The following is a 64,356-nucleotide window of genomic DNA, read 5'->3' as shown; positions in this document are numbered from 1 at the left end:
TACATTTCTTTTATCCACCTTTGCTGCAGAAACAGCTTCTGCACTTTTGGGTGGGTTTTCACATGCTCCAAAGCCCAATGTTAGGGGGCTGTGCACCACTTTGTCCAATATTTGCCCATGAGTACGGTGACCAAAGGCGATTTCACTTCGATTTCACTCCAAGCTTTCCTCTGGTGATTATACACAATAAAGTATCAGTGTTCACTGTCTATAATTAAGTGTCCGCACCTGTACCATAGGTCTGTGTCTCAACCTCACTGACTTACAGTTTTCAAGTGTGGATTTCACTGTGTTTTATAGGTTTTCAGTGCCAGGGCAACAGTTGCTGTTGTGGAACGGTCAGCAGAACTGGGTCAGTTTCCCCAAGAGGCCCCTCCAAGAGAGCCTCTGGGTTTAGAGCGGCTTAATATTTAATGCTCCCTGCACCAGCAGGACAACTTCTACACTATGTTTAAAGCAACACTAGGTAAGACTCTGTATTTTTGCTCCTGGGGTCCCCATACAGAGTGTGAATTCAATTTTCAAGTTTCTTACCCTTCTCCAAAAGTTACATAGAGCCATTTCTGCAGTGCTGAGCTCGGAATAACACAAAACAGAGGCTCTATTCACACAATTAAAGGTCAGTGAAGGTTCACAGCGATGTTGCAGCTGTAGTTTTAAGGTCAAAATACGACCTAGTATTCCTTTAACCTAACAATGCCATCAAATTCAAAGCCATAATTAACGTTACATCATGGAAAGTGATCTGGGAGAATTTCCCGGTTGTAATTTGAAGCCAAAGAGAAGAAGGTTGTAAACTCATCTGTTCACACTGCCTCTGCTTGATCGGATGTGTAAAGTCATGTCTAATTCATTCTGGTGATGAAGAAGATCTCCATTTCATAAAGATAAGTAAAGTCAGTCACCATAGAGTCATCAGTCAAGTCATCTCCATAGAAAAGCATCAAAACAAAATGGGACATTGTGGAGCAGCAACACATGAGCGTAGGGTCACCATACTCAATGCCATGTACCAGCTAAAAGGCTATAAAGCCCCTGCACCTACCTATTATTATGCTTGATTACGGCAGGTGTCCACATACTTTTGGCACATACAGGTGTCCATTTTATCAGCTCCACTGACCACACAGGAGCACTTTGTAGTTCTACAATTAGAGACTGTATTCCAATTGTTGCTCTGCATACTTTCCTACCCCCATTTCCCCTTGTACCCCAACAGACCTCCACAAAGCAGATATGATTCGTGGTGCTAGTGTGTTAGTGTGTCCTGTTGTTACGAGTGGATCAGACACAGCAGTGCAGCTCGAGTTTATAAAGCTCTCAGTTTCACTCCTGGACTGAGAACTATCCACCGACCAAAAATATCAGGCCGACAGTGTGCTGTCACTGATGAAGGACTAAAGGACGAACGACACAAACTGTGCAGCAACAGATGAGCTACCGTCTGACTTTACATCTACAAGGTGGACCACGGAGGGAGGAGTGTCTCACAGAGGGGACAGAGAGTGGACACAGTGTTTTAAAAACTCCAGCGGCAGCTGCTGTGTCTGATCCACTCGTACCAGTGCGACACACACTAACACATGGGGGTAACAAAAAGTATGCAAAAAAACAGGTGAACTACAAAGTGCTCCAGTGTGGTCAGTGGAGCCGATAAAATGGACAGTGAGTGTAGATACAAAGTAGACGTTCCTAATCCAGTGATGGTTCAGTGTGTATTTCAAGCTGAAATCCTCCTGGAAATGTAGTCAGGCCTTCTGTCCTCTCCCGTCTGACATGTTTCCTCGAGTCTCACTCATGAGGGCTGTGAAATACTGACCGTGGAAAAGGCCAGCGAGTGCTGGCGCTAATTTCATGAAACGACTGCTGGCTTTCACACACATTAATCTTCCGCACGTACAGGAGGAAATGTGTTTTCCTCTCGCTTTTTCACCAGCAGACGGACGCATTTCTCCGAATCGTTATTTCTGGGTGGCTCAAGTCAGACCACATACTGAGAGAGGGGTCGGAGAGCTAGTGTGCTTTCCCTCTCACAAAGGAGGACTGCTCATGATTTATATTCAATATTACAGTTTAATAATTCAGTCAATAATATTATAAACTACCTACATATAACTTAAGAGACGAGAGCACAACTTTACACTTTCTTTTTAAATATGCTGATACAATTCAGTACAAAAATAGAAGTAGTACAACATTGTACATTACATACATACACACAACTGTTCACAAACAGTCCATCAGGTCACGCTTTTGGAATTCCGAGCGCGACGGGGCGGAAAAAAAAAAATGCTGGCCGGACCCCCGAGCGGAAACAGCGTCCCACGCACTGATGATCCGCGCTTGGGTAAACAGGATTGTGGCAAAGTCTGTTCAGGCCACGTTTGCAAATGTAAACTCCGCAATGTTGCAATGTTTATCTTGAGTCCTGTTGAGACTGAACCAGTGCAACAGATTCCCCGTGTGGACCCTCCGCTTTGGTGCAACGTGGCTGAATCACGGGAGGGACAAAAAGGGCACTGAATGGACATTTTGGTCCTTGATGTCCGTACCATATGGTTCCTTTTTTTTTGTCCTAAAGCAAGAGACTAGACTTGTTCAGTTCTGCTTGCAGACTTTAAACTGTTACTTTTGTAAAAAGCATAAAGTATCAAATTAATTCAATGGAGATTTATATACAAAACCAAGACTACAAAAACAAAACAGTGACAAATCTAATTTACCCAATTCTTCACAAAGTCCCCCACAGTCTGTAGTAGATCACAATTGGTGTCAGCCGTTTGTTAGATTCCCGCTAGAGTTATGACTAATGGAAATGTGCATTCATTACTAAAATGTCAACATAAACTGCAGTCACATTATTATTGTGATTTCTCTTTCTTATGACTTTCTCTCTTTACAAAATACATTAAAATATCTATTTGCCCTATTCTTACTGCAATTTACCTTTCTTCTTCTTCACATTTCTTTAATTGAATGTTAATTTCTGATACTCATCTAAAAGTTCTCCTAAGTTTTATCAGCTCTTGGAGGTTTTAAAATATGCCGGCACTGAGTATCTGAAGATTTGGTTAACAGCCGAGAGGCTTCCTCACTCAGGGGGCAGGAAAACTCCAGGCTCGAGTATTATATTGCTTTTAATTATTTTTTATAACTTTCTTTTAATCATCTTCTTTTAATTGTAACTATCAAGGGAAAAGCCTTTCTGAGGTACAAGGGCTTATGAAAGTTGTAATGGTTTTATTCTTCATGTTTCACTACTTAAATGTTTATCATATTTTTATTTATTTATTTATTTAGTTAGTTAGTTAGTTACACAGTTAACTCTCTTTTTTTTTTATCATTTTTGTTTCTGTAAAGCAATTTGAGCTGCATTTACATATGAAAGGTGCTATAGAAATAAACATTATTATTATTATTATTATTATTATTATTATTATTATTATTATTATTATGAAGTTGGGGTGACCAATGATTTAGGAATGCTGTTACACACTGCTAACTGGCCTATACATAAAGCTGCATTAAATATTAACTACCAAAGAAATGCATTCTACACATCCACTGAAATTATCTTTGCTGTATTACTCTGAAATATCCGAGTGTAAAAAGGGAAATTGTAGTACTCTGTGTTTGATGAGTAACTGAAGCTTTGCCTATTCTGACGTGGTACTGTTAGCTTTAGTGTTAGCTACACTAGTAGAAAATATTACACTGTTTACTCACTCAAAAATGCCAGGTTAATTATCTTTTTTTTTTTTTGCTGTTTTATTGAAATGCTAACCTGAAAATCTCCCAGGTTTTAACTAGTTGCTTTCATCCCTATTAGCTACTTCGGACTCAGGCGAAAGAGGAACGAGCGATAAATCGAGTTGAGGTTTTCTCATTCTAAATTATGAAGCGGTAATAATAAATTATGAAGTGGTGAAGCAACATTTTTGAAGATCGGCTCCAATTAATTCCTCATTAAAACCAGATTCTGCTCTCTTAACTGTTGGTTCCTACCTTTTTGTTCCTATTCTAAACAATTCCATGGCAGTAAACGCAGACAAGGGGCTGAGAACTAAGGGTTTGGTCTTTTCCAGTTTTATATGACGCATCTTATGGAGCTAATTTAGGGACAATGTTTTGTTGATTGAAAAAAAACAAAAAAAAAACAACAACTGCAAGTTCAAATCTTAAGATTGATCTTTGAAAATACTACAGTGTGTTCAAAATGAAAATAAGCGTAGGATGATTCAATTCTGGAATTTTTTTTAAATAAATAATTTATTTTCAATTTTCACTTACGTGTATATTTTGATATTTGAAGTCTTACATTTTTCAGTTACAGATTGTATATGTTCAGATTCAGATATTATGTTTTTTTTTTGTTTCATTTTTTTTTCTGTCACAGACTTTTTTTTCACTTCCAAATCCTTGTTTTTCAGTTTCAGACTTTTGGCCCTGTTTTTGCGTGGGAGGCGGGACATCAGCAGAGAGGGGCGTGGCATAATGACAGCATTGCAATGAAGGCAAATGACCTTCCTCACTGCTATGAGAAATATCATTCACGTTATACACAATATTCAGTGTGAAACATTGACTTTAGTTACAAACTCCAGTATAGTGAGCCCTTTTAGTCAACATTCAGCACCAGTCGCAGGGTAAGAGCGACAAACTCTGCCAGATTGTGGAGTTCCACAGCCAGTTTTCACAGATGAAAAATATAAGACTTAAAATATCAAAATATATACCTAAGTGAAAAAAAATTATTTATTAAAAAAAGAATCAAGAAAAAAAATCAAGAATTTAATTAAAATTCTATTTAAACTGAAAAAAGAATAGTCCTACGCTTTTTTAAATTTTGAACACGTATTTTTCAAAGTTCATTCTCAAATGAACAAACCTTTTGTCTCTAAATTTGCTCTATAGCATCTTTGCATAAATACAGAGATAATATGTAGCAAAACAAAGCATGGGATAAAGTACCAGATGCTGTTTTATGTCTCTGGTGAACCTTGAAGCTTTCACTTAGAACGTGAGTGGCTTTGAAAACACCCACAAGAGACAAACTTGGAGCCACACTGGAGTGCTACTGTGAACGGAGAAGGGAGGGGCGTCAGAGCTGGACTAGCAAACATCAGACACCAAACACTGACTTGACTTAGGGCTCCATTTTGTGAATTCATTTTCCCTTTTTCTCTCCCTTTTTCCTCTACTGTGAGGTATTCATGATCCAAACCTGTGTATACAGTCGCGGAAAGACGTCGAAAACTTGACAAACTTCTGAAAGGTCTCTTTGAATCTTTGAAATGCTGGACGTATATAAAGATGGCTCTTTGAATGGCGTTAAAGTACCAGCACAAACTCTGCTATCCGTTTGGTGCCTCTCTTCACCCTGGAAGTTGTGCTGAATGGAAGAACCGGATTGGAAGCATCACAGAAACAAGAAGGTGGTCATCCTTCATTGCTCCTTCTGATGAATCCCTCCGTTGAGAACATTCTTGCCGAGATACATCCTTATATCCTCCATATGGTCAGTCGAAACTAGAAAAAATAAACATTGTTTTCCTGTACTGAATGGCATCTGAGGAAAGGAATAAGAAAGGCACAGTCTTAAAGCAGCGTCCGGCATCCAGACTTCTCGCCATTTTTTTTTGTCTCTTTCAAAGTCCCGTGGCAGCTGGTTTTGGAGAAAAAAATGCAAAGCCTTTCCGCAGCGCTGCCTTCGTCGAGCGTCCCATCCAGCCAGGAGCGACGTGCTATGATTTATCTCCTTGAAGAACCTGAAAGGAGACCAAATTACAGCCAATTATAAACGCAGACAAGCCACTTATGCACTCTGCCTGACGAGCATGTCAACAGAGTAGGTTAATGTATGACTGATTAAGGGGAAAACATGAAAAGAACGTGCTGCTGCTCGGTCAGAAACGCGGCCCTCATTTCAAGCTTTGTCGTTGGGTGGTATAATTGCTAAAAGGTTTCTTTCTCTCTGGATAGCTTCATGCTGGGCTGGAAGATCAGCAGATGGGAGGTGGTAATCCCGCTTCAAAACTCCCCTGTCCCGTAGACAAACATACAGCATGTGTCACCACACAGACCGCAGTGGACCACGGCGCAGGGGGGAAACAGGAGAGCGGCTAATGGTCTGTTCGCTCGAGCCTGCGATTGTTGACGTTGGGACATTTCCCACCACTGCCTACACAAAGAGTTACCGCACAATCTAACAGCGGCCAAACTCAGGGGAGGAATGCAGATGGGGTTTTCCCCTCAGATGTTATCGCTGATATCTGCGTCATGTTTGGATAAGAATCTGCACAGCATTTTACAAAAGGAAATGTTACCTGTTTTATTTTTTGTTTATTTGTTTTTTTTAAATCATTATTTTTATTAGACAGACGATATTTTTATAACCTTGGGTTTTCACCACCTGCAAGCTCAAATATATTGGGCGTGCAATTACATTTTACAGCTTTTTTTTTTCTTTTTGGTGTGTGTGTAACATAATCGTTATTCAAATTTCAAACATTTTCCCACTGTTTTGTCATTTTATGTAACTTTTGTGAAGTAACAAAGGACAGTCCTCAGTGTATTGAACAAAAATAACTAGTTTGAAAATGGCGAGTGCAAAAAATGTATTGCTCGCTGCATTTGTTGAGTTCCATCAGGAAAATTTGTTCTGCTCTTGTATAATACTGTATCCGAAAGTATGTGCGAGTTTTGGTTTAGATGATTTAAAGATGGTGATTTCAGTGTTAGCGATCATAAACATAGCGTATTAATACGTAATTTTTTGTTTGTTTTGTTTTAAAAATAAAATGAAAATTGTCATGTTTAATACCGCGCAACAGTTACTGTAAAAAGAGCAGGAGAATATTTGAATTTTGATTTACGATTATATGTTTCACAAAATGCTTTAAACCCTGCCTGTCCATCTAATAACATGACAATGACAAGTTCAGAGCTATAATTAACATTACATCAGAGAGGAGACACCACTTTGTGCACCACTTTGTGCACCTTTTGGCAGGTCAAAGGTTTGGACCCAACTTCGAACAAAATCATCTAATAGAGAACTTTTTTAGAAAACAGGGTGTGTCCAAACTTTTGGGGTGGGCGTGTACATACACACATAAATGTATATCACAACATATAATTGTGGAAATTCTGATTCCTCTCTTCTGCTGAAGAGCTTTGGGATTTTTTTCTTGTGCCGCCAACACATTACTGACAGTCGTAGTGCAGGGCCATTAATTTGGCGATTAAACTGGCTACTATGTGCCACTATTCCAGTTGAGCTGAATTACACGGAAAAGACCTTCCAAAATATGTCTTGACCGATCAACTACAATTAAAAGTGAAATCTTCCCACCTGGTTTCGAGTTTTGTGGGATTTCTGCAGCCAGACCCTCCACTGGTCGTACAGTTTGATGCTCATGCCGCTGCAGCCGTAAGCTCGCTTGCGAACCCAACCAAAGAACTGCTTCAGGTCCCGCCTCAGCGTTGAGTTCTGCTGACCCGCCTTAGAGTCGCACGAACCCGTCAACAGCCGCTCTGCAGGAAAAAAACAGGAGAACAATGAATGGAACTGACCATTGCAAATGCACAGAATCCATTTTGGAGTGTTAGAATTGATTTTAACGGTTTATAATAATATCCAACAATGTAATATCTTATTTCTGGCCAAGATAGTGTTTCCATTAATTCCAGTTTGTTAACGTTATTAAAACTGTAGCATTTCAACACACTAGGCATGGGTAATATTCTAATATATGCAAGGAACCCATAATCTCATTGGCTAAATAGTCCAACATTATGAAAAAGTACTCAAGTCACGTATTTGGTGTTGTATGTTCTATTTAAGCTGTATATATTTTCAATTTTGTAATTTTAACCTTATACACTATGTAATACCTGGCCAGTAGAGGGAGCAGTGCATTCACTCCTTAAGCTCAAACTCCATCCATGAGGACAACCATCGGCTCAGGAGCCGTTAAATTCTCTGATATCAGTGCACTATGAATTAGGGCATTACAATGACATAAAACTGGACAAGTCTTGTGGGTAAAGATGTTGGAACTTGACACCATTAACTTTGCTTGTTTCAAATCATTCTTTAGATTCTGGAGCCCTTTTCAATGTCACAGCACTCGCTTCTATGCATCCTTGGATAAATGAGTGCCACTGTGGGGTTAGAGGGGTAAACCCTGATTGACGAGTGCTCATCACATCCTAAATCATCCCAAAAGAGGTTTGCAAATAAGAGGCAGCACAAAAAATAAATCCAGCTCTACTTTAAATAAATAGAGAAAGAGCGAATGAGAGAAAGGCTTCCTTTCTCCAGATGTGGCGCAGCGGGTTCCAGAGTGTGGTAAACGTGGCGGGGAGTTAATCTGTTAATCTTCAGAAACAGTCTTTCGAAACAAATGTATCAAGATGCTCCCTGCGGGCTGTTTGGTGTTTTCAAAGTGAGAAGAGATGTATGGGATGGGTAATCTGTTTCATGTGCGGCGAGACTTTAGCTGCCGGATTCAGTGCAGTCGAATATGAATCTGATTAAGCTACGGACTGTGGGAGAACTTCAGCATGCAGCTCAGCGATGAAGGATGGACGGTGTCTCAATTGGCCTTGAGCGTGCATTTCTGGACTGGTGCTTCTTATTCGCAATTCGGAGAATCCACTATGTGCTGCGATTTTTATTGTTTTGTTTTAGTTATTTCACAATAACCTCCAACGTATGCATTCATTTATTCTTAGCAAACAAAGTTACATTATTATTAATACTGTAAATCCAAATCATGACTTTAAAACGTGAGTAAACTCTGTGTTTTTATGTTTAATATCACTTGTTACCAACTGACAAAACATATTTTACAGTTTGCCACAGCGTCAATGAATCTCTCACCACTGTGAGGCGTGGATGCTGCAGTGGGGTGGCTCCAGTCACTCCAGATTCCTGCTTTCCTGGACCCCAGGATGCCCACAGGGTTGCAGCGAACCTGGACGAAGTAGACAGTGCCGGGCCTGAGCCCAGCAAGCCGGCAGGACGTCTGGTTCCCCATGTCGTCCACCACCTAGAGCCAGGATCCAGACAAAGGGGGTCACATCAAAGCACTGGGAGCTACGGCGATAACACACATACACACACTCGACTGACGTGGCCTGTTTATGTTAAGCAAATTAAAAAAATAAATAAAAAATTCACGCCATACATTCCCAAATCCACAAGCAAGCTGGCACAGGCTGGGGCCACAAAATAATCCCTGCTCCGTGCTCCTCACTCCCAGGAGAGGATCCGACATGTAGCAGAGACAAAGGAGACAGTAAAAGATCCAGACAAACGCCTTCTCCTTCTTCGCGGCACACTCCTACTCCGCCCGAGAGGAAATCTGTTATCTATTACTTATTACACATTGAGTAATTGGACGAGTGAAGACAGTACCAATAGCTTACAAGCAAGGCCAAGAGCCAAAAACCCCTTCCACCCCACACCAACACCCCCCCTTTCACTAATTTGCCTTCTAAATACTGCTTGTTGGAGCAGTGTTTAGTGGGGGTTGAAAAGCAGGAATGTCCCAAGCCTCCAGGATAATAAGGCCGGGGCCCCCTGTAATTATTTACAACCCTACACCAGCCTGATTCTGCTTGTCTCCGCTCTCATCCACTCAACCCCCTCAAAGTTCATGAGCAACAAACATTCAGGAACGTCACTACAGACATGATCAAACACATCGCGCCGCAATCCGCCACGGACCCATCACTACAGCTGGAACACCACAGATGCTACAACATTAATGATCTCATGGGCTGTCAGTGGAGAAGTCATTTGCGTGCAGCATTGGCTGGACACTAGACCCGAACAATTTATGGAAAATTTTGAATTGCGATTTTTCGGACCAGTGTTGCAATGGCAGTTGTAATTGAAATGATACAACTATGATGTCACAGTACATTAAGGTTTGTTTGCTTCTAAATGGTTGCAGACAGTTCATGTGTTTCCAGGTTTAACATGTGTTGATGTAAACTACAATATAAAAATGGCAGCTTGAAAACTGCATTCTTGCTAATTGCAATTGGTATTTTTATTTTATTTTTAGTTTACCTTATAAAAAGCAGTCAGAACATATTCCTTTTTATTTTAGATGTATAAATAAGTTTTAAAGCATTTATAATTTGTTATTAACTTATAACTTATATTCGTAATTCAAAATACATTCTCCTACTCGTTTGTCATTTTATGGTAACTGTTGCATAGCATTAAAAATCACAGTTGTCATTTTATTTAACAAGAATTAATCTAAAATTAAAGTAGTTTGAAAATGGCGAGCGACAGGAATTTATTGGTCACTACATTCGTTACAATCTTCATCAGGATATTTTGATTGATTTGTTATTGGGGATAATATTGTATCCAAAAGTACATGTGAGTTTTGGTTTTGACAAATTAAAAGTGGTAATTTCTATGTTAGCGATTATGATAATAGCGTATTAATACTTTATTTTTAGTTAGAATTTCTTTTTTAATAAAATGACAAAAACCATAAAAAGACAAAAGAATTTTGAATTACAATTTCATGTTACAGAAAAACGCTTTAATCCCAAACAATCTCCCGCTCTTTTTTATAGTAACTGTTGCATAGAATTAAAAATGACAATTGTTATTTTATTAAAAATAATTCAAAACAAAAAACTAAAAATGAATCTTTAATACTTCCACGATCCCTAACATCAAAATCACCATTTTTAAATTATCTTAACCAAAACTGGCATATAATTTTTGATACAATACTATCCACAAGAACAGAACAAATTGATAAACATGTTTTACAGCACTTTTACCCCATGGAACTCATAATGACCAACTCGCAGTGACCAATAAATTCTTGTTGCTCATCAGACATGGGATAAAAGGTGTCATTCAGATTTATATAGAGTGCAGACACTTTGGCGTTGTTCTGCCTCCTAACCCGAGTATCTCCAATCACAGCACTGGAACTGTGTTTGTGTGAGACGTAAAGGTGAAAGGGAACAAAGTGAAAGTAAAACCAGGGCTCCAGTTCCTTGCTCCTCACTGCTGGCCTCTTGCACTTGAATGTAAACAGAGGCTTGTTAAGAACAGGGCTGTTGTTGTGGTTTTTTGACCGATGCAGGTAACAGACATTATCATTAAGACACAGACCTGTGTTGATTTGTGGAATCTTCCCCTTTAAGTAGAGGAAAAGATAAAATAAGGATGAAATAAGTGACACATCGCAGGTGTAGACATGTAACCATGTTCCCTTTCACTCTCATTGCTCAGTATCAGCTCAACAAATGGGTACAACATACAACATGCAACATCTTACAATGTGGATCCTTATCCTCTTGCTGCATAAAAGGAATGGGTTTAGTTTCATCAAGCTGGGGACAGGACACTGAAAGCTGAAGTACAGTGTGTGCCCTATGGTCCCACGGCACTCAGAATTTCTCTGCAAAGAATAAAAATATAAAGTATATTCATCATCCCTCATATCCGATTTTGACTTCAAGAACAATCAGACACGCTGGCAGCCTAATGACATGCTAAAAAAAAAGACAGCATGCTTTATGTAACCCAACTCTTTGCCCAGCTTCAGAGGGAACCTGCTCGCTGATTGTTACCATATGAAGAAGAAAAAGTGCAGAGAACGCAGAGTTTATTTGAGGGCTGTGCATCACCATGACAGGAGGACTGGAAACCATGTGGTCTTCTGTTCCTGTTGGAAATGACATTTCCAACAAGCCATACAACTCTGAGGGTCAGTATGTACTCCTTTAAGAATCCCCCTCAAGGTAGAAGCATTTCTGCAGCTTTGAGAGTCTAAGATTCTGTGGGTCTGGGACACAGCACTGCACTGTTCAGCATTTTCCCTGCTGCACAACACCTGAATCAACTCGTCAGCTCATCAACAGCCACCACGTGAGCCAGGCATGAACGATTCCTGGAAGCTGATTTATTGTGATTTTTTTTAACCAACATTGTTCCTGGATCATTTTTTTGTCCATGAATGCACTTATCAATGACTGCAATCTGGGTAAATGCTCTTAAAGGGGAAATGTTATGAAATGTATATGAGGCCCACCAACACACACACACACACACACACACAAACACACTGAGAAGTTAGAAAACATGGGATAAAACAGATAATTTGTATTTCTGCTCTGCTTCTGAACTGCCCCTTGGACCCACGTTTAGAACAGACACAACGAGCGGAGAGAAATAAGAGCACTGAGTAAATACGGAGAAAACGTGGCTGAAGAAGAATGGAAACCGAGCAAAAACAGCTTCTGCTCCTCGCTCCTCACTGCTGTGCACTCGGGGTCAGAGTGAACAGCGAGCGGCTCATTGTCATTTAAAGGAATAGCTGCTGAAACAGGCCGTTGTGAACAAGGCTGATCAGACCGCGGGAGAATCCTACTGTGGGGTTTGCTGTGTGTTTTGAACAAAGCAGATCACAGATCTATGTTCACTCAGAGAACAGAGGGTAGAATTTGTCCACGTGAATGTAGTACATGCTACGAGTCCAAATGTTTTAGACGTATACATCTATTTTAAAGTGCACCTGTTGATAATACATTCAGCTCCACACACAGCTTGCCAACACACACACACACACACAAATATTAGAAGCAAATTAATGACACAATTATTGACCTTCATTAGGGAAGAAAATTTAAAGAAATAGATGTCTACGAACCTTAAGACCCAAACTCCTAACTCTGAAAACAAATTTCAGACACCAAACATGTCTCGGCTGATTGAATCTATTTGCAGTAAGGGAGGGGGTGTGGGTGGGGAGTGTAAAATTGGGTTCTGGATTCACTATTCCTGGCTGTTTTGTGGTCCCTCCAAGCTAAAAGAGCTTTTTGTAGTCTCCCTGTCTGGTGACCTCAAGAAGTTTGTACAGGCTTGAAAGAGTCCTATTGCGAAGAGAATGGCCATAATATCTTTTTGTAACATCATTCAACAGCCTGGCAGGAGGAAGCGATAAGGATGTGTGAACATGAAGCATTCTGACAGCTACTCTTTTATATTCTTTGGTGTGCCATGACGGAATTCGAAGCGCCAAGCTTTGTGGCATTTTGCCATCACGCCATGTCTCAAATTCTTGTGATTTTAATGTGGGTGCTGTTTTAGTTGTCATAGGTTGATATCAAGAATCCATTTAGAAACCTAAGGTACACTACAAATGTCTTGTAAATTTTATTATAAATATATTTATAGGTTGAATTCCGATTAAAATTGGACTGAAGCATTTAGGTAACTTACAGAGACCTACAACTCATCATAATGCCCAGAGATCATTTGCAGAGTACAAGGGATATCTAAGGTTTATTCCACATTATAAACCCTGAAACTGGCATCACCACATTTCTCCCTGCAGAGAATGACTAATCAGGCATATGGGGACAGTTAAATATGGTGAAATTACAGAGATGTCCAATCCAAGTGGACTACTGCATCAATGAAAAATGACTGAAAGCTTTCCCAGGTTTGCAGATGCAGTCCAAACAAAATTCCCCCTTAAGTAAGATGCTTTGAACTACCAGTGTTTGCACTAAAGTCCATTAACAGAAGGAAATACCACTGTTTATATGAACTGTAAATTGTTGGTATGATGTTACCATGGCCCTATGCCTAAAATATGCTGTTATGATGAGGATACGGTATGTTTAGCCTTATACAGTTTCAGGTTTATATTAGCCCTCCATTCTCTTGGACATTTTGATAACCTTAGGCAACGGGTATCACCTCAAAAGCTGGTTATGAAACAGTTCGGCATCAATTTTCATTCTCTGTGCTCTCTCTACACTGTCTCTTCTGTGCCATTCCAAACATTCAGCAATATGCTCTTTATGCTTCTGGACCTGAAACTCAATGGAAATGTTATTTTGACCGGTCTACTCTAGGCAACCAGACACAAAACCTCAATATAACGAGCAAAGATTTGTTAAAAAACCTTACACTTGCTTTTGTTAACTGTATTCAATATCCTGTTATTAAATGTTTTCACAATTTGGACATTTTCAATTATCAAAACTGCAGGTAATCATCATAACAGCACTGCTGTTTGTATGTTGCTGAAGTTAAAAGTATCTGTAAGCTTTTGTTCAATGTTTAAATTACCATAGAAATTCATCTGTTACACAAGCTGTTTACATAAGTTTTGTAGCACTTTAGCTCTCTGCAATTTAGAGTCGGGTCCACCTAAGTCGAATGTATCAAACTCAAGGCCTGCGGGCCAAATGTTGCCCGGTGTGTCATTTGATGTGGCCCGCAAGAGCTTAAAAGATCTGATTGACTGCAATCTAGTGGCTTAATGCCATCGCTTCATGGGTAACATAATCTGCATGAATTGTGGGAAATGGAGTTTATGGTTAATGCACGCTTTTAGACTTAATTATTAAATTCTAAAGCGTGCATTGACCTTAAACTACAGGTTTAAGGTCAATGCATTCCACCACTTGATTACAGTGTAACCTCTTCAATGTGATTTTTTTTAAACAAGTGGAATTAAGAAATAGCTACAAATATTGATCCCAAAATGTCCTGGAAAAGAAAAATTGATGAAGATGGAAAACTGTTTCAAGAGAGGTGGGAAAGCGAATACATGTTTGTGCTTCAAGGAGAAAAACCAGCATGTCTTTTGTGTTATGAGGCGGTGGCAGTTGTCAAGGAGTACAATTTACGTCGGCACTTTGATACCAAACACGGAGCTAAGTATGCCAAAGTTAGCCTTCAAGAAAAGCAACAAATTGTGCAAGCATTAAAAGGCAAACTGCGATCGCAGCAGAATATGTTCACAAGAGCTACGACGCAGCTGTGAAAGCTAGCTTTATTGTAGCTGAAGAAATCGCTAAGTTGTTTTTGAAGCAATGTATGCTGAAGGTTTTTGAGCAGGTGTGTCCCGACCAGATACAGACATTTAAAAATGTCAGTTTATCAAGAAACACCATCGCGGACCAAATTAAAGAACTCACAGGAAACCTGGCAACACAGCTGGCCGCAGAGATGCGCAGCTACATAACTTTTCATTAGCGCTTGATGAAAGCAAAGAAAGCGCGAATACAGCGCATCTGTTACACATGTTCTTAGCAGCTCACAGTTGTTGGTTGTATTTTTATTCTGCCCTTTTCAACTGTGACAAAGTTTTGAGTTAGTTAATGTCATAACGTGTTTGATAATATTTTTCTTTATTCACTTTGATAGTTTGATCATTGATTGATGGAGTAATGAGTTTCTTAACCTGACAAATTAACAGGATTTATGTTGTTAACAGTGCAGCAAGCAAACTTATTTTTACATCTATGCAAATATTTAGAAGTTGAATAAGCAATAAATTCATAGTTATTTATCATTAAGTTGTACTTACATTTATCCTATATTACACTTGGTTACATTTAGTTACATTTACATCTGGCCCCTTGAGGGCAACCATTACGCTGATGTGGCCCTCTGTGAAAATCAGTTTGAAACCCCTGACCTAAGTAATCACTAACAGAAAAAATAAAGTCAATTGTACCTACATATGGAGCAGGAATAGAGCAATATCCTCATCTCTTTTCATGATTTTCAACATTTGAAGGTCTCTCCGTTGTTTGAGTACCTCCAAATAGCTTTTCTCTGCCGTGAGCAGAGAGAAAGAGAGAGAAAGAGAGAGAGAGAGACAAAGCCTAGCATAGTGGACCCAGACCCTTTCATTGTTCACCAATTATATTCATTAAACCACCTCAGAGCAGATCTCCGCATCCCTTCACCATTCACTTACAAGAATATGCTATATTATTATTATTATTATTATTATTATTATTATTATTATCCCTATTAATCGTAAATAACAATTGGTCATGTATAAATTAAGCTGAAATGTATACAATTATCATCATAAATGATAGAATGAATTAATCATAAAAGAATAGAATCTCTCTGTGTATCGCTATTTTACTGTACACACAATAGAATCAATTCCAAACATAAATTATTATTAATAATAAAAAATACATACAACCATTGTATTTATATTAATATTTTTTATATTTAAAATGAATGAATATACATGAATCGTCCAGCCCTAATACTATATAAGCATTTATACAGTAACTATGATGGGTCTAACTGCAGCCCTAACTGGGTCTGGGTCTGTGTTTCCAGATATGTTTCCAAATATGTTTTATACCTGAGCAAAGAATGTGAACTACTGGGTTGAGCCACTTATTTATAACTAATTCTACATACTATTTGAAACACGTCTTAATATGTCAATCCAACACAAAAGACCAATATGAAAAGCCAATAACAAGCCAACAACTAACTCTCACCTGACCAGCTACAATCGCTAAATAGAGCAAACAGGGACCAAATATGCAGCTGAATCATCCCAAACTAGCCGCTAATTTCATTTACAACTAGTCGTGCAAGCATTTTTGTTAAAGGACACTTCCTACTGCTCACTTCTCGAAGTCCCAACATTAATGTGCCATTTTTTTTTAGATCAGAGCCATTTCCTGGCCTAAGGAGTTAGGAGGCTACAAGGTGAACAGCCATAAATCTCTTCTCATGGCCCTGGATAATAGCACCTATGTAACTTTACCCAAGGATATTCCTACCACCCCCAGGGAAGGGTTCACATACCGAGGTGTTAAAATTAAGTCATGATTCATAGAGATGAGGAAGACAAATATTTGTGATTCGGTCACATGTTGGAAGTGGAGCATCTCCGGCCTTCTCATTAAAACGAGCACTTATTCCCTATAATAACATTTCCATTAAATAATTTTAAAGGCCTGAGGCTTTTAAAAGCCGAGGCGACGGTGGTGGCTCGGCAGTCACTCTGTCCAACCTCACGGCTGGAGTTATCACGCTCTTGTGCAAAGCACTTACCCTTCACTGGAATGGCCTAAGTAGCTGTAATCCATGCCATTTTGGAGTAAAGCACTAAAGACAAAAGTGTAGGACACAATCCTAACATCAGTCCTCCAGTTCATTACAGGAGGCTAGCGTCCTTATCTTTGTGAGCCTGTATACCATTAAAGGACATAGGTGGTCTAGAATGGTTCTACTTTCCAGACAAAAGCACAAGTCTGGATGAGTACCTGAGGCATGGAATACAGAGGCAATGTTCGTAAAAACCATAAAACCTTCAGGATATCCCCTTTCTGCCTAATAAATCTAAGCCCATTTCTATTAAACTTGATATCATCGTGAATCACTCTCTTTTTTTGCTCAGTATTCTGTAAAAACATCTTCAAGTCTCTGGGTTCACTTCTTCAGCCTCAATCTGACACACTTCCTCAGTTCCTGCTGCTGCTGCTGCTGGGGCCAGAGGGCTGCACCAGAGGGAACGCATTTATTTGGCAACCTTTAAAATGAAACTGGTTGGTGCCAATAAAAACACAGGCATAAAAGCCAGCCAGCCATCAAATTAACAGCGCAATCAATCATCACTTTCACCAACAGCCACCGGTTCAGCACAAATTAGGTGCCATTCAACAGTTTGCACGCCTACTCTTAGAAAAGGCTTCACTTTAGATAAGAAGCGCTCGCTCACTTACTCACTCACTCACTCACATTTAGCAACTGCACACAAAAGAGTGCTATATCTCACACACTCACACACTGCTCCTTAAGGGGCTGCAACTGTGCTTCCCATCAATGATATTTTAGCTATGTTCGAAACTACTCTTCATTCCTTACATTACTCACTATATAGCGCACTATTAGTGTAGAGCTATACTTGCTGTTTGGTCATGCGTTTGCGTATGTGCTACGCTTGTAACTGTAGGTATCCACTAGAGGGCAGACCAGAGAAAGACTTGGATAATTGCAGATTTGCCTCTAACACAGCCTTCTTCAAAACATTTCGCACATTGTGATGCTGTTGATCGCCTACACTGCCCCCTACCGTTTACGCATGTACTGCACCTTGTGAACGCATAGTGCTTATTTGCTGAGGATGTGAACAACCTACACACCAAACAGACACATGATACGCGAGGCAGCCATGATGTGTACACAAGCGCGTAGTTAACAGCAAGTACATTCTACCCTTATAGGGAACTGCTTTCAGGAGAGTAGTAAACAACTTCTGACTCTGCCTAACGCAGACTTTGTCACGGTGTGATGGATGATTCCGTCGTATAAATACATTAAACTTCATGCCACCAGTGCACTGTGTAACAAAATTAAAGAGTTTTAGAGGTTGTCGTTGTTGCTCATTGACACACCTTAGATACCTGTGTGTATATTGAAACCAAACAACATAGTGTATTATGGGTATCCGCTAAACACGGGTTATATACTACTTATTGTGGTGCATTGTGGGAATTTATGAGTGCACTGAAAGGAACATTTTTTGGACACCACCAACACCAAAATAGGGCACAGTTTCTTTGTGTTTCTTTTACTAATTCCTTGTTTCTGAAAAATAATGAAGACATAATCAAAACTACGAAATAAAACAAACCAAACAATGCAGTGAGCAACTAATCAAAACTAAACTCTATTTTAGACTCTTTTTAGTCTATCAGTGTTATTTGTGGGTCGTGTGCCCTTATCTTCAGCAGTCTCTTCACCTCTGGGAAGGCATACTGTAGCATGGCTCAGAGGATTTAACTGCATCCAGCCACAATAGCATTAGAGAGGTCAGGTTCTGATGAAGGATGATTAGTTCTGGATCACAAACAGCAATTCACCCCAAACATTCTGGATTGAGCTCCAGAAGGGCAGAGAAAGCAGACTACCTGACACTTAGCACTAGGCATAGTGACCTTAGGAGTGTTTATCTCTTTTCATTGTTTCTTTAAGGAGTTCCGGTAAGTGAATATACTCATATGAAAGTGTGTTTACGGTGTGTACAGTCCTCACCATCTCCATATATGTTTGTGCTGCATGTGACATACTGAGTGCAAAGAAAAATACACAGCTGCGTTCAGTGACTAGTACGGTCAGTGTACCTTCCACTCGGTGCTGTCCTCCAGTCTGTAGCGGATCTGGTACTTGGCCTGGAAGAGGAAGTCTTTGAGGGCTGGTGGTGTTTCCCAGTGAACAGTCAGCTGGTCTTCCAGGTCCCCCACACGGCCCACCTGGACGTTTGCTGGAGGGTCCGTTGTGACTGGAGAAGGGGAGAGAGAAGGATGTAAGTCAGCACAACTGAGGACAAGAGGATGACAGCAATAAAAATTCTGAGGCCACTTGGAGAACATTTCACAAGACATATACACCATGTTCATATGCTACACTGCACTGCACATCATTTTTAAAACTATTTCAAAAGTCAATACAGTGATAAAAGTGATATTCTGATATGCAGTTAACCATAATATGGCGTATGTGCAACGTATGTTTGAATGTGGCTCTGAGGTGGAGAAATCTGCTTCAAAAAAAAGGCAGTGATTCAGCCGTGTGGAGGTGGCTTGGCTACAAAATATCAGATGTACAGGGTGGGCCATTTATATGGATACACCTTAATAAAATGGGAATGGTTGGTGATATTAACTTCCTGTTTGTGGCACATTAGTATATGGGAGGGGGGGAAACTTTTCAAAATGGGTGGTGACTATGGCGGCCATTTTGAAGTCGGCCATTTTGGATCCAACTTTTGTTTTTTCAAATGGGAAGAGGGTCATGTGACCCATCAAACTTATTGGTAATTTTAATCTAACTTTTTTCTTTCATGAGTTATTTACAAGTTATTGACCACTTATAAAATGTGTTCAAAGTACTGCCCATTGTGTTGGATTGTCAATGCAACCCGCAGGAGAAATGCTAGCACAGGCTTCCAGTATCCGTAGTTTCAGGTATCTATATAAATGGCCCACCCTGTACATTAAACCATGGCATTATGTAAGAATTTATTCAATTTAATATAATTAAAATAACATTTTTTTGTTGCAATAGTGTGTTCTTGAAATTAATACAAGTATTTTTCAGTGTTTTCTTCATATCTCCAAGAATATCGTTATCACCACAATATCCTGAACTATTGTGATATTATTTTAGTGCCTAATCGGGAGGAGTGCCATACAGAGAGGACAGTGAGTGGACACAGTGTTTAAAACCTCCAGCATCATCTGCTGTGTCTGATCCATTCATAGCAACCCAACACACACTAACACACCACCACCATGAAAATCGTAGTTGCTCTGTAGTGGTCTTGAACACTGAAGGACAGGGTGAAAGGGGGCAAACCAAACATTCAAAGCAACAGATGGACAGATGGGTTTGGTGACTCTCTGTAGTTTTCATTATGTTACGGCAGGTTACTTTCCAAAACCCTGTGGCGTGCAGGATGCTCTGGTGATAAGATCACATCAAAATATTGATCAGCGCTACGTTGTGTAGCTAAGCGGAGGCGTTTGGGAGTGGTGGGTGCGTCATAATTTCTGGCATCATTAGTGCAACACCCGCTTCACTGCTCCAGCTGCTGCTTACCTCCAAACCTGCCTCTGTCTCCAGGTGTGGCACATATACAATCTATGTCTCTCACACACTGTCTTGTGCACACACACACATACACACAGGCCAGTTATTGCAGAGCCAAGTCTGAGCTACAGCTCAGCCTCCTGCCAAGCACTAATATTTCCTGAACTAAATGATATTTCAGAAAGTGTCTTAACTCCATTTTTATGAGAACATTTGATATTTGGACTTGGCTTGGCCGGCGCGCAAAGATAACACCATCCGAGGGGGTTTTTATGGACAGTCTTAGGGTTTGGCTTTCATGTCGCATCACTGTTTAAGTGCAGCCCGAGGCTCACTGCGGCGTTGAGATTAGCGAAAAAGCCTCGTAAACTTCCGTTCTCATGTGAAAAAGGCTCTAAGAGGGGCCTGGGAGAGCGCATGTGCAAGGGGGAGGAGGTGGAGGGGGCCAAAACACAGTCAAAGGAAAGATGTGGAGGTGGGGAGGGGGGGGTGCAATTCGTTACGGACCCCACCCAACTCTCAGACACCTGGGGGCGGCGTGAGGAATGGAATGGGGTCAGGGTTCGTGCACTCACCCACGTCTAGTATATCCAGACTGATGACGTCCGAGGTGGCGCTTCCAAACTGGTTGGAGGCCTCCACCCAGATCTCGTAAGGCGTGAAGAGGGCGAGGTCACGGGGGATGTAGCACGTGTACGGTTGCCCCGCGCTGTAGTCTTCACATTCCTTCTCCTGCCCATACCACCTGCGCAAAACAACATACCTGTGTTAACATTCTCACACGCTGCTATGGCAAGTTTGTGTTTTTTGAAGTCCTTAAAGGAGTGGTATGGAGAGAAGGCCTAGTCACATACACATTTCCCAGAAGTAGTCGATCAGCCAAAGCAAGTTCTGAGCCCCAAGTTTCCTTCCTCACGTTGCTAACAAACACCACCACGTCAACAGTTACCTACTTAGCCCAAATTGTTAGGGTTCAAGTACAGTGTGGGAGTTATGGATTTTTTTAGGTGTATTTATTTATTTATTTGACATGCACAATACAGTAACACTGGTAGTGTAACATACAAATATTCACAAGAGCCAGATGCACTGTATATATTTGTTTATAGCAAAATGATAATGTACATACATCCCTTTTAGTGATGCATAAATACATTGAAATTACATCTTGGGATAGCTGCTTTTTCACATTTATTAATGTTATGTTTTGTCACTAAAACAAACGTGAGAAATTATGCGATGTAGGATTTGGGAGGTGAATAATTCTCAGTGCTGCAGTGACACTGACATGGTGGTTGTGGTGTGTTAGTGTGTGTTGTGCTGGTACCAGTGGATCAAACACAGCAATGCTACTTGAGTTTTTAAACCCCTCAGTGTCACTGCTGGACTACTCCACCAACCCGAAACATCCAGCCGACAGCGTCCTGTGTCCACTGAAGAAGGACTAGAGGACACAACACAAACTGTACATCTACAAGGATGAGGGAGCTGTGTCTAACAGAGTGGACAGTGAGTGGACATGATATTTTAAAAACTCCAGCAGCAACTGCTGTGTCTGATCCACACGTACCAAAACAACACTGTCACTGCAGCGCTGAGAATGATTCACCACCCAAATCATACCTACTCTGTGGTGGTCTGTGGGGGTCCTGAGCATTGAAGAACAGGGTGAAAGATGCTGAAAGATAATACTGATAATACCAAATGATAAATGAAATGTGGACCAATGTGAACTAAAAAAAACAACCTTATCTATGGAGGTATTATATTTAGGTTGTGGGGTCTGTTTTCACAATGAGCGCATCTAAAATTAGCTGAATTCACGAAACGTCAGGAGTGTCTCCCAACATCTGGAAATGGCAGAAACTAGCTCAGCACTTTCCCTTTTTATTTCAATGAGTGACTCTCCATCCTGAGTCACCAGACTTAACCTGAGGAAATGGATTTATCATCTCCACCAAGGGTGGGGAACTTCAGGCACAACTTAACCTGTCAATCAACTGCTGACAAGCGATGGGTGTGAGCGAGATAATCGCCCGACTGTGGAAATCCCACCCTCCAGGACATCCCACCCTCCTTGGTTACTAACAAATGTCCGGCTGAAGTTTTCTAGCTTCCCCAAACAGCTGTGCGCTCAGTTTCATGAGTCATTTGATGTGTGGTGACTTGAGCAAATCACTTCTGGCTGAAGAATCCGAAGACTCCCACTGAATCGCAATATTAACACATGCCTCTTGGCACTGATTTTTATTTGGTGTGTTAGGTAACCTTCTTTACTGTTCAGTAGGATTGGCACACATCAGGTTTGTGCGCTCTTTCAATATTCCGAAACTGCCTTGAGGCTTAAAAAAATATGTCTTGTAAGTGCTATCATGGCCAACGATTAATGTTAGGCTCATTAAATCATCGAGAGATAAATGCTTAAAATATATCCTCATAGGACCAATTTAGACAGTTTCAATTTGACCGAAAATGTGAAACACCCTGAAACAATCGGCCTAACAAGACCATGTCTAATGCCCCCGGGTATAATTCCCCTAGTACTGGGCTGAGGAGCAGCAGAACCCCACTCTCTGGAGCAATGCAGCTTCGTTCAATATATTTGGGATGGGCTGGAGTGGTGTTTGTGATCCAGAACTAATCGTTCCAGAGTAGCTCAGTTTTTTGTGGCTGAATGCAATCAAATCATCACAGAAATGCTCCAACATCTAGGAACGAGAACTTCAAAAACAGACCTTGCATCCAGGCGGCTGGTATGACCCTATAGCTGTAAGTGCTAATGCACCCATCTGACCAGGTATATGTTATACTGGCTGGACGTTTTAAAATTCCAGCCTGGAACCTGAATCCACCAGGTTTGCAGATTTAACCCCCACTCCACCCATATTCAGGCTCGTCAACATAAAAGTCCTAATATGAATGAAGCCTAAAGCTGGGGTTACACTACACGACTGTTAACCTGATTTTAACTCTGATTTCCAGTCAGGCCGAGTCTGTGCTAGTCGGCTCCAATCTGCAGACTCTGGTGCAGTCGCAGGTGTCAGTCGTGAAAGTCGGGTAGTGTGCGAACAGGCTCAGACTCCGATTCGTTGCCTCCAAAGAACCACGTAGTGACTCTTCACCAACTCAAGGCTGAACGAGTCCCTTTAACAGCCAATGAGAACAGAGAACAGAAAGTAAACCCAGGTGCATGCAGTGGAGCTCTACACTGGAGGACAGATTAAACTGTAAAACTATTAAAAACTACAATACATTACATTGTGCTGGATGCACATGTCCCCATATAACCAATATTACCTGATAAGAGAAAGAGTGAGCCACAGAACTTCCCATTACAGCCTTTACTCCAACTGTATTCTAATTTTCCATTCCACATTAAATGCCACAGCACTGCGGTGCACGCTATGGCTACCGCTAATGTTTCTGAACCATTTAAATTGGAACGCATCCTCAAGTAGGTGTTATTCTAATAACCTCCAGCTCCCTCTGTAGTGTATAGAGTCTTCACATTCACAACTCAAATACATTTTACGTGATGTTTCTTTGTGGATCTACACAAATTGCGGTGCAAACAATAGCCAAAGTGAGTTGTAGGCCTGTGTTAATGTGCGTCTCCTAGGAAACGCGAGTCGCTTGTTTAGTTCAGTTCAGTTTAGTTCAGGAGTTTGAGGTCGTGTAGTGTGTTTTCCCCAGTCGTGTAGTGTACAACTGACAGTTTTCCAGTCTCCAGTGGTGTAGTGTACGACTGACAGTTTTCCAGTCTCTGTAAAATATCAGCAAAAAGAGTCGTGTAGTGTGAAATACCCAGTCTGTTCATAATCTGTCACAACTTTAAAAGTCATGTAGTGGCTCCAAGGTTTAAAACACAGTAAGAAATATTACATCCAAAGCTCCAAAGTTCTAAAATTGGTATTCGGGCCAGAGGAAAATTTTCAAATATTGGCCTCAGTCTACAGTTCACACATTTGAGTATCCAGATTCAAGGCTTCAGGCCAAAACACTAGCTTGTGATTAGTTGTAGAAGCACATACTGAGGAAAGATCTACAGCACGTACCTGAGCTTGTATTTGAGAGTATATTTGGTCTTAATGAAGGTCTCCCCTTGGCCCCCAGGTGCCCATCTGCAGGTGAGGTCTTTGGTGTTCCTGGACCAGCAGGTGAGATTGACCGGTTTCTGGGGTGGCACTAGACAAAATTAAAGTACAGTGTTAAAATGTTGTCCTGCTGTAGGAATACAGATGTCTTGTTTGACAGACTAACAGAATGCGTTAGTCAGAAACAAGTTTAATTAATCCACAGATTGTCATTGTTTAGTCATCCACATGAAACACAGTAGACAGGTGTCTAACTTTCAATGCAAATGAATGTAAAGAAATTACACAGATTACACATCTAATTTAGTAACTCTGGTTTATGCTATTTTTATAATATAATTAAACGCCAGTATTAGTGTCAGTGGAGAAATGTGGCATTCATGGAGTTTAGGATGGGGTCATCATGAGGTGAGAGAGCCCCCAAGATCAGGACTGTGTGTTCTGTTCATATAAGCTGGAAAGGTGAGTTATTATTGTCATGAGCTGCTCTTTATTTTATATTATTTTTAAAATATTATAGACGATTCCAGGTAGGCTCTGGACCCACCGCAACCCTGAATTGGATAAGCGGTTACAGATAATGAATGAATGAATGATTAAATATTATAGACAGTTAATATAATAATACAAAATAAAAGTCCTGGATAAATGGGATAATCATCATCATCATCTTATTTTAAATGGGATAATTCCAACTAATATTTTATACACACTGCAGTAGTTTGTTTTAGATTTTTTTTTTTTTTACCAAAAACCGGCTATGGATCCTCTGGAGGAAAAACTACAGCAGCATTGCATTAAAATATAGTGCATTTAGCTGCATGTAAATGAAATGTGAGGTAAGCACCTACAAAATATCTACAGTGAACAACCTGGTCCAAGAAACGCTACAGGAATATTGTACCGGGATTGAGGTGAAAATGCAGACCTCGTAGATGTTCTGAAAATAATGGCTTGACTTAAATATTTTCAACAACGGATGAGTGTTTTCAGCTGTCATCCTCGATTAAGTTCAGGACGGGCGCCAAGATTCCATTCAACTGAGAACAAAAGGCAGGCAGTGGAAGTGTCAGAGCCTGATTAAGGCCAACAAACCTCGCAGATGAGGCCGGGGAGACACATAGAGCTCTACTTAACGGAACACGGCACTTCAACACACACACACACACACACACACACACACACACACACACACACACACACTCACCATCCCTCCGTCTCTCAGTCCTGCTCTCATTCTTCCTTTCTCTCCCACACACACTCTCGCTTTCCCGCTTCTCCCCTTAGACTGTCCTGCACTCACATGCATGCATGTGTGTGTGTCTGCACTAGTAATTTTCCATATCACCACTGCTCTGTCTTTTCCTGACAAATGTGTAGCATTTGTTCAGACTAATATCTCAGCCAGAGCACTCAGCAGGATTCCTAACTCACTCTTAAAGGACCTCACAGGAGCCTTAGGGATAGTAGTGATGATTAGGTACAAGGGACTTCTTCCACTGTGAGAAGACAACTCATCACTATGGGCCTGAAAGGATGTGGAGCTTTCAAGGAGTCCTTACTGAGAAGTTGATGCTGTGCTTGACCTCACGTGCCTTATTGACCAGATTATTTATAACGCATTCATTCGTTCACTTGTTCATTCATTAATTCATTGTCTTTTGCGACAGGACACAAGGCAGGATCACACCCTGGACAATGCATCACACACTCACCCAGTCACATATCTTTGGACATATTCACACAGTCACTCATTCTCACACACCTGTGGACATTTTCATAAAATCACACCGGGGGACAGTTTCACACACTCATCCAGTCACTCACACACTCACACCTGTGGACAATTTCACACACTCACCCTGTCACTCACACACTCACACCTGTGGACAGTTTCACACACTCACCCTGTCACTCACAACTGTGGACAATTTCACACACTCACCCAGTCACTCACACACTCACACCTGTGGACAGTTTCACACACTCACCCAGTCACTCACACACTCACACCTGTGGACAGTTTCACACAACCATCCAGTCACTCACACACTCACACCTGTGGACAATTTCACACACTCACCCAGTCACTCACACCTGTGGACAGTTTCACACATTCACCCTGTCACTCACACACTCACACCTGTGGACATTTTCACACAATCACCCAGTCATTCACACACTCACACCTGTGGACAATTTCACACACTCACCCTGTCACTCACACACTCACACCTGTGGACAGTTTCACACATTCACCCTGTCACTCACACCTGTGGACAGTTTCACACAATCACCCAGTCACTCACACACTCACACGTGTGGACAGTTTCACACATTCACCCTGTCACTCACACACTCATACCTGTGGACAATTTCACACACTCACCCAGTCACTCACACATGTGTACAGTTTCACACACTCATCCAGTCACTCACACATGTGTACAGTTTCACACACTCATCCAGTCACTCACACACTCACACCTGTGGACAATTTCACACACTCATCCAGTCACTCACACATTCACACCTGTGGACAGTTTCACACATTCAACCTGTCTCTCACACACTCACACCTGTGGACAGTTTCACACAATCACCCAGTCACTCACACACTCACACCTGTGGACAATTTCACACACTCACCCTGTCACTCACAGACTCACACCTGTGGACAGTTTCACACAATCACCCTGTCACTCACACCTTTGGACAGTTTCACACACTCACCCTGTCACTCACACCTGTGGACAATTTCACACACTCATCCAGTCACTCACACACTCACACCTGTGGACAGTTTCACACATTCACCCTGTCACTCACACACTCACACCTGTGGACAGTTTCACACAATCACCCAGTCACTCACACACTCACAACTGTGGACAGTTTCACACAATCACCCAGTCACTCACACACTCACACATGTGGACAGTTTCACACACTCACCCTGTCACTCACACACTCACACCTGTGGACAGTTTCACACAATCACCCAGTCACTCACACACTCACCCTGTCACTCACACACTCACACCTGTGGACAGTTTCACACACTCACCCAGTCACTCACACCTGTGGACAGTTTCACACACTCATCCAGTCACTCACACACTCACACCTGTGGACAATTTCACACACTGACCCAGTCACTCACACACTCACACCTGTGGATAGTTTCACACACTCACCCTGTCACTCACACCTGTGGATAGTTTCACACACTCACCCAGTCACTCACACATGTGGATAGTTTCACACACTCACCCAGTCACTCACATCTGTGGATAGGTTCACACACTCACCCTGTCATTCACACATTCACACCTGTGGACAGTTTCACACACTCACACCTGTGGACAGTTTCACACACTCACCCTGTCACTCACATCTGTGGAAAACCTTAACAACAAATCCACCTACAAAAATGTTCGGACTGTGAGAGGAAAACCACAGAGCACACCACAGAGGGAGAACAAAGCACACACCTCATAGACAGTGACCCGAGAGTGGGTTTAGACACACAACGCCAGAACCCAGCAAAAGTACTTGTTGTGCCACCTTACCACCCTAACCCCACACACACCCACACAGTCATACACACTTACTGCCCACGTAAAGACAGGAGCCGGCCAGTATGCGTCCACCACCGCTGTGGCACACCAGGTTATCTCCAGAGCGCTGCCTGGAGCCACTGAGGTTGTTCAGAGTCACGCTGAGAACCGTGGGACTCAGGATGCTGTAGCTGCTGCTGGGGAGACGCTTTCCATTTAGAGTCCAGTAAAGAGAGCCTGCGTGCAGGCCGTGGTCGGCACTGACCGAACATGTGGCCGTCAGACTGGAACCAATCAGCAGAGCGGGATCCTGTGGATACACACTCGCCAAAGCTGCGTGGAACAAAAGAGGCAACACATTAGACGAAAGAAGGGAAGGACACGTCTAAAATGTGTTGGAATAACAAAGCTGAATAATGCACAGTAGTATAAATATCTATACAAATACAACAAGCCGAGGGGGCAGTCCGAGGGGCCCAAATGCATAAAGATTTGACCACAGCTCTTTTCTACACACTTCCTAAGGATCTCTGGATCACACACGGGACAGCACAGGCTAATATTTAGCTCCATGCTTCCTCAAAAGCCACTTTCACCCAAGAACTCTAGAGAATCTCCTGAGAAAGGTCCAGAATGGTCCTTTCACACATGCAGTGCTTACAGCGGGAAATGTTCGACATGCTGTAGGCCTGGGGTGCCACTTATGCAGTGCACGCAGGGCATACTCCGGGACATTAAAAGCTCTGTTTACACAAACCTTATCTGGAGTTTTTAGCAGGGAGCTAGCAGGATAAAGTCTGCGTAAAGTCCGGGACAAATGTTGCGGGTGTTTGCGTTCCCACATGCAGCTCCTTGGGGTAAATTCAGTGTGTGAGAAGGGCCCAAGATATCTGAAGCCAGACCTGCCATAACTAGAAGTGGGAATCATAGGGGGTCTCATGATATGATATTATCACGATACATTACACTCAATAATGATGATATCACAATACTGCTATTCTGCAATATTTCACTCAATATACTGCAACACTATCCATTACGGCACATCAAGATGTTGGTGTAAATGAAGAAGACAAATTACTCCGAAAATATTATGTATTTATTAGTATAAGTTGCCAGAATCTGACAACCTGTATGAGACAAAGTACAACAAAGTCCTTCGCTTAGCTTCATGATTCTCACATGCAACCTAACTGCTACTTATCCATGTTTAAGTGGGTCATAACTTTAACAGCCAGAAACTGTGAGAAAGCAGAACAGTTCTGTGGTGACTGTTCAGGTTTGTTGTGTTGCCTGTGTACGTAATTTGAACAATAAATATGTCTTTATCCAGTTCATTTTTGGATTGACTGCTGTAAAATCCAATGTGGGTTTGCCTGTTTTTTTCTTCACTATGGATTTACCCTGTTCATTTTAATAGTGCCATCACATGGAGAAATTAAGTAGTGACTCTGGAAAATCAAATTGGAGGGCAATCTGTTTAGAGTTTCTGCATGTTTCAAAAAAAATCACCAAACATACTGCCAGTGTTTTGATAATGTATCGCAAACAAAGTGATATGATATATCGCATTATATTATATTTTTTCCCACCCCCAAGCCATAACTGCTGGGAATACACTACTGGACAGCTCAACAAGCTTGGAGGAGAACGCTAGCGCCCAATTATTTTATGCTACCTAACAGAACGTTATAAACTGCTAAGACAAACTACCAGCTGTCTGACAGCTTCTGGTCCAGATTTGCAAAGAATGGGGTGCACACAAGACAGGAAAAGGTCATATTTTGAATGTGCCCTGCTCTAAACTGCTAACAACAATGACAAGCTGACAAAAGATCTGGTCGAAAAGTGGTGTGTAATTGGACATGAACGTACTGTCCACTGTGTCAGCGGCTGCTGGTGGTGTTTACACTGGCTAATTGCAATAACAGAGCATATTACATCACATCATCTATTAATGGTTTTATGTGCTCCAACAATGTATTTCATCAATATGAAGAATAGGTCCTTGGCTCCAAAAAACATTCTGGTTTTCATGGCACAGACTCCAGTGAAGTTTACCTCACCATCAGACGCTGCATTAACGGATCACGGATTTGGCCTCGAAGACGCCGTTGAATCATCACAGTGTGCGGAAACGTTCCATCAAAGGCAAAGACGGAGTGTGCAAATCAGCGTCGGCATGGAGAGCCCTTTTTACTTTAAACACTTTAACGACAGCTGCAATTACCCGTATTTATTTTACGTGTCCGAAAAGGAAATGGGCTGTAAAATATCGCTTGTTTTGAAAAGGTCTCGTGAGGTAAGCCCCGCAGGCCTGTGATCACTGGAGAAACTTTCTAAACCAAGGCAAACACACGGCAGCTCGCACTAAGCCCCAGCTTAGGCCGCTGCCATGGGGTGAAGAATGGGACACCTGACTCCGACGTTCCTGCTCGCTGTGTCATTCAGCACTCCCAACTCATGAGGACACTTGCGACTAGGGGTGGGCCATATTTCATCAAAAATGTGACAAATTAAGTCTAAATATGCAACAGCGTCCTGTGTATATTGTCAGTTCTTTACTAATAATGCACAACTACATATTTTATTAAGACAGCACTGAATTTGGGTCTGAAATGGAATAGTATTTTTACAAATTTTTAAATGATTCAGTGTTTTAAATTAAATAAGGCAATAATAAGGACTTGTTATGTCTGCAACATCTACACACAGCTACCAACTTGGAATGGTCAAGACTACTACATGCTTCCCCCAGACATCTTTAGGAAGCTGCTGCTAACACAGCATCATTTGGAAGCTCAACACGCTTGGAGGAGAATGCAATCTGCCCATTTCTGATTTTGTTAGCTAGCAGACACACTCAATGAACTGCAAATTATATGGAGAATGTGTAACAGTTTCATTAACGTCTAACAAAGAACAAAAATGTAGTGTCTATAGTTTCTAAACTCAGTAAAAGTAACAAATGACCCTGCTGTATATAGTGTATAATAAAAATGCCTTCAGGTATCATCATACTGCTCTTGTTCTACATTGCCCACCCTTACTATTTTCCCATTTCCCCCGCTCCCTCGCTGAGCTATGTTTATGTTAAAAGGAGGCCCGGAGAAAGCCGCTCTGGTGCTCTGGGGTTCACACGTGGTGGAAAGCATGTAACACACTGACCATCCCGTGGCGGGCGATGGATGGATGCCATGTTCTTAAGGCCTGCTAATCCCTCGCCTGGCGAAGGAGGATGTGAAGATGGCAAACCTTAATTGAGCGTAATTAGTCCCAGTGTTCACTTTTCCTCTTTGCTCTCACACCTGTGCGTGCCACAGAAAGCCTCCTAATCACACGGGGCTCACAAGGGCCATCAATCAAATTATCTTCGAGTTGTTGTTTTCTCTACAGTCTCTCTGCATAAACTGTCATTAGAATCTAAGGATGCTCAGTGATATCTGAATCACATGGATTTGAGCAGTTATTAGCTTTAAAACCACAGAGGAAATCTGTTGAGGTTTTGCAGATGTTTAAAACCAACACATCTGGATTACACCAAATGAAATATATATATATTGGATGATATATTGGACTTTGCGCAGTTGGTAAAAATTTTCTGAAAATATTTATTTTAATTATTTTGCAAATTTACTGAAATATACTGCTTTTCTCTGTAATATTAATATTAATTCTAGTATGTAATACTCTAATGTTAGTACTAATAATAATCAATTATAACTTTATTTATCAGTGCATCCCTTTCTTTAAAGCGATCAAGAGCTTTAAAAATCTGAGACTAAGTTTGTTATTTATATAAGGATTAGTTTGAGCCACACACAGAGACTAGGACAACAACAGTACAATTTCCCTAATAACTCACCTTGGCCAAAGAGCTCAGAAACTCCATTCCATGTCAGAGTTTTGTTACAGTTCATAAAACAGTACAGCGCATGTGGTAGATGAGTTATAGCCTTGAAATTCCCATACCTTGGCTAGTTTTTCCCAAAGTATTACACAAGTAAAATGGACACTAATAATTTAAACATGAATTCAATTGTATACAACTGTTCACACATGTCCAACAAATATATTCCAAACACTAGTTAATTTATGTGGATGAATTATAAGCCTTAAATTTGAATTTTTCTACTGGTTTAAGGTTTTTCGTCCAGTATTTATATCTGCTTTTAAAAAACGTCTTTATATTTATGAAGAATTCTGATGCTAACTAAATTGAAAAAGATTAGGGGAGTGCAGCGCCATTTAACCTTTGTATTTCTTCGGATTTAAACATAAGTTTTTAAGCATTTTTCAGCCTTGAACCACAGAATACAAGCATTCAAAAATATCAAGGACCATATCTCAGTCTTGCTGAGTACAGCTGGAAATGTAATAAGTGTCAGGTTTGAGTTTATTTCACAGGCACACAAATTGTGATTGATTAGCATCCATGCTAATGTAAAAAGACATTAAGCACTATTTAATATAGCTTTTTAATTTGATCAATTTATTTCCTATCCTTAATTTGAGTAAAAAAATTTAAATGTAAACGTTTTCAGTCTCACTGAAACAAAGATAAAAAATAGTTAGTAACTACACTTTTCTTCTTTCTCCCCATGAACTTTGCTGAGTACAAAACCTCCAGATGTTCCAGAGTTGTGTGTGATCAGGTAACAGGTGAGGTACATTTTTAGAACTGGATTAGTTCTGAAAAAGGGTATTTCAAGCAAAAAGTACAACGTAGTGTGCAGAAATAGTAAGTCTTTTTAGTTTTGTGTTGAAATATATGGGTTATTCTTATAGTTAATTTGTAATTATAATACTTTAGAACTAGAGTTCACCAACAGTGTTGACGTTTTTAGAGATATAGGCATGGTTTCTAAGGAAACTGAAAGACATTTTTAAAATACACATTCCTGAATGTAATAACAGTGGGGACACATGGCACCCAGGAGGAGTAAGTGTTGAGCTAAAATGCACAATATTCACAATTTATAATTATTAATAGTTACGATTAACGACTTTCTCAAAGGATTTGGACAGTGATATAAAACCAGTAAGCCTTCTGAAGTGCTGACTACTTATATTTCAATATAAAGTGTAGTTATATTGGGAAGAGACTCCAAAGTAGGGTTCAGCACAGACTTTTAGCCAACCCTCAGTAAACAGTATATTGATGTGGAGGAAATAAGCAGCTGACACCTAAAATGGCACTCTCGTTGCCTGCTGAAGTTCAGCTTGTGCTGCATTTGTATCAGTGCTCAGGTCAAAGTATTCCTACGGGTCAAAAAGTGGCCCTAAACTTTAGGAAGAGCTCAGAGAGTCAGAGAGTGAAACAGAGACAGTGTACTCACGGCTGAGGGACAGCACTCCTGGAGCACACAGCGAGAAAAACAGCAGAGTTACCGAGCTCAAGTTTGAGCCCCAAGAGCCGGAGGTGTAACTTCTCCTCTCCAGCGCAAAGCTCATTGTTGTTGGTGTTGTTGTTGCCCGTGTGTGAAGCTCCAGACTCGGTTGTTTGATGCGGGACTTTGGGCTCAGAACGGAGCCCTCAGTGACAGCGCTGCAGTCCCGGGGAAACTCCACCGTCTTTGGGGGCTTCTCGACGCGGTTCTCGTCTCCTTTCCCCACGTTTTGGCATCGTTTTTTCTCTCGTTTCTTTCGTTTTATTCCTCGTTCTTGGTTTAAAAAAACCACAGCTCAGACGCATCCAAGTTTATACTTTCTCAGGAGGCTCCTCCCCGCCATGTCTCCTTCCCCTCTCTCAGCACCTCCTGCTCCCTACAGAGGTGGAGAAAAGAGAAAAACCGCGCCATACATACACTCAACTACGTGTCCAAAACTTTGTGGACACCCCCTCATAACTTGTGAATGCACAGACTCACAGCCTTTACCACCCTCCCACATAAAGCATGACAGGAATTAGGGGCAGTTCACCAGGACTACTGTTAAACGTCGGTAAGAGGGGTATAAGCCCCCAGTACTGGGCTTTGGAGCAACAGAACTCTACTGTCTGGAGAGATGGAGCTATTGTGATCCTAAACTAATCGTCCAGTATTTGTACCTAACCTCATTAATGTCCTTATGGATCTATACCTTTAAACCCTTGAGGCCACCCACTCTTAAGTCTTCCCATAAAAATAGACTATTACTGAAAAAAAAAGCCAAACTTATCTGCTAACACCCCTGATTTCAGAAGAAACAAGTGTTCACAAACATTTCCTCATAGTCTAGAATGTGTTAGGGCCTGCAAACAATTCCTTCTGCAACACGATTCAAATGTAGAAAAGAGAATATGCCCAATCCTTAATATGTAAAATTACTGTAAATAAATGCAACAAATTAACATTGCTTGAAAAGTTTTAATGATCCCTTCCAGTGTATATCAAGTGTTCGCTTTGAAACTGCAGTGTGCCAATGATAGTCTCAAAAACATAGATTTAGATAGCCAGGGGTTCTGATGTCACAAAGCTAAGGAACCAATCCTGTCAGTTTGCAGGGCAGGGATTTTGCAGGTGGGTGGCAGTGGTCTGGGTTGAGTTAGAGGTGGGGGCTAATTGCATAATCATATCTCTGCAATTACCTCCAAAAAGGAGAAGGAGTTATAAATAAACAATTTTTAATGCATTTTGGGATTTTTTTAAAACTTGAAAATAACACATAAATCTATAATTCTGATGAACAGATAAGATTTTAGGATTTATTCATTGACCAGAAGAAGACGCTTAAGTACTCTGTGCCTTCTCCTAGTAATGTTTTTCCTCTCCACAGCCTAACACAGAGCTAAAATGGCTTCCAGGAAAAAATCTCAGTATGATCCTGTTATTTAACCCAATCTTTATGAGAGAAAGAAAGGTTTTGAGGTGGTAACCTCTGTGACACGTTTAAGCTCTGGACTCAGGCCACATTTTACGCTGTGTTTAAGAAAATGAGTAGCTTTTAGCCCCATCATTCCGAGAGCCTCGCCAGGGGCTTAGACTCAGAATATGGACATCTGCCACCTCAGAAGATGTGTGGTGTGTGTGTGTGTGTGTGTGTGTGTGTCCACATTGTGCCTCAGTAAAATGCATTGCAGTAGGTAGAATATTTACTTTGTGATAGCTTTCTGTGTGATAGCATATTGCCTATCACTGTGTGAAAGATGCATGAGGCTTTCTATATTGTCTGTAGTCTATACTGGATATTCACTGGGCAGATCAAACTAAGGCCTTCGTATTAACCTTAATGTCACCATGCCCAATGCCAAGTGTCGGCTAGAGGGGTATAAAGCCCACCAGGACTGGGCTGTGGAGCACTGGAACTGCATTTTCCTATCCAGTAGCTTTAGGACAAGTTGACCTAGAACTAATCTGCCATCAGGGCATCACAGGCTTTTTGAATCATCTTTTCATTTAGTTCTCATTCAGTAAATGTAACAGCAACTCTGCAGATATTGCAGGTTTTACTGTTAGTAAGCTTAACATCTCCAGTGAAAAACTCTGCATAATGCTGAACAAACTGGGACTGTTTGTGCTGAAAAATGACTAACGCTCTGAACAAGAGGAAAGTATAATAAAAAAAAATCCACTTAATCGGTGGAAACGGACCTCCTGGCCTCTGCGGCTGGCATGACCACAGTTTGACTAATTGGAGCCTCGATCGTTCAGAGTTAGAGGGCTTGCCCAGTGAGAGTGACTCACTTGCCCAGCGAGAGTGTGGGTGCTGAAACAATAACCATGACGGCCGGTTCGTCTGTGGGTCAACGGGTTACAATGCTGGCCATTATCTACCGCAGACAAGCCTCTTGTTCGCCTTTACTGCTTTCCTCGTTTACCGCTCATCCAGTGCTGACCATGTCTGGTAAAGTGTGAGTGGACTTCCTTTCCAGTTATTAGCCCCAGCGTGCCCGAATAAGAAGGTCGCTATATTCTGGGCCAAGTACAATATGCCTCACACAGTTATGGCTCTTCAGGGAAAAGCTGTGTCATTCATCTGCAAATGGATGACACAGCTGAATCTGGAAGTCCCTGTGTATTTAGGGGAGGTCTTTCAAACAAACATTTTTGGCAGACAAAATTATGGAAACCACCTAAAGGTCTTGGAAGGTACGCCAACTGAGCTATGCTAATGCAGCATTCCTTGTGAAATCAAAGCTTTACATAGATGCTGGAACATTTCAGTGAGGATTTGGTGGCAGTCGGCTGGTAGAACATTAGTGAGGTCAACTGCTGATGTTGGATGATTATTTTGGCCATTAAACCCTAAAGATTTGATGGATCTCCTCCCTCACCCTTATCCACATCTCCACAGACCAGTGCTGAGGTTGTTAGTTTCTCTCTAGCTGACACTTGGCATTGAGTGTGGAGAGCTCAGACTCAGAACATCCCATTGCATGCCTGCACTTAAAAGTACTTATGAATTCACTCATAAGGGGTGCCTACAAATGTTTGGACCTTCGGGACTTGTGTATCTGCTTCAGGTCCTGTGCAGTTCGACTGGATTACTACATCTGGAGAACTGTGTCTTCTTGCTCATGCTTGCTCGAGTCGGTAGTAATTATCACATTAAATCACACTAAACAAAAGGCCAAACACTTTCTCAAAATACCAAAAGTAATTACATGACTCTTAACGGTAATTACATGGCTGAAAACTGAAAATTACAGGAGGATTAGAGAAAGCCACAGAATGCAAAAGGATTACATGAGAGCGCCATCCAACTGTTCAACAAACCCAACATCGTCCTTAGTGGTACTGCTTCTGTAAACACACTAAAGGCCACCTAAGGATTCTTGTAAAAGGTGATAAGAATCTATTTCTCATGGAAACACTGATGGTGGGCTGGTAATCTAAGGTTTTAGAGCTTATAAACATATAACCCACCAAATACACATCCAGTACCATCCAGCAAGTGATCACCCTTCATTTACTGAATTTCCAGTTAGACAAGCAATTTAGTACAAGTCATTCATGTTTCAGCAATAAAGGAAACATGTACTTACAGACAATTAGACAACAGCTTCAAAAATGCAATGAAGCATCACATTTCTCAGTATTTAAGGAGTCCACTGGCCACACCATCTACCACTCTCCAGTACTAAATTACACTCCAGTATTCAAGAATACAAACACCAAGAATGGCTAAATGTGACATATTATACACCTTTTCCACAAGTGAACAGTTCTGGGTCTTAATATAATGCTTATGACATGTCAAAATACCACAAGGATTAAGCCCCACAGCGGTGTTCTCCCCCTGTCTAAACAGCCCTGTTCAGGACGGCTGCTTTCAGCACCTGTTCCTTTAAATGATAATGAGCCTCTCGCTGTTCACCCCGACCCCGAGTGCACAGCAGTGAGGAGCAGTTCTCTGTCTTCTCTGGAGAGACTCAGATGGGATTGTGATGGAATAAGTATATGACATCAGAAGTGAGGCAAAATCAGAACTGAAAATCAGTTTTATCCCATGGGTTGGTTTAGGCAGCCCACAGAAAATAAATAAATAAATAAATTAAAAAAGACTGGTCTGTCTTGTTTCACTGTGTGTGGGTTTGTGGGCTTGAGTTACACACATTAATGTGGTTTCCCTTTAAAGTACATGGATGGTGTCCTGTATCTGTCCCAAATAAAGAGGAAGTTCATGATTTGCCAAGAAGAACAACCTGATTTTCCCAACATTCACTGCAGCATCATAAGTTCCTTCTAAAGACATGCCTTCTCAAGAATGTTCTTCCTTAGAACACGAGTTCTTTATTCATGTTCCTCTATCTAGCTTTCTGTATATCAAAGTATTTTTTGTTATTTTTTTAACACTTTCAAAGTTCAGTGTAGGAGGTTAGGAAGTTGTACCTAATCATTTCATTAATCCAAGTCATTCCAAGTAAAACGGTCTGGGGCCGGGGGGGGGGTTTGGGGGGTGACTCCTCAATTGCAGAAACAGCAGGAGCTTCATTTTTAATCTGAAGCCGAGTTTCAGAGAAACTAAGTAAGCCTAGATTTGCCGGACAGCCATTAGCAATATAAACATTGTCACAAAGGAGTTTCTGCGATTTCAAAAAGAGGAAATGCCCAAAAATGGCCCTTGTCATTGGAATGTCTGGAGAAGTTTTGGTGCTTCATTTTCAAACAAAATTTGTTTACATGTGGTTTTTATTCTGTGATTGTACAGAAAATATGGAGCAGGTAATAAATGCAGAAAAGAAAAAAGGAGCACAAAGATTTGTTCATAATATATAACACCAGCATCAGGGTTTTTCTTGTTTATTTTATTTAAAAATAAATACTAGATGATCCACCAAAGACCAAGAACATTTAGTTGATTTTAAGAATTCATTCATTCATTCATTCATTCATTTTTCATCAAGTTTCTATAAACACTAATGGCACAAACTGTCTCCGCACCACAAAGACACACACTCACGTGAAGTAAGAGAAAAACAGCAGTCCTCCTCTCTTTGAGAGACATAATACTGTGTAAATGTTGCCGAGTTCTGAGCCGTCCTGCTGAGCTTGTGCATTAATCAACACAGAGCCGAGGCTCTGGCCAACGCATATGGTGACACGCCAAACACAGCCTCAGAAACACACACCAACGGACTGTGTTCCTGTCTTGTTTCCTATTATTCCTACGGTTCTTTGCTTCCAGCTGGGAACAAATTTTTCTGGTTCACAACTCAGTTTATGTCGGTGGAAACACGAGAAAGTTCCAACTGGAATGTGAAATATGGCTGAAATAGCAACAGATTGTGTAGTAGCACCACCTTTAGTCATCTCTGTGAAATACGGCTGAATTAACAGTTCCTACTCGCGCATGCGCCTTTCAACATTGGGTGTCAGTCAGTCAGTCAGTGAAAATGTCTCTTCTAGGCCGGCCCGGTAGGCGGTCTGGCAATAAAACTATAAAAATATAAGGCAGCCCAGGCATCCATCCCAACACATGGTGTGGAGCTGGGAGTTAGGTGCATTGTTTAAGAGCTTTTCAGCCATGGATGTTGAGTGAGGAGACTCCACTGTTTTTCCTGCCAGTCGAAGGAATCAGTTGTTGACTTACTAATCAAAAGCTTGCTTAACTATCCATTAGGATTCATCTGTCCCCCTTTCAGCCCAAAAGCACTGGGTTGTCTTCACACAGTCCATCCAGGAATGACAGACACAGCTTTAACTGCTCTTTATCTCATTGGCAGGGTTTTGGTGGTCGATCCTGTCTTACACAGTTGCTAAACAGGTTTTGGGAATCTTCCTTCCTTTTTTTAATACAGTGGACCACTTCTAAATGTTAACAGTTTCTTAATTTCTTATTTTATATTTTTGCTTGAATGTGATTGCAGTATGTTAGCCATGTTGTATATGAAGCACTCCATGAATCAGTCAACACACGTACTTTCTTCTCTTTGTCCTTGATTTCTGTAATAAAATCAATAATTGCTGGGCACACTCTAAAGTGCTGAGTTTATGAACAGAAAGTGCACAGTTTCGTTTTTATAAGGTCATGTAGCTGGCTTGTTTGCACTCTTTCTGTCGCTTGAAATTTGCTGCCGTGAGCGATTTCCAGGCTTTATTAAAGATCTTTACGAGAAAGGAATGAGTCTTAAACCTGAAGGTTTAGGGTCAAGTGAGACTGAGTAGCATGGGAGATAGGTGGATTTGGAGAGTAAAAGACCTTAAGTAAGAGATAATTAGAACCCAAATTTCTATCATTGTTGGGTTTTGTAACTGTGTTTATGTTCCAGGAGCAGGATCTGCCTGCCATTCCTGGTTCTCTGAAGGCAGAATTTCAAAACAGCCTCAAGTCTAAGTTGCATCTTAGACGTCACAGGCCAAAGAACACAGGGTCAGCATACACCAACTTGCTAAAACAGTGCCTGCATGTGGTCACCAAAAGGATCTAGAACATTTTCACTCCAATTCATATGGTTCTATAAAGCTCTTCTTTGTTTAAACTGTTCTAGAATGACATCATCCATTATAACATTTCTGGAATGCTTTCTCCCATTGGATTTTTGGTGTGTTCATCATCCATCTTTTCATATTGTTCTATACAGAATTTTTTTTCAGTACATTAATTCTGATCTAGCGTTAGCCTCATTTAGAATGCTCTAGAATACCTTTGTCATTTAAAATCTCACATAACATTCTTTTTTATACAGTTCTAGTACATGAAATCTATTCCTCTCCTCATTCACATGAGGCACTGTTCTAGAATGATCTGTCATTTATAGTGTCCAAGAATGCTCACTAATCTAGTCCATTATCTCTGTTGTAGTGTTCTCATTCAATGTTCTCGAATGTCCTTCATCAATTGCACGGTGCTAGAATTTTCATCATTTAAATTGTTCTAAAATGTTCTAGTTAAGTCTGTTGTAATTTCTCCCAGAAACGCTAATGTGTTCCTATCCACTATTCCCTACATTAAAAAATCTGGATCACTGTATAGTGCACTAATGAAGGGAGCATTGTTTATGAATGTAGTGAGTGATATGGAATGCTGCCCCACATGGGTTCCCTCCATGCTGTGCCATAGGTGACTACTTCCATCTGTAACTAAACTTGAATGAGGTAGGGAATGTTATAGAGCATTTAATATGGCACACCATGTTTTTAGACCCCACTACAGAATGCAGGAGCTCCAGATTACACACTACGTAATGAATAGGGCACAGACTTTGACACAGCTCAAACATTTTTGAGAATGTTCCATTCATAAGTCACACAAACTAATTTAGTTAGCTTTCTTATTCTAAATTCAGAATTACAATGTAGGAGTTGGGGTGGCACGGTGGCGCAGCAGGTAGTGTTGCAGTCAGTGAGGAGTGTGGTGTGTTCTCCCTGTGTCTGTGTGGGCTTCCTCCGGGTGACTGTCTGTGAGGAGTGTGGTGTGTTCTCTCTGTGTCTGCGTGGGTTTCCTCCGGGTGACTGTCTGTGAGGAGTGTGATGTGTTCTCCCTGTATCTGCGTGGGTTTCCTCCGGGTGACTGTCTGTGGTGTGTTCTCTCTGTGTCCGCGTGGGTTTCCTCCGGGTGCTCCGGTTTCCTCCCACAGTCCAAAAACACACGTTAGTAGGTGGATTGGTGACTCAAAAAGTGTCCGTAGGTGTGTGTGAGTGAACGTGTGAGTGTTTGAGTTGCCCTATGAAGAACTGGCGCCCCCTCCAGGGTGTATTCCCTCCTTGCGCCCAATGATTCCAGGTAAGCTCTGGATCCATCATAACCCTGAACTGGATAAGCGCTTACAGATAATGAATGAATGAATGAATGTAGGAGTGTGTTAGCAATGCTAGCCTCTTAGCACCAGTCCAAGCTAAACTAATGAAAGGAGCAAACATTTAAGAAAATTGTGATGGAAATTTGAGTGTTTTTTGCCTGGTTCTGTGGTTATGTGAATGCATGACATTTTATTTTCAATGTTGTTTGGGCTTGAGTATTTATTCTCACAATGATAACAGTGGGATACCAAGGATGTACCCCATTAAGGCGTCCTTGTTTTCAAGCTTTGTTGCCGCACAAGGACTCATGTCTAAATCTATGGAGCCATCCATTCTCCAGAAGCCAGGTTTAAGACAGCACAACATGAACATAATGAGACGAGGAAGCGGTGGTTATCAGGACACAGTGATTTAGTGGGTGAGTGCTGGCATGTGGAACACATTATCCCACCGTAAAGATTTCTTGGGGGAGGTTGGGCAGGAGGAGGGGATTTGCTCTGGGACGTGGAGGCCTGGAGTCAAGGAGTGTGAAAATCTTTGGCTTCACCCTCGTCGGAGATGCATGGAGAGGACATGCCTGTAATGTAATGATGATTACCCAGGGGAGGTTGAACTTTAGTCCAAGCCACCTCAGCATTATATTTCCAATCAGCTTGGCAGTCTGGCCGGGGTTTTTTAAAGCTGCCTGGAGTGTGGGGAGAGGCTCAGAGACTTGCTGGGCTCGCTGTGAGTCTGAGCCTTTTCTTCTTAATGCCGAGAGACACTCGGAGACCCCAATGGTGCAATCCTCATTGATTGGGAGAAGGCGTTTGTTTGAAATAAAAGCCCAGCCTTCCAGGACTTGGGCCTAACTTTGTTTAGAATCAAGGTACATTCAATACAAAAGTGTTAGATACAGATTGTCTACCAAACCCCACTTGTAAAGTGGATTTCACATACACTTTACGAATGGCGTTAAAACAGAACTTGTGAATAAAAGTATAATTAAACGATGTTGTTTAATTATTATTATTGTTTTGTAAATTATATTAAACTACAAGTACAATACACAGAGTTTACTAGTCATGTTTTCTTAGAAACTCTTCCAATACACTTGAAATTTATTATAAAAAACACTTTAAAATGATTTTTCACACTTTCAAACTTCAGTGTGGGGAGGTTAGGAAGTTCTTCCAAAGAAATTCATAAATCCTAATCATTTCAAGTAACACATTCAGTGAATTTATGTCTGTGCTCTGGGGACAGCTCCTCCATTGATTTGAGAAACAGGAAGGTGCTTAAATACAATCTAAATATATATATATATATATAAAATAAACGTTAATAATACAAATAGTTTGTCAAAAAATACATTAATAAAAATAAAGCAGTAATATATATATATTCATTGTAACCCTTATCCAGTTTAATACACCCTGGAGGGGGCGCCAGTCCTCCTGTAAACTTCTGAGTCGCCAATCCACCTACCATTACGTGTTTTTGCACCGTGGGAGGAAACCGAAGCACCCACATGGAACCCACGTGGACACGGGGGAAACACACCAAACTCCTCACACACCCGGAGCCACATCCCACAACCTCCAGGTCCCTGGAGCTGTGTGACATATATATATATATATCTGTGAGGAGGTTGGTGTGTTCTCCCTGTGTATGTGTGGGTTTCCTCCGGGTGACTGTCTGTGAAGAGTGTGGTGTGTTCTCCCTGTGTCTGTGTGGGTTTCCTCCGGGTGGTTCAGCTTCCTCCCATGGTCCAAAAACATACGTTGGTAGATGGATTGGCGACTCAAAAGAGTCCGTATGCGTGAGTGTGTGTGTGTTTGTGTGTGCGTGTGCGTTTGTGTGTGTGTGTACGTTTGTGTGTGTTTGTGTGTGTGTTGCCCTGTGAAAGACTAGCGCCCCCTCCAGGGTGTATTCCCGCCTTGCGCCCAGTGATTCCAGGTAGGCTCTGGACCCACCGCGACCTAAGGGTTACAGACCATAAGAGTTACAGATAATGAATGAATGAGTAATATAAATTACATATTAGTAGTGATTTCGTACAGTAGTGATTTAGTGGTTTCAAAATAACATCACATCAGCACATACTGGGAAATTATGTTCAATTATAAAAAATATAGCCAATGACACATAGACTTCAAAAACGTTGGGGCATGTTTAAAATATGTTCAATCCGTTTTCCACTAAAAATAATACTAAAAGTAATAATTAACCTGGATTTGAAAGGTGAGTTTTGCTTATACACACAATATTTCTTCAGATTCCTTGAATCTAAGGAAGGAATTTAGGAATAATGCACTTTAGAGGGTGAAATACATATAAGCCTGCAAATACATGTTACACTTTAGCAGTTAGATCAGCCTTATCTGGATTCTGCTTTTATACCCAAGCATGATTACATCATCTAAGCGTTTGAAGACGTTTCTAATCTAAAACTGTATCTTTTCTGAAAAGTATTTCAGGCATCAGTTTCAGAATGTGCAGCAATTACACAAAAGAGTGAATCTCATAATAAACACAGAACCTCATGACTTTGTAAGGTTTCGGTTAAATACTGGTCAAAACCTATCACTGCTTTAGGTTTCTCTTTGCATTCCACCTACAGTCTCAATTGTTTTTTAGAAGGATTTCAGGAATGGATTGAGGAGAAACTGTGAGAGAAGCCAAAGGAGCTGGAAATCAGATTGTAATTTGTGGAGGATCTCTTCTCCACATAGTTTCTAAAGCCAGCAAAGCACCTTTGGCATTCTCCGCAATAATGCATGACAGATGCACGTCAGCCATGTGCTCAGAGCTGGTAGGAAATAGCAAAAGTAGTGAGTATATCTATTGGGGAATGCAGTTTTGACCTTTTTTTTCTTTCTTATTCCATATGGTTGCAGTGTTTGGTTTGAATGTGGTAGAACAGCCAAGAAATAAGCCAAGAATTTTATAAATTATTATTTAAGCATAAACAAGGCTATGCCCCTCTACATTATGAATTCATGAAAGCTGGGCTGTTGTCCAGGCACTGTCTTTATATTTTCTAAGGTATGAGATTACATCTGGCTTCACAAAACTTGTGTAAATGTTGTTTTTGGCCCAAAAAATCTAAATAAGCATGGAGATTTGCATACAAAAACATTCTTTTTGAAGGGCAAAACAACTTTTTGCAGGGCAATATCCATCCCATTGACCATTACCTATGTATATATAAGACTACAAGGATAGACATAACAATATTACCTACTGTAGATGTAACTACATAGAAACAACAAGATCACATAGCTATAATGAGGCTACATAGACATAAGGAGACTATGTAGGAGAAACCAGACATAACAAAACTACATAAACATAACTGTGGACATAATGGAACTCCACAGACATAACAAGACTACAAACATAATTACAAATACATAATTAGCCTGTGAACACATAAAAATATGTGGACATAAATCACTGAGGGGAAAAAATAGAGCAAACTATAAACATGCACATTTAGCTAATTCTGGGATTTTAATAGTTCTGTGTTTACGGTGTTAGCCAAATCAATTGTGACGGGTTTTTACTGTGCGCTGTCTGTTCAGATTTACTTCTGAAATCAAGCAAACTCAAGTAAAACATTTGGCTCACTTACATTTACTGATCTGCAACAGCAAAAACTGTTTAGCATTTTTCTTCAGGAAATCAAACGAGGTCCTGACACTGTTACTGTCAAATCAGTTAATCAGTTCCACAGCTTTTGGCGAGGATATCTGTTTCCAAATGCTTCTAATTAGTTGAAAGCATCCATTTTTTTATTGCACTTTGGAGCTGAAATATTTACAGAAGCCCTTTGGAGTGGGCAGTTTCTTTAGCCCTAAGTATAACTAAAAATAACATGACTGATTTGTCTGTACTTTTCAGCTTTGTACAGACAACCATAATCTTTTAGTGCTGGTACTTGACCTCCCTAACGCTCTGATGGATTGATTCCATAATATCTTCACAGTAAAGTTGACTCTAGTATAGTAGTTCTCAATATGTGGTACGGGTTTGAGTGTTGGATGCGACACAAACACTAATTGTTTTAGAGTTTTGTGTGAGTTTGATGCAAAATTGTGTTTTGCATTAAAATACCCTGTGGACAAATATCACCTTTAAGATATGAAGCAGCTCACAACCACAGTAAAGAATACTACCAACCCAGTTTTTACATCCCAAGAAACATCTTAGAGTACTAACTTGTGTGCTGTAAAAGCTATGTAAATTAAGCCAAATACTTTATCACTTGCCCTAGAGATGACAAAACCAACTCTGTGTCCGAAATGGCTCCTTTTTTTTTCAACTAGGATTAACAATGCTGTTGATTTTGGGAATGTTTTCTGAGTGCACTGAAAATTATCCACCGATTTTTGACAGAACCCGCAAAATAGTGAATAAGGGCACCATTTTGGACATAGCACAAGACCAAGTATCATAACAAAATGGATGCTGAGCCAGATCTGTTTTTAAAGCTCACTGATCTAGTCCCACTAATATGGTAAATGGTAAATGCAAATGCATGTGTACAGATTTTCCGTGTGTGTGTGTTTCTGTGATATGACTTTGAGGTGATACTTGGAGGATTTGGGTTAATAATGGGTGGTATTAGTCTAAATATTTGAGATCCACTGTTCTAGTGCAAAGCCTTCACAGAAGAGGAGTTACAGAGTCATTTACTGCAGCAAAGGAGAGTCAAATTATACAAATGAAATATTGGGGATTATAATACTGCGTTATAATTACTGGGACCCCCACAACCCCCATCATCAACAAGGTAATCAATAACACTGGGTTCAGTAGCCACAGAGGTCAGCTGTAGAACACAGAAATCTTTGGCCAAAACAGTGTTTCCCTCCACTTGCTGCCATTAGAGGGCAGCAGAAGAACAAAGGACGGACCTCGGCATGGCATCAACTTTCACAAAAGTAAACCTGCTCCAGGAAGGCAATAAACCATAATTTAATATTCACACAAAGCTCATGATATGGAAGCTAATGCATTATTTATGATGTCCAAATGCTTGTTGAAGTGGTGGTGGTGGTGGGGGGTGTCCAGTGTTACACTGAGGCAGGTAGCAGGAGAATGCCACTGTTGTGTGAAATAGGTCTTGGGGCTTCATGAAGCTAAGCTTAAATCCTTTGTGTTAGTGCTGTGTCACCACGCTAAAGGAGTTTTCTTTCTCTTCTCAGCACCTTTCAGAGTGGCATTCATAGCCGCCTATGTTGACGTGCATGTGAGCTAATGCTAGTCTGGTATTCAGTCTATGTGACAGTGCATTCAGTGAACTCACTTTCTGTAAGAAAGATTGTAGTATGAGTACAGGTTGTTTTTTAAGCATGTGTCCACACAACTTAGCATTATGTGTCTTGGGAAAAAATGACAAATACAACATAAAAGCTGCCATAACGTTTAAAATATTGACGTATGCGCTGCTCTTTCTCTCAGAACAGCACAACTGTACAACTGAATGTAACAGTGTAAATCAGTAAAGTTAGCATATTTCATTTCTTCCTAATCTCTGAACATAAAGTTGTGTTGATGTGTTGGTGCGAAATAATGCTACTTAAGAAAAAATCAACCGAGTTAGCATAGTTGTTTTTTTCTACCCACCCCTCATTGGCACATTCTCTAGATTGTAAGAAGAAATTTATGCTAATCACACAAATTATAATGTATTTATTACTAAGTTAGCATAGCTATTTTCTATTCACATTATATTTCACTTGACTACATGCAGCCATATGCTAATCTGGTCATGAACAGGCACATAATCACTATAGAAAAGCATAGAATTAAAGTGGAAGCTCTGCAGCAGCAGGCTAAATGTTTTTTCTAAACTTCAAAAGAAACTTTGAATGGCTATAACTATATGTAAAAAAAGATCTGCTTCTAGTGACTGTAAGTGACACAGGGTAAACAGCCGCTCCCTCACAGCTAATGAGACAGTGTAAAGAATCTAGCCGTGTTGCCGGGCGTGCCTATAATTAAAGTCTGTCTTTCTTCATCTGTCATTGGCTGCCTGTGTTTATGGACGTGCCCTTGCAAATTCAGCTTCAAAACAATGATCCTCTCTAAGTTCCTCAGGACAATGACGAGGCAGGAATCAACACAAACAGACTTCGCAGAAACCGCACCAGGGTCCGAGAGCTGGGTGTAACCCAAAATGGAAAAGGAACTTCCAAGAAATATACAAAATATGGACTGAAAATGTTCCTCAGCTCTGGAATGCATTTGTCACAGAGGATACGGAGGTCTAGAAAAAAACATGAAAGAAAACATCTCTGTAGTTTCTCAGAATCAACAAGAACATCCCATAGAAAGGAAAAGGAAACCTTTTCTTAAAGGACCAATTAACCATTTTACCACCTAAAAATAGCAAAAATATTTATAATATTTATGAAAGTGATAATTTGTTATTTTTACAAGTACAACTCTCGTGAGATGAAGACAAGTGAAACAAAATTGATTTGTTGTCTTTGAATGAACCCGATTATGCTTCATAGAGCGGGTCGCCCACATGGATGGCTAGGTTTCAAACAGGTTTAAAAGAATTGGAGAAATTGACTGATTGCTTCTTGCTGCTCAGGAATTTGTCAGAAGCAAAAGAACTCGGGAATCTCAATTATTTAAGTTGAGATCTTCATAATAGGAGTAGATTTATTTGTATTTCAAGCTTGGCCACACCTGTGTGGGAGACCCACTCTATGGAGCATTATCTGGTTTGTTTGGGGACTACAAATCAATTCAATTATTCATCTCAAGTAATTTGTTCTTTATAGAAATATTGCAGAATAAATGATCATATTTATTAATATTAATTACTACTTGAAGTGTATTTGAAGTCAAATTGAGAGCTTTCTTAAGTCTCCTGAGGCATCTATTTACAGTAAATTATAATAATAATGTAATAATGAGTGTATTTACTTCAGTTTCTGAATATGTCATGTTTGGTATCACACTTGTCCAGTAGGTGTACATACCTACGCCGTGAATGAGAAGCATCAGGAGACATGAGGTCTGTTGACTTTTATTAATCAGATAAGAAGTCAAAGCTGTCTGGCTCCCTGAACTTCTGTCTATTGTCTCAGCCCAGAGTGGCCAGTAGGAACCATAGCACAGTTTGAACAGTGGGACAGGTTCTCACCGAGCGCATTAATGCGCTGATTCATCGCTGCAGAATGCCATGTCGGGGGATAATCTGACTGACTCACAGTGCTTTCAGCGTGTGTGTGTGTGTGTGTATGTCTGTGTGTGTGCACGCTATCATGTGTGTGGCTTGGGAACCCAAACAAGTCCAAACAAACCTGCTGCACCCTCCAGGCGAAGGGCTTTCCCAGTGGGTGTTCATTTGGTTGAATTGAGGTAAATTCTGTGCATCTTTTTCAAAATATATTGGTAAAAATGCTAGGTCATGAATGTAGATAAATAAATGTCAGGCCATAAATGTCAAAAATTTGTAAAAATTTTAAAAACATATTTATTTTTTGCCCCAGAACGCTTAATATCACACAAAAAAAGTTTTAAAGCATTTTATGTTTTATTTATTAATTACAAAAAATGCTTTAGGCCGGCATGGTGGCAGGTAGTGTCGCAGTCACACAGCTCCAGGGACCTGGAGGTTTTGGGTTTGAGCCCCGCTCCAGGTGACTGTCTGTGAGGAATTTGGTGTGTTCTCCCTGTGTCTTCTTGGGTTTCCTCCGGATGTCTGTGAGGAGTGTGGTGTGTTCTCCCTGTGTCTGTGTGGGTTTCCTCCAGGTGCTCCAGTTTCCTCCCATGGTCCTAAAACACATGTTGGTAGGTAGATTGACTGCTCAGAAATGTCCATATGTGTGAATGTGTGTCGCCTTTTGAAGGACCTGTGCCCAGTCCAGGATGTGTTCCCAGCTAGTGACTAATGATTCCGGGTAGACCCACCACGGCCCTGTACTGGATAAACAGTTACAGACAATGAATTCAGATCATTGATTGATGCCACTGTTACATTCTAATTATTCTAAGTCTAACAGTTTTGAAAGATGTTTGCTATGACATTCCAGGTAGATTCTATAATGTGTTTAATGGTGTTCCAGGTGGTTGCTAGTGTGGTGTTATACAATTTTTGTATGGTATTCCAGGTTAATGCTACAATTAACTTGCTATAATATTCCAGCTTGTTTCTACTGTATTGCTGGGTGATTTCTTGTGTATTGCTAAGGTTTCTAAGATAGATGGTAGGGTGTTTTTGGTGGGTGCTACTGTGCTGTAAGCGGTTGCTATGATTTGTGTCTAGTTGCCTTCTGTGTGAATGTGGACAGAGGTGGGGGATTTTGTGGGTGGAGGGATTTTTGGGGTATGTGACACCACATCTGGTGGACTTTGGTCTGAATATATTAAACATTCTGTTACTCATTCCTATGAAAAAGATTCATTTGTACTACTAGTGTCTTAGGATTGTGGGTCCAATCCCCACCTCAGGACACTCTCTGTGAAGAACGTGGTGTGTTCTCCCTGCGTATGTGTTTTTTTTTTTCGAGTGCTCCAGTTTCCTCCCCCAGTCCAAACACACATGTTGTGAGTGTGTGACTGACTGACTGACTGACTGAGTGTGTGAAATTGCCCTCAGGTGTGAGTGTGTAAGCGACTGAGTGAGTGTGAGATGCCCTGTGATTGACTGGCCCACTGTCCAAGGTGTGTTTCTGCCCTGCGCAGATGCCAGGTAGACTACAGATCCATGTCAACACTTAACAGGATAATGTTACAGAAAATTATTATTATTAACAATAATAATAATAATAATAATACCTGCTACCACATTTGATGATGTCATAAAGACCTGGGTTAATATTATCCAAGGCCTTTATGACATCATCAAATGTGGTAGCTTAAATTCAATGGAAAATGGTGTCAGAATTGAATAATTCCATATTCCTGTCTGTGCAAGAATTATCATTTTGTAATTCACATATTTTGGAAAGTATAAAAGGTATGAAAAAAACTATCGACAATATGTTGTTTGGATACATTAAGAAAAACAGAAAATAAAAACATGCCCAATAATATAGCGTTCGCCAGCAAAAACAAAAACAATAAATAAACAAAACCCCATATTACAGTCTCGAGGGCAAAATACACACTTTCGGTTTGCTGGCGAACTGCTGACGTCTTTGTTTGAAGTTGAGCGCGAGCGTGAGTTGCACAGTCATGCTGATGTCGAAATAAGCGCGAGGAGAGAGAGAGAGAGAGAGAGAGAGAGAGAGAGAGAGAGAGAGAGAGAGAGAGAGGCGCGAGCGAACGCACACTCACACAAGAGTGTCCAAAACGAAGAACTAACAAACATACATAGACACACACACAGAGACACACTCTGGGTTTGGAGTGTGTAGCGCGCGTGGGCCGAAGCCACCGAAGGCGCGAGGAAGTTGGAGTGTGTTTTCTGTCGGTGGGGACGGACTCTGCGCGAGGGTGAGTGTGTTCGCTGCATTATTTACACTCCTGCTCCCGCACACAGATACTCTGCTGACTTTGTGTTTGCCTTGAGCTCCGCGGTGGGCGATAGGTGGAAAACCAACACTTTCCTGGACCGTTAGAACCCGGTGGTTTGGCTGTTGCTCAGTAGTCACCATTGGAGAACCACATGCTTCCTGCAGGACACCTTTAAAACCTGTTACAACAGCATTAGGAGCACCTGTAGTTGTCTAGTAGAACCATTATAATCTACATTGTGATAGCCACCACCCAGGAAAACACAAAATGGACATCGTGGACTCTTTTAGAAAACAAGTAACGTTTTCTGATATTTTAGGAAGGAGTGCAATGCAGTGTTTGCATGCTGAAAAGTTTCATAAAAATGAATGCACTGAAAGTTCTTAGGGCACTGTATCTGCTTAAATATCGCATAAAAATATCAGTAAACATTCCCGCAGTATCGTGCAATTTTACTGAAGCTATGGTAAACAGGACCTGCTCTAACTAATGCAGGTGAAGTCACAGAGAGCTCCAGGCTAATTCATTTTTCACACAGCCTTATGCAAAAGTGGTTTTGTTGCTTAGGAGATAGTGGCCTCTGACTTCTGTGCCAGTACTATGAGTGATCCCTCCAAAGATATTGTGGAGCCCGAAAGGTGACCTGGTGGTTATTTTTTATAAGGCATGGCCACAAAATAGGCTTATTATCTTGTGGCCACAAAATAATATATTGTGGCCAAAAGATGATATATTCAGGCCACACAATAATATGTTGGGGTCATAAGATAATATATTGAGGCCAGGATATAATATATTATGCCCACAAAATAATTTTACTTGGCCACATGATATTAAATAGAGGCCACAAAATAATAATTTGGGACCACAAGATAATATATTTTGGCCACGGAATAATTTACTATCCTGGCATCAATATATAATCTTGTGGCCCCAATATATTATTTTGTGGACACGTCATATTAAAAATCATGTCACCTTATGGGCTCAGTACATACTTGTATCTCAAATGAAATATCTTTACAGGACATGCCAAAAACATTCAGATCGTCCAGTGTAAGTAAAAAGTACAGGTACAAGGTTATATTGAGCAGTCATCAATATTTAAAATTTAAAAAAAATTTTTAAAAAATCTAAAAAAATTAATAAATAAATAAAAAATCAAGATAATGTCACAAAATTTATTATTCTCTAATTATAAACAGTGTAATAACTACACCATTTCAACCTATCAGTAGTCTAGAGATGATTAAATGTGATTGATTTGCAGAAATTATTTGCAAATACCATCTTTTATATAAGTGACTTGAGCATCTGTGGATTTTGGTATCCGTGGTTGGTCTTGGGACCCCTATAGCCAATAGGACAGAGGGACGAATATACAGGGATTGCTCTATTAGCAAAAATATGCTGCTTGATGTTAAGAGCTGTGTCATTGCTGAATCACCAGTGGAAAATGCTTTGTAGCCCAAATCTTGACTTAATCCACATCTGTAAAATTGGTCCTAAGTCACTGGTCCTAAGTATTTTCATTGTTGGATCAGAACCTCATATTTTCAGTTGCTAAATTTACAGACAAAAGATAAATTTAGTTAATGTTTAAATTTATTTTCAAAGCATTTTAATGGCCTGTTTATTGTGAAATTTAAACAGTTCACACGGTAGGTATTTTAAAATTACCTCACCAAAATAAGAAATGTTAAAAAATGGAGATTCAAGCTTTGGCATGATATGTTAAGTTGCTTCTGGCACAATAGAAGGCAAAAAAATACTCCAGGATGATCTTTTTTGCTGAAGTACAGACTCATTTTGCTGTATGTGGCAGTTGTGCACAAGGGTTTGGCTGCCCCAGGTCAAATTGCATGTTGATTTTTTTCAATGGAAATTAGTTCACCTCTTCTAACCAGAACAATCTCAGGTACGGTTGGTTTCTTTCTTACTTTAACCTAATTACACTCAGAATACCTCCTCTTATTTTAATTTCCTTAGACGATCAACATGGAGTAAGACTGTGTTTCAAAAGCTGCGCTCGCCCACATGGATTAGCTGTAGAGTTTAGCCTGATTCGCTGTACTGTGATTCACTAAGGACAGAATGTCTGACACCAACTTTACTGTAGGTAATTTTCTATAAGGCTGCTTGACACCTGCTATATGTATTTCTTTTACGACAAGGGACACAAATCGACATTGGTGTCAGAAAACCAAACATTGGTTTTAGTTACTTTCAGCTAAGAAAGTGTTGACAGTTCTTGCTGTAGATGGGTATGAAGGTTTATGTGGGCTGTCAGCAAAGGCTTATGTAGCTGTAATGTATTATGTGTACAAGCAAGTGCATTTATTTGTGTCTGTAACATATAATTGTAATTTAAATTTCAAACATTCTCTCACTGGTCATTTTACAGTAACTGTTGTGTAGTATGTTTTCTGTTCTTGAGGATAATATAAGGATAATATCAATGTTATCGATAGTGAATGTAGCATAAAGGCAACATTGCAGATTGTGGTGAAGTGTTGTTCTCTCATTTGTTTACATTCAGAAACTCTGCATCTTTTAAGGTGAAACAATATGTCTGAGGGGAAAAACAACTCTTGTACTTGGTTGTCTGTAAGATTTTATTCACTGTTTGAAATACCAGAGAAACTTATTTGTAACTTGATTTGTTTAGTTTTGTAGCATATTTGGTCTGTGTTTACTTTCATACAGTTAGCGCTCTCCTGAATTTGGAGTCTGTTAAGTAATCGGAAACAGCAAAAATAAGTCAGTATTACCCACCTGTGGAGCAGGAGTAGAGCAACATCCTCATTCAATTAAATGCTTTTCAACATTCAGTGATCTCTCCACTGTCCAAACGCCTCCAGATACCGTTTCTCGTAACTCAGCCAACAAGAGCCAAACCAGAGCTAGCCACTTTTTTCCCGTTTTAAAAGAGTTAGGAATATGTACAAATATCTGGGGATTTTCCAGCGTTCAGAGGAAGCCAATGATGAGGGAATGTCCTCAGAATTTAAAAAAAGATGTTTTTTTGATTAAAATTGTGAATGTCACCTTTAATACTCAACAAAAAAACACTGTAAAATGTATTCATATACCTTATAGCCTTATGAAGAATGACCTGCAGTGCAGTCTACGGCAGGTGGAGTGTGAGAAATGGTGTTAGACTGAGGCTTTTCCTAAGAGCACTGATTCACCACCTGCATATGAGACAATGCAAATAAAGTCTCAAGGGAAGCTGAAGTCAAACAAGACGTTTCCTGTCTTTTTTGTGGAGGCTTTTAGGTCACATGCCAAAAGAAAAAAAAAAGACTGTATTTTAGATTGATTTTAAAGGTTGACTTCTTATAGACGGTTTTTCTTGCAAGCACCTACAATAACACTTATCAACACTATGAGAATGGTAAATGAGACTCACATGTTATTTGTTACCTTGATTAGAGCTGTGCATCATGGTGATATTATATTATAATCATGATATTCACCAATGATCAATATTAAACTCGCTGTGCACCACAGTCCATCTTTTGTTGTGTAATATTTTAGCCCCTTTCACCCTGTTATAACTGGGATCCTTTGGACGGTAGATCATTCACAGTGCTGCAGCATGGTGGTATGTTAGTCTGTGTTACAAGTGGATCAGACACAACAGTGCTGCTAGAGTTTTTGTACAACCTGAGTGTCACTGCTGGACAGAATCACATATCAACTACAAACATCCTGAGAATCTAACCTTAGGTTGCTGTGTCGGGGCAGCACTGTTATCCACTATGCCACACAAACACTTGGGGCACTGTTTCTGGGTCAAAAAATTGTTTAACCTATTTTATGTATTTTAAGTAGTACCATAAACTACACAGCAAATTCACCAGTGTTAAATCAACACTATTAGTGATGAATTAACACTGTTGGTCTAAAAATTTAACACTCTCAGTGTTAAATTAACACTAATATTGTTAATTTAATACTGGAGAATTTGTTGTGTATATTTTAGTTTGATATTGACATAAAAATTAACATACACTTGCAGGATATCATGATTATTATGTGCTATGTCAGGTCAGATTTGTTACAGGTTTGGTCTGATTCCAGGTTACAGATCCAAGTCTTTAGGTGAGATCTTTTTCCAAATTTTTAGATGGTAATTTTCTGCTGATACAAAATAATCAGGCATCTGGATTATTGCAATCTTCAATAATAAATGAATCCATTCAGATTAATTTTACCGCCACAACATTAAAGTCAACATCAGCTGTTTGTAGGTTGGATTATATGAAAATACATCTGCTGAAGTTACAGCCTCTCCTGTTTTACTGTACATGCTCCGTGTCTTAATCACTATCCTGTTCTCTGACACTCTCTGATTCACAGCTTTCCTTTGAGTCACTAATGTCCTACAGCATACTCCCAAAATGGGTGGCTCTTTATCTTTGGCAGTGGAGATTTATATCTTGCTTGTCTAGAAGACACTCTGTTCTTTCTCAAATGCTGACTAATGAGACTCAGTAAGGTCTATAAAAAGGTAATGCTTCCATGAATACAAAAAAAAAACTAAAGCCTGAAACTGTGTATAAATATTGATTACAAATTTTGTTTATGATATTTATAACAGTGTAATTCAGTGCAATTATAATCCTTAAAGGTGAACCTATATGTGTTCCAAACCTATTTTAAACACGACAGCCCTCATGCAGTATGCGGAAACTGGTTATTTCTGGGATGACAAATAAAGCTGATACTTCATCTCAAACAAGAAAACCCAAGCAGTTATTGTGGTCCACCTTAGTCATTAGTTGAGTCTGTCCAGTCACAATGATGGACCCAAACAAAATGAGCATGGAAAAATTAGCACTGAGTAAAAGCGGAGAAAAGAAGAGTGAAGTTAAGGAGAACATACATTCAACTAATAACCAGAGCTTCTGCTCCTCGCTCCTCACTGCTGTGCACTCAGGGTTGGGGTGAACAGCGAGAGGCTCATTATCATTTCAAGGAACATGCACTCACTGGCAGTTTAGGCAGAGGGAGAACGCTATTGTGCAGCTTGCTCCTTATGGTATTTTGACCAAGGCAGGACACAGATGTTTGTTAAGACCCCAGAATTTATGCTACATAATGCATAGAACATCCAGGACAAAAACACTAATGCAGATCCTTACAAAGCTATCAGTCTTGAGCATGAAAACAATTTGCTCTGCCACTGGAGACCATTTCATTCCCACAGATCTAGAACTAAAACGGGGACCAAAGTTTGCAAAATTCACTTTCCCTTCTGCAGCTTTTACACTGCGGTGAACTCAGGTTAGTTAATGAGTAATAATCTCAGCAGAGGCACAAGACTTGTCCTGGGACACATGGTGCAGTTCTCCATGTATTAAATGTTCCCTTTCAAGTCTGGCTTAGTGCAGTGTGCCATGAGGGCACATGACACAATGAGACTTTATAGCAGGCCTAGGCCAGGGGCAACACTTTTCTACAGGAAGCTGCGGCTAGGGGAGCAGAGTCTTGTGATAAGCACAAATGCCACACTTGGGATTCCTTGTTGGGCAATGCACAGTGGCTTCACACAACTCACTGCTCTTGTCCAACCACTACTAAATACTTACATTTCACAGTGTGTCCTCAGTGCCTTCTTTTACACATTCTTAAAGCAACACTAGGTAAGGTTGGGTATTTTTGGTCCAGGGCTCCTCCTACAGTTGCAGTGTGTAATTAATTTTTACAGCACTCTCCTGAAACTTAGTGGAAGTGGGAGGGATGGGGTGTGTTTCCTACCCTCCTCCAAATGTTACATAGTGTATTAAAGATACTACATAGCATATATATATATATATATATATATATATATATATATATATATATATACACACACACACACATATACACTCTGGTTGTAATTCTTGTATTTTTATTACTGTTCCTCTTTGTATGTGTGCTGTTCTAAACATAAGGAAACAGGGAAAGCAGAAATGTTCTTTCATTGCTCAGTGGGCGTGCTTGTTTTGCTGACATTAAAACTCTTCAATCTTGAATCTTCAGCTTGTCCCCAGCTGAAATTTCTGCAGAGATGTTATATAACCCAGCAGGAAGCAAACCGGTTCTCTGCAGAGTCACAGCACACCCTGTTAGCATGGAGGTGGAGTTAGCATTAGCCAGTAACAAGCAACGCTTTCACTACAGTTGGGCTTATGATATTCAGGAAATTGCAAGTTCCCTTTAGCTCCCTTTGTCTTAGCGGGTGTGGTTTTGTTCATGTTTTTTGGAAGACTATGTGATTTGGGAAGGAAAAGGGAAGTGAAACATGATTCAGCAGACTTTGCACGGCCCACGTATACCATTACAACGAGGCACAACTATTCAGGCTCTAATTTTTCTGTGAAAAAAGACAAGTCTGGCATTATTTCAAGGTTTTTTTCCACTGGGGCTAAAGCAACTCAGTATGCGAAATGGGACTTGGGCTAGTTTCCTACATGTGGACCAAGACTAGCTACAGACTTGTCGATTCACCACAGATTCTCCAATTTAGGATCAAACTTAATATATGTCTGAGAATGTCAGCCTTTAATGTCACCAATTAGATACATTACATAGCTGCACAAAATCACAGGAAGGATATTTGAAACAGTGGTGCAAAAGTCAGAGACCATTCTTTTTTCCTTCTCAAAAAATATTATAAAATATTAACAGATCAACAAACCTGGAAGGAAAGGAGAAAATCTGTGGGTGGCAAAGATTAACGCAGCCACCCCCTGGCTCCGCTCCTGGTCTGCGTGGGTTTCCTCCGGGTGACTCTCTGTGAGGAGTGTGGTGTGTTCTCTCTGTGCCTGTGTGGGTTTCGTCCGGGTGCCTGTCTGTGAGGAGTGTGGTGTGTTCTCCCTGTGTCTGCGTGGGTTTCCTCCGGGTGACTATCTGTGAGGAGTTTGGTGTGTTCTCCTCGTGTCTGCGTGGGTTTCCTCCGGTTGTTCAGTTTCCTCCCACGGTCCAAAAACACATGTTGGTAGGTGGATTGGCGACTCAAAAGTGTCCTCTAGGGTGTGTTCCTGCCTTGTGCCCAGTGATTCCGGTTAGGCTTCGGACCCACCGCGACCCTGAACTGGATAAGTGACAATGAATGAATGATTAGAAAAATATATTTTTCAGTATGGCATCAGTCCCTAACATTTTGTGCCTGAGGAAACCTTTTTAAACAGCACTCCAGGGAAGGCATGACTGTCTGTGTTGTTGTTGTTCATCCACTTTGCACCAAGAGGTTGACCTCTGTAAAGCACTATGCACTGGTTGGGATTTGGGGTGTGTGACCTCTGGTCCCTGGTGAATCTGACAAGCACACACTTAACAAACTTTGAAGATGTAATTTTAAGGTACAAAATGCTACCTATTGTTGCTTTAAAAAAAGAATGGAATAATATCCCTGCAGATTTCTTTGAAAATTGGAAGCAATTTTACTAGACATTTCATAAACATAGGTGTCACCTTTTTTTGTACAGTATTTTATAAAACATGCTGTTTTCTAACTCACATTAGAAATGTTTCTAACTAACATTTCATTTTCCTTTGCATTCAGCCCACACAGTGCATGGAGACTCCCCACCCAGTCAAGACTGACCTATTTCAACGGAGGAGGAGGCTCCTATTGAATGAACCAGAACCTCTGTGCTGTTGGAGAAGTGAAAGTGATTCTGCGTGGGCTTGGGATGCCTTTTCGTTGATGTGGCCAGTTATGAGGAGATGTAAGAGGACACTCATCTGAATCAGGACAACGAGTGTAGCGTTATTTTCTATGTGACTAGTTCCCAGGACTTTGCAGCTTGCTATGTTCCATTCAGCCATACCCCATTGGTCTGAGGGAGACCAGAGGCAAAATGGTCTCCGAACCAGACAGAAGAAGCACGGTTCTCTATCTCCCAGCGATCACCAGTTGTGTCTGTATTTCTTCATGACGCGTGGTTGGGTCTAGACTTCATTTTATGCTCCAACCCACTCCGTATCCTAGTAAACATAACTGCAACTTCAGGCCTTGGAGAATGATATGTCCAAGAAAGAAGAGGCCCATCAAAGATGAGGATTTCTCTGCCATCGTAGTGCCCTCTATGAAGGGCCATGGGTACCTCGACTACACCATCGAGAGCCACCCTTCCAGAGCCTTCGAGCTCATGGACGAGCTGCGTCATCATGGCCTGCTCTGCGACCTGGTGCTTCATGTGATCTACAAAGACACCGTGGTGGATTTCAAGGTGAGCATTTTCTTCAAGGGTCAACTCACCAGAAACACAGGAGTCAGCAAGATAAGAGATTTATGAAGCACTTTGCCTACATTCAGCCTGAGTCAGCTCCTTTTAATAGAGGTTGGCAGTTCCTGGAAGGAAAAAAACGTGGCAAATTGTTGCGGTCAGAACAAAATATCTTTTTTCCCTTAAAATACAGCTCTAAACAATGACATTTAGAATTTTGTTTCTCCTTTTCTAAAGATTGATCCTCATCAATGCCTCAGCAATCCAAGCAGAATTGGCCTTGCTCTCTGGGGAAGGACAGACCCATCTCTGCTCACAGTGCTGGCAAACCTGGCCATCTGTCTGCTTATGTGACAGATCTGGGCAGTTTGCTTTCTCCTCTGGTGTGTCATGCTGTTCACTGGCTTTGCATTAGCAGCAGTTCGTAAAGATGCAGTGGGTTGGCCTCGTGTCTCGGAGGAAGCACCAGAGGCTGATGACATTGTTTGATGATTTTTTTAGTAAAAGTATTTATAGGAAGATTTAAACATATATATTTATATATGTATTATATATGTTCCACACTTATGTTATTCTCCCATTCCTTCTTTCCCCATCAATTACACTGTAGTATGCAACTCAGTTTTAAAGTAAACCAGTGAATAAAAATAAATGATAGATATGTCCAAAAGAGTAAGTAAATTAGAACACATTTCTCTCACTTACACACAAACAATCACAAACACACACACACAAATAACACATTATTGCACTGTTAACATAGTACAAAATAATATGTAGCAGTTATCTTAATAACGTTTATATTTGATACAATTTATGACTGACTGATTGTAGTATGGGGCAGCATGGTGGTGTCACAGTCATACAGCTCCAGGGACCTGGAGGTTGTGGGTTCAAGCCCCGCTCCAAGTGACTTTCTGTGAGGAGTTTGGTGTGTTCTCCCTGTGTCTGCGTGGGTTTCCTCCAGGTGCTCAGGTTCGTCCCATGGTCCAAAAACACAAGTTGGTAGGTGGATTGGCGACTCAAAAGTGTCCATAGGTGTGAGTGTGTGTGTGACTGTGACTGTGTGTGTGTTGCCCTGTGAAGAACTGGTGCCCCCTTCAGGGTGTGTTCCTGCCTTGCACCCAAAGACTCCAGGTAGCCTCCTGACCCACGGTGACCCTGAACTGGATAAGGGTTACAGATAATGAATGAATGAATGTTTTTGGTATTATAAATGATAAAACAATAACCTAAAAAAGTAGTGAGAAGGATGTATTGGTGACTGCATTCGTTATGAGTTCTATCGATGTGCATCGATTTTTTCGGTTCCTGGGGATAACATTGAATCTAAAAGTATGTAAGAGTTTGTTTTATATGATTTAAAGGTGGGAATTTTGATGTTAGAGATTGTGAAAAAGTGCATTAATACTTAATTTTTGGTTTTATTTTTATATAAAATAACAATTGTCATTTTTAATACTACACAACAGTTTACAAACACTTAAACATATGCGTACACCTAATATAAGCCACACACGGTCCTGTAATCTTAGTGTTGTGTGTGATTTGGGTTGTTTAACTGAGAGGTGGGTTTGGTAATGAATATAACTTGACGAAAGATTTCTGCAAAAACTTGGAGAGAAACAAAAATAATAAGATATATATAAAAAAGGTTACCACTTCGGAGATAAAATGCTGGCTGTTAAGGCACCCTGTCCAGGGTGTGTTCCTAACCTGTGCCCAGTGAACCTTAAGGATGGAGCTGTTATTGAAGAAACTAACTGCTTTGAGGTGGAATGGAAAGTTCGAACGGGAAACTTCCAAATTCCTTGTGGAGCTATTCAATAGCTTGAAGGGTCAATATATGAAACAATCTTTACAACATGACATATTTGTAGCATGGATAATGTTTTATGCCCATCACAGACAATGTGTCTATACTCTTTAGGTACACAAGCTGGTGCTGGCTGCTTGCAGCCCCTACTTCAAAGCCATGTTCACTAGCAACTTCAAGGAGCGCCAGGCCTCAGAGATCACTCTGAGGGATGTGTGCCCTCAGGTCATTGAGAGATTGGTGAACTTTGCCTACACCTCCCGCATCACGGTCGGCGAGAAGTGCGTTCTACATGTGCTGCTAACCGCTATGCGCTACCAGATGGAAGATGTGGCCAAAGCTTGCTGCGACTTCCTTGACAAGAACCTGGAGCCCTCAAACGTCATTGGGATCTCCCGCTTTGCAGAGGAGATCGGCTGCTTGGAGCTTCGCCAACGGAGCCGAGAGTACATCAACAGCCACTTCAGTGAGGTGGGTGCCAGGGGTGTCTGTTAGCATACTACGTTCACATTACAAGCTTCATTGATCAAATCTTGATGGATCTGTTTGTAATGTGAATAAATCTGTCCCTGACACAGCACTTCACCTCCATAACCAACAAAAAACACATTTGTGATACTAATCATTATATTAATATTGGAAAACAGATGTTATTATCTCATGTGCATCAAATTCTGCTCAGGAGGACAGCAGACAGCTTGTTTATTATATATGATTAGGAAGAGAAGGAAAAACTGCTGGATTTTATTGTAGCAGCAAGAGATTGGCTCAATCAAATGAGCCCCTCCACCCTATAAAGGACTCAGTGTATGTCATAAAATTATGATTTATGCTTTCATGTGTTATATTGTAAATCAAAGCATATGTAGTGTGAAAGCACTAAGATAGACAGGGAATCTGACCTTACCATTCACATTCATGTTGCGTGCTTACAAACATCATAAACCTCCTGTATTACATGTACATTTGCAAATGACCCAAAATGAATAATGAAATCACTGCCATTTTTTTGTGAATTAATTTATGTAATAAAATGTTGAGATGCAAATTTCTGTACAGACAGTGGTGAAATATGTCATAGATGGTGTGTTGGAAATTGATTTCTTAAATACAAAGGCAACTCTGGATGCGCTCCAGTGCTCTGTTAAAATCAGGTTTTGATGCGGAGCGTTGCTAAAGAAGGACAAAGTCGGGACATCAAAGTTTCTTCAGTATAAGCTGAGTCATCTCATCTGTGCTCCTTTCTTGCAGGTGATCAAAGAAGAGGAGTTCTTCAGCCTGTCCCATTGCCAGTTGCTGGAGTTGATTAGCCAGGACAGCTTGAAAGTGCTTTGTGAGACTGAAGTCTACAAGGCCTGTATTGACTGGGTGCGATGGGACGTGGAGGGTCGTGCTCAGTACTTCCATGCTCTACTCAACGCTGTCCACATCTACGCCTTGCCAGCCAAGTTTCTGAAGAGGCAGCTGCAGTCCTGCCCCATCCTGAGCAAAGCCAACTCTTGCAAAGACTTCCTCTCCAAGATCTTCCAGGACATGACCCTCCGCAAGCCTCTGCCTCCCACGCCGCACAGAGGCACCCAGTTGATCTACATGGCCGGGGGATACAATCAGCATTCCCTGACTTCTATGGAGGCCTTTGATCCCAGAAGGAATGTTTGGCTGAAGCTGGCTGAAATGGATTCACCGTGTAGTGGCCTCGGTGCCTGTGTGCTGTTTGGACTCTTCTACGCAGTGGGGGGTCGCAATCTTTCCCTGCAAAGCAACGTGGACTCAGCAGCACTGTCCTGCTACAACCCCATGACCAACCAATGGACCCAGCTCGCTTCACTCAACAACCCTAGGAACAGAGTGGGTGTCGGGGAACTTGATGGAAGCATCTATGCTGTTGGCGGCTCCTCTGGGTCCACGTATTACAATACAGTGGAGAGGTATCAGAGGGCAAATTGCAGTCACAGATTTTACCATTTTTACATATGAATTTGTGACAAAGTCAGACATCCAGTTATCTAATTTATATTTAAAGCAACACCAAGTAAGATTGGGTTTTTTTGCTCTTGGGCTCTCCCTACAGTTACAGAGCATAATACACACTATTACAGCACGATCCTCAAATCAAGTGGGAGGGACAGGGATTGTTTCCTACCCTCCTCCAGTTGTTACATAGTTCAGTTTCTGCAGTGCTGAGGTCCTATTCTCTCTGTTACAGGCTGGTTAAGCAGCACAATGATTTATGCTGTAAGTTTAAGGCAAAGTTGCTTTAAAGGAATGCTCAAAGCTGACTTGGTTTTGCATTATTGTGCAATAGGAATTCTGTTTTTTTTTGCCCCATGTAGAGCTGTACATACTTTGCAGGTGGTTTAACTGGAAAAACATTGGCTGTAGTTAAACAATAAGCCTCAAACCTCTCCAGGAGTCTAGAGGCTGTCTTCTGTGTGACATGGGCAGAAGACACTAGCAGCGAATGCTAGACGGGGATACATCTCGTATTACATCTTTTTATGCCTGCGATCCACCTTTCATCAACTTCATAATGTTTTAACTTGGGATGTGCTCTCTCCAGCACTGAGCAGAGTCTGCTCCCATTCAGAGAGGTCACTCTAGATAAGCAGGCTTTGGGCTGTTCTGTTTCATAACCCACATACCATAGCTAATAGTCAGAGCAAGCTCTGAAATCTCAGTGCCCGGCTAGTCCTAATGCCAAAATAGGTGTTGCAACTGGAATTGTGTTGCCTTTGTTCTCTCCTGGAGCATGCTCTCTTCCAAACTCTCTTTGCCCAGACTGCAAACACATCTGTTTTTTTGTGTTAAATACTCAGGAACTAAAAATAATAATCTCATGTTATCGTTGACCAAGAATGACAGTGCACATTTTTATCTCTGCTGCCGTCTGCGAATGCACCTACCCCTTACCTAGGGTCACTCCAACCAAAAGTTAATATAGCTTGAGGTTTGATTTACATAAGCAAAAGTAAACACAATGACCTACTTTATGCACACATTATACAATGAAAGACAGCTGCTGTCATGTGTGCGGTGGCCTAGAGGGTCAAATCCCAAGCTTTTGAAAAGCAAAACAAACCTGAGGACACAGCAACATTACCTGCAAACACACGTATATTAAAGGAACACTGTGTAACAGTGCGCTCCTCCCACATTGTATTTCACTTTTGCAGCACTGTCCTGAAATCAAGGGGGTTGTTTCCTACCCTCCTCCAAATGTTACATAGTGAAGTTTCTACAGTGCTGAGCCCAGAGTTTAATTGACAGAGGCTCTGCTATCCATATTACAGCTCAGTGGAGCATCCCAATGATTTTGAAACTAATTTTGTACCTAGTGTTTCTTTAAGGAGAAGGCAGAAAACTAAGTAAGATCATATGTAAGCATTGCATGGTAGAACAGAGTTACTGTCATGTGTGTATGGTGGCCCAGAAGGTCAAAACCCAGCATTCATCTTAATGTTACAGTAGTGGTTGCTGAACATTTTCTGCAGTGCCCCTGTTTTGTAGATGAGAATACTTGTGATGCTCCCACTCCAACACACACATCTTTTGCTTCCAGATGCAACTGGAATTGATTTAAAATGTTATAATTTCTGCAAAACTACGAGTTG

The 64,356-nt window shown here is 40.8% G+C and overlaps 2 protein-coding genes across 3 annotated transcripts in view; one reads left to right on the top strand and one right to left on the bottom strand.

The window, feature by feature from the left end:
* Positions 1-5,643: 5,643 nt before the first annotated feature.
* crlf1a (cytokine receptor-like factor 1a) lies at positions 5,644-33,698 on the bottom strand. The gene is made up of 8 exons (XM_066682168.1): positions 33,419-33,698; positions 28,134-28,412; positions 24,481-24,610; positions 21,001-21,170; positions 18,958-19,115; positions 8,888-9,056; positions 7,355-7,536; positions 5,644-5,768 (listed from the first exon to the last, which is right to left on the bottom strand). Exons 1-8 carry the CDS (start codon positions 33,531-33,533, stop codon positions 5,745-5,747), a joined length of 1,227 nt encoding a protein of 408 aa, XP_066538265.1. The 5' UTR covers positions 33,534-33,698; the 3' UTR covers positions 5,644-5,744.
* A 16,784-nt stretch (positions 33,699-50,482) lies between these two features.
* The window catches only part of keap1a (kelch-like ECH-associated protein 1a), a 20,775-nt gene continuing 6,901 nt past the window's right edge, over positions 50,483-64,356 (top strand). The window contains exons 1-5 of one of the 2 annotated variants that reach the window (XM_066681547.1): positions 50,483-50,686; positions 58,263-58,932; positions 59,167-59,312; positions 60,860-61,216; positions 61,997-62,673. In XM_066681547.1, coding sequence (XP_066537644.1) covers positions 59,181-59,312; positions 60,860-61,216; positions 61,997-62,673 — 1,166 coding nt within the window. In that variant the 5' untranslated portion in view covers positions 50,483-50,686; positions 58,263-58,932; positions 59,167-59,180. The remainder of the gene's footprint in view (positions 50,687-58,262; positions 58,933-59,166; positions 59,313-60,859; positions 61,217-61,996; positions 62,674-64,356) is intronic. The other variant, XM_066681546.1, reaches the window with a different exon arrangement.

This window comes from Hoplias malabaricus, chromosome 9 (assembly GCF_029633855.1).
Source record: "Hoplias malabaricus isolate fHopMal1 chromosome 9, fHopMal1.hap1, whole genome shotgun sequence".
In the NCBI taxonomy this organism is placed as follows: domain Eukaryota; kingdom Metazoa; phylum Chordata; class Actinopteri; order Characiformes; family Erythrinidae; genus Hoplias; species Hoplias malabaricus.
Note: the sequence above shows the minus strand (reverse complement) of the source record. Positions and strands in the feature narration are given on the sequence as shown.

Excerpts from the sequence above, each read along its gene's own strand:
- crlf1a (XM_066682168.1), bottom strand. The coding sequence starts at position 33,533 with ATGAGCTTTGCGCTGGAGAGGAGAAGTTACACCTCCGGCTCTTGGGGC. Across the intron at positions 19,116-21,000 it reads TCTGGATATACTAGACGTGG|TCACAACGGACCCTCCAGCA; the intron begins GTGAGTGCACGA and ends CCCCTTCTCCAG. Across the intron at positions 7,537-8,887 it reads AGCATCCACGCCTCACAGTG|AGCGGCTGTTGACGGGTTCG; the intron begins GTGAGAGATTCA and ends TTTTTCCTGCAG.